The sequence below is a fragment of the Heptranchias perlo genome, chromosome 18, assembly GCF_035084215.1.
Source record: "Heptranchias perlo isolate sHepPer1 chromosome 18, sHepPer1.hap1, whole genome shotgun sequence".
Classification (NCBI taxonomy): domain Eukaryota; kingdom Metazoa; phylum Chordata; class Chondrichthyes; order Hexanchiformes; family Hexanchidae; genus Heptranchias; species Heptranchias perlo.
Genome location: NC_090342.1, coordinates 7,985,655 through 8,057,743, shown reverse-complemented (window position 1 = coordinate 8,057,743; position 72,089 = coordinate 7,985,655). Strand labels below are relative to the sequence as shown.

The 72,089-nt window shown below is 44.3% G+C and overlaps 1 protein-coding gene across 1 annotated transcript; it reads right to left on the bottom strand.

The window, feature by feature from the left end:
- Positions 1 to 17,821: 17,821 nt before the first annotated feature.
- Positions 17,822 to 61,011, bottom strand: dcn (decorin). Its single transcript, XM_067999318.1, has 8 exons — positions 60,691 to 61,011; positions 50,294 to 50,506; positions 36,742 to 36,854; positions 29,477 to 29,690; positions 26,905 to 27,018; positions 23,368 to 23,461; positions 20,365 to 20,503; positions 17,822 to 19,324 (listed from the first exon to the last, which is right to left on the bottom strand). Exons 2-8 carry the CDS (start codon positions 50,475 to 50,477, stop codon positions 19,130 to 19,132), a joined length of 1,053 nt encoding a protein of 350 aa, XP_067855419.1. The 5' UTR covers positions 50,478 to 50,506; positions 60,691 to 61,011; the 3' UTR covers positions 17,822 to 19,129.
- Positions 61,012 to 72,089: the final 11,078 nt, after the last annotated feature.

The following is a 72,089-nucleotide window of genomic DNA, read 5'->3' as shown; positions in this document are numbered from 1 at the left end:
AGATGCCTGAATATGTTACTGATTGTGGCTTATGACTGACTTCTTTTACATTCCACTACCTGGTTGTTTTTCCTTCTCCAGACAATCACATCTGGTCTGTAGTCACGGCACGGCAATCTCCAGCCGGAGATCTCTGACCTTATTTCCAGGTTCTGGCTGGTTCCACAGATTATGGTACATCTGTGAATAATAAACAACACATTCTTAACCACACTTCAATTCCAGCCATGCAAATGTCTGAATTCTAGCTTGTTCTACATTCGTTAATACTTTCTTTTGGTTTCATATTCGTAGCAGGACAGGGTTTATATTGGAAATGTAATTTGCCTTGCTAGGTGTTTGATGGAAATGATAAACCTTTGCACAGCTTATGCAACATGTTGTAAGCAAAGCTGTTGCTGTAGCTTGTGTACTGCAGATTAGATACTGATGTTAAAGATTATGCTTCATAGTTAACATATCGTCAAGCCTTGTGTTGACTGTTATGGATTAAGAATTATATAGGTGGCACATTGTCTCATACTCTTCTACAGTCTATTCATTGTCAATAGTTTGCCCTGCACTGAAATTTAAACTTATTGCAATGCAAGAAAAGGCAACTCCGTTTGTGGTTGTCAAAGCTCAATTCTAACTGAAAACGTTTGCTTCACAGATGCTTTTCCTCTTTATTATCCAGACTAATTGCCTCGAGCAGTCTGCAAGCTTTTATCGAGCATAAATTCAAAGCAAACAGAACGAAAAGGGAGGGCCGCTCAGAACTAGAAACAACTGCTGAAGAAGAGCTTATGATTATGAGGCAGTGCTGCTAGAAGCTCAAAGGAGACAAAGGACACTGAGGTGGAGATATACTTTGTGTGTATTTAAGGCTCTATGGGAGGCAACATTTCACATGTCAGAAATCTTGGTCCTCCAATGGACCTATTTGTTCTCAAGGAGCGAAATACTGCAGATGCTGGAAATCTGAAATAAAATCAGAAAAATGCCGGAAACACCCAGCAGGTCAGGCAGCATCCGTGGAGAGAGAAAGGTAGGGTTAATGTTTCAGGTCAATGAACCCTGATGAAAGGTCATCGACCTGAAACGTTAACCCTATCTTACTCTCCACAGATGCTATTTGCTCTCAATTCTTCTTCAAAATGTGAAGATTTTACTAACAGGTGTGAACAAGTTTTCTTTCAGCAACTCTATGCCACCCATTACTAGTTAGTTATAGTGAAACCAATCAGAGTAGAACATGGATTATCATGGTTTAGCATCTTAACAAGCAGGAAATTAACCTCCTGATCCTTGTAAGAAACAATCTTTTCACCAATAACAATGTGCTGGAGATCACGGAAAGATTATAGGGCTTCAAGAAGAAAACCAAGCAAAAACCTAATAGAGGTCTTTAAAATTGCAATTTTGATAGGGTCGACGTCGAGAAGATGTATCACTTGTGGGGAGACCAAAATGAGGTCATAAATATAAGATAGTCACTAATAAATCCAATAGGGAATTCAGGAGAAACTTCTTTACCCAGAGAGTGGTGAGAATGTGGAGGCTAATAGTATAGATGCATTTAAGGGGAAGCTAGACAAACACATGAGGGAGAAAGGAATAGAAGGTTTCGCTGGTGGGGTGAGATGAAGAGGGGTGGGAGGAAGCTCGTGTGGAGCATAAACACCAGCTTAGGCCCATTAGACCAGTTGGGCCGAATGGCCTGTTTTTGTGCTGTACATTCTATGTAATTCAAGTGATGGGCATGGCGTGTCACAGGAGATTACCTGTAGAAGTTGCTATGGAAGTCTGCGACATTGAACGTCTGGAGGGAGTGATGGAAGAGAAAGAGATGTATTTGCCAGTGATTTCAGCAAGTGTATTTCTTATCTTGTATCTTTCTATGCAGATTAGATAGGGATGGCAGGGCAGGTGGTGTGTCGTAACTGCAGCATGTGGGAGTCGGTGGAGATCAGCGAGATCCCGAGTAACCACATCTGCATTAAGCTCGAGGAACTTTGGCTCAGAGTTGTTGAGCTTGAGTCTGAGCTGCAGACATTGCGATGCATCAGGAAGGGGAAGAGTTATCTGGACACTTTGATCCAGGGGGCAGTCACACCCCTTAGGTTAGGTAGTAGTTTAGAGTTGGTCAGTGGCCAGGGACAGGAGGATGTGACTCCAAGTCAGGCAGGTATGGGGACCCAGGATGCAGTGATGGAGGAGCCTCAGCCTTTGACCTTGTCCAAATGGTACAAGGTACTTGCTACCTGTATGGATGAGAACGAAGACTGCAGGGATGATGGGCAAACTGATCATGGCACCATGTTTCAGCAGTGGGGGGAGTAAAAAGAAATGTGGTAGTGGTAGGGGATAGTATAGTCACGGGGATAAACACTGTTCTCTGCAGCCGCCACCAGGAGTCCCGAAGGCAGTGTTGCCTGCCCGGTGCCAGGGTTAAGGATATCTCCTCACGACTGGAAAAGAACTTGGAGCATGAGGGGGAGGATCCAGTTGTCATGGTCCATGTGGAACCAACGACATAGGTAGAATTAAGAATGAGGTTCTGCTGAGACAGTTTGAGGAGCTAGGGTCTAAATTAATAAGCAGAACCTCAAAGGTAATAATCTCTGGATTATAACCTGAGCCACGCGCAAAGTGACATAAGGTCAAACAGATCAGAAAATTAAATACGTGGTTCAAAGAGTGGTGTGAGGGACAGGAGTTTTGATACATGGGGTACTGGGGAAAGAGGGAGCTTTCCCGTTGGGACGGGCGCCACTTAAATCAGGCTGGGACCATTGGGACCTGGCGAATCGAATAGCTAGGGCTGTAGATAGGGCTTTGAACTAAAAATGGGGGAAGGGGGGACGGGGGAGGGTTTGTTAAAACTGGATAGCCATGTGGTGAAGGACAGGATACTAGAGCCTGGTCTTTGGTTATATCCAAGCCTTTATACACAGAGATTCCCCTTACACACACACCCCACCCGATATAAGCTCTCCTATAAAACGATACAAGAGAGTCCCCAATTGATACCCACCACCTGAATACAATTAACACTAATTGATATAAATCATACAATTAAGAGATTCCCTTCTCTCTCTGTAAATAAAAAAAAATAAACTTTATACAATACCAACAAAAATGTCAAAAAATCAAATGTCAAAAAACTTCCATACTCTTTACAACTTCTACTATTCAAAGTATTACATTGTGAGGCGACCCTTCTCCAGGACCCCTAATAAATTCTTTGTACATGTATTTCTTTTAGTAAAACAATCCGTCAGTTGATGGCTTGAATCCGCCGATTTAATTTTAGAGATTTCCTTTCTCTCCAGCATTTGTTTCAAGCCAGCAAGGTCAATCCGTAATCTTTTCTCACTCACATTTTTGTACATTATCCCACAATGATCGCTTGTCTATGTAACACTCACTGGGTATACTATCTTCAGTACTCCCACTGTACCGGATGTCACTCAAAATATTTGCGAAATAGAATCCCATATCCTCTGCGTGACAAGAGCCAGTGTTTCAGCAGCCAGAGTACTTTTAACAACCCTTTATATTTTCTTAGCTTCCCAAGCTAAAGGACAACATTTCCCATTCTCATCCATAAGAAGCACTATGAAACCAGCTGCACTGGAATACCCATCAGGAAGATTAGCATGTGAAGCATCGCTGAAGATAACTAGCTTCTTTTTCTTTGGGTCACCTAAGGATGGCATTATGTACTATTTTATTTTGCCTCCTTCACTGTTTCCTGAATTCTTTGTGCTGCACATCTGCCCTGGCTTAGACATGCAAGCAGAGAAGTGGGAGTTGATGGAGGAGGGAAGAAATGGAATAAGCAAGAGGTTAGGCTCGAGTCAGAAAACAAGTCTGAAAGGAAGGAATCAAGTTCGAGGGAGAGAGAAAATGAGAAAGAGCATTCTGGTTGCGAGAGAGAAAAATAAGCAGGGGAGAATCTAAGAAAAGACAGGCACAGAACCTTTTTTAAAAAACGGTAATTAAAGTAAGAAATAACATTATACATTTATAGCCTGCGAAAATGATTTTGTGTAGTAAGAGTGGTATTTTTAAAAAATCTACTGAATAATCCAAGATACAAAATGGATTGCGAAATTTATAGATTTTACAACACCAAGTTATAGTCCAACAAATTTATTTTAAATTCCACAAGCTTTCGGAGGCAGGTGAATAGTGTGAAACACACTAGTGAATAGTGTGAAACACACTATTCACCTGAGGAAGGAGGAAGCCTCCGAAAGCTTGCGGAATTTAAAATAAATTTGTTGGACTATAACTTGGTGTTGTAAAATTGTTTACAATTGTCAACCCCAGTCCATCACCGGCATCTCCACATCATGAAATTTATAGAGGCAGAAGATAGTTGGAAACATGGCTGATTTTCAGTTATGAATAATCTGAGCTCCACTTGCACAGTCATGTTCTGCAATAATCTTGCATCTGACTATTTTGTTTAATCTATTAGTGGAACATTCCTAACACCTAATTACACTGAAGGCATAACATGTGATAACTTTAACAGACAGAGGCGTTTCTAATACCTTTGACATGCTTTACTATATTTATTATGTTATGCTGAATGACTGTGAAATTAGTGTGTATAAAAACAATGTAAGAAACATTATAAAGCATGGAACGAGGAGAATGCCATTCAACCCATATAATATGCTCCATACACAGATCATGTGCAATCAATCCTCCCAAGGAATCTTATCCACTTTTTAAAATCTCCTGTAGGAAGTTTCACACACATTCTCCCCGAAGTTAATCGAGTAATCTTTGGAATGTCATTATTCATGCCCAACTGGTTGTCTTTCAAATATGTCAACTCCTCTCTGACCTGATGCTAGCAGTAAAAGAACCGTGTCCCATGACAATCTCAGACTCTGCTTATCTTTATAATTTCCAAACCCATTTCCAGCTCTTTTTCTGAAGGAATTTTTCAACGGTCTATATCAACTGCTTTTGAAGGGATCCTATTGCACATTTTCACCACTTTTTTGCGGGGGAAATCCTCACATCTCTAGACTCGCTTGAGCCTTGTTAATTTTGTACTTGCATCCTTTATTCTGTGCTCATGGTTTAAGTCAGATAGCCTGATGAGATCTGTATTATCTGCACCTCTCAGCAAAGACCAAGATCATGTTTCCAATCAATTTTCTTTTCTCCAACAAAAATTGAAGGCTTTTGACTCCAGAGAACTGTGAGGTAGGGGGAGGGCAAACAAGGCAAGGGAGTACACAATAAATGGGAGGATACTGAAAGGTGTAGAGGAACAAAGGGACCTTGGAGTGCATGTCCACAGATCCCTGAAGGTAGCAGGACAGGTAGATAAGGTGGTTAAAAAGACTTACGGGATACTTTCCTTTATTAGCCAAGGCTTAGAATATAAGAGCAGGGAGGTTATGCTAGAACTGTATAAAACATTGGTTAGGTCACAGCTTGAGTACTGCGTACAGTTCTGGTCACATTACAGGAAAGATGTGATTGCGCTAGAGAGGGTACAGAGGAGATGTAGAAGGATGTGGCCAGGGCTGGAGAATTTTAGCTATGAGCAAAGATTGGATTGGCTGGGGTTGTTTTCTTTGGAACAAAAGAGGCTGAGGGGAGATTTAATTGAGGTATATAAAATTATGAGGGCCTAGATAGAGTGGATAGGGAAGACCTATTTCCCTTAGCAGAGGGGTCAGTGACCAGGGGGCATAGATTTAAAGTAATTGGTAGAAGGATTAGAGGGGAGCTGAGGAGAATTTTTTTCACCCAGAGGGTGGTGGGGGTCTGGAACTCACTGCCTGAAAGAATGGTAGAGGCAGAAACCCTCAACTCATTTAAAAAGTACTTGGATGAGCACTTGAAGTGCCGTAACCTACAGGGCTACGGACCAAGTGCTGGAAAGTGGGATTAAGTTGGATAGCTCTTTTTCGGCCGGCATGGACATGATAGGCTGAATGGCCTCCTTCTGTGCCGTAACTTTCTATGATTCTATGATGGGAACTTAAGTACACATTTATCTATATTTAATTTTTGTAATATTTTATTTGCCCTCAAACCATTCTCTGCTACCATGTTACAATTGGATAGCCATGTGGTGAAGGATAGATTACTAGAGCCTGATCTTTAGTCGTTTCCAACCCTTTATTCACAGAGATTCCCCTTACACACACACCACACCCGATATAAGCTCTCCTATAAAAAGGATACGAGAGTCCCCAATTGATAACCACCACCTGAATAAAATTAACACTCATTGATATAAATTATACAATGAACAGGGTTCCGTTGAGGGGATGTTCAGAGCAGTGTAGCGATTTGGGTAAAGATAAGCAGTGTGTCAGGAAGGGACAGAGTGTTTAACGATAATAGTGCATCAGCAAATAAGGTCAATTCAGAGAAAAATGGGAAAAAGTTAAAATTAAAGGCGCTTTATCTGAATACGTGAAGCATTCATAACAAGATAGACGAATTAATGGCACAAATAGAGATAAATGGGTTTGATCTAGTAGCCATTACTGAGACATGGTTGCAAGGTGACCAAAGTTGGGGACTAAATATTTCAGGGTACTTGACTTTTCGAAAAGACAGACAAAATGGAAAAGGAGGGGGGTAGCCCTGATAATAAAGGATGACATAAGGACAGTAGTGAGGAAGGATCTTGGCTCGGAAGATCGGGAAGTAGATTCAGTATGGGTGGAGATAAGAAATAACAAGAGGCAGAAAACACTGGTGGGAGTAGTCAATAGGCCCCCTAACAGTAGTTATACTGTTGGACAGAGTATAAATCAAGAAATAATAGCAGCTTGTAACAAAATGAGTACTTTGCATCTGTCTTTACCAAGGAATAAGATGCTGCCAGAGTCTCAGTAAAGGAAGATATAGTTGAGATACTGGATGGGCTAAAAATTGATAAAGAAGAGGTACTTGAAAGGCTAGCTGTACTTAAAGTAGATAAGTCACCCGGTCTGGATGGGATGCATCCTAAGTTGCTGAGGGAAGTATGGGTGAAAATTGCAGACGTACTGGCCATAATTTTCCAATTATCTGTAGATACGGGGGTGATGCCAGAGGACTGGAGAACTGCAAATGTTACACCCTTGTTCAAAAAAGGGTATAAGGATAAACCCAGCAACTATAGACCAGTCAATTTAACCTCAGTGATGGGGAAACTTTTAGAAATGATAGTCTGGGACAGAATTAGCAGTCACTTGGACAAGTGTGGATTGATTAGGGAAAGCCAACATGGATTTGTTAAAGGCAAATTGTGTTTAACTAACCTGATAGAGATTTTTGATGAGGTAACAGAGAGGGTAGATGAGGGCAATGCAGTTGATGTGGTGTATATGGACTTTCAAAAGGCATTTGATAAAGTGCTGCGTGGGAGGCTTATCATCAAGATTGCAGCCCATGGAATAAAGGGGGCAGTAGCAACATGGATACAGAATTGGCTAAGTGACAGGAAACAGAGAGTAGTGGTGAACGGTTGTTTTTCGGACTGGAGGGAGGTGTACAGTGGTGTTCCCCAGGGGTCGGTGCTGGGACCACATTGATATATATTAATGACATGGTCTTTGGTGTACAGGGCACAATTTCAAAATTTGCAGATGACTCAAAACCTGGAAGGGTAGTAAACAGTGAGGAGGATAGTGATAGACTTCAGAAGGATATAGACAGGCTGGTGGCATGGGCGGACACGTGGCAGATGAAATTTAACGCAGAAAAATGCGAAGTGATACATTTCGGTAGGAAGAACGAGGAGAGGCAATATAAACTAGAGGGCACAATTCTAAAATGGGTACAGGAACAGAGAGATCTGGGTGTATATGTGCACAAATCATTGAAGGTGGCAGGGCAGGTTGAGAAAGCGGTTAAAAAAGCATACAGGATCCTGGGTTTTATAAATAGAGGCATTGAGTACAAAAGTATGGAAGTCATGATGAACCTTTATAAAACACTGGTTCAGCCACAACTGGAGTATTGTATCCAGTTCTGGGCACTGCACTTTAGGAAAAATAAGCAATTGCAAACATTTAAAGAAATATTTCATAATTCTCAACGAACATACATTCCATTCAGAAATAAAAACACCAGGGGAAAAATGATCCATCCATGGCTTACTAAAGAAATTAAGGATAGTATTAAATTAAAAGAAGAGGCTCAAAATGTTGCCAAGAGATTAGCAAGCCTAAGGATTGGGAGAGTTTTAGAAACTAGCAAAGGATGACCAAAAATTTGATAAGGAGGGAGAAAATAGAATATGAGAGTAAACTAGCAATAAATTTAAAAACAGGTATGTATCTACTTCTACAAGTTTGTAAAAAGGAAGAGAGTAGCAAAAGTAAACGTGGGTCCCTTAGAGGCTGAGACAGGAGAAATTATAATGGGGAATAAGGAAATGGCAGAGATGTTAAACAAGTATTTTGTGTCTGTCTTCATAGTAGAAGACACAAAAAGCATACCAGAAATAGCAGGGAACCAAGGGTCTAAAGACAGAGGAATTTAAAGTAATTAATATTAGTAAAAAGAAAGTATTGGAGAAATTCAGGGGACTAAAACCTGACAAATCCCCTGGACCTGATGGGCTACATCCTAGGGTTCTAAAAGAGGTGGCTGCAGAGATAGTGGATGCATTGGTTATGATCTTCCAAAATTCCCTCGATTCTAGAACGATCCCAGTGGATTGGAAGTTAGCAAATGTAATCCCGCTATTCAATAAAGAAGGGAGAGAGAAAACAGGGAACTACAAGCTAGTTATCCTGACATCAGTCATCAGGAAAATGCTGGAATCCATTATTAAGGAAGTTGTAACAGGGAACTTAGGAAATCATAATATTATTAGGCAGAGTCAACATGGTTTTATGAAAGGGAAATCGTGTTTGACAAATCTATTAGAGTTTTTTGAGGATGTAACTAGCAGGGTAGATAAAGGGGAACCAGTGGATGTAGTATATTTGGATTTTCAAAAGGCATTCGATAAGGTGCCACACAAGAGGTTGTTACACAAGATAAGGGCTCATGGGATTGGGGGTAATATATTAGCATGGATTGAGGATTGGTTATCGGACAGAAAACAGAGAGTAGGAATAAATGGGTCATTCTCAGGCTGGCAGATTATAACTAGTGGAGTGCCGCAAGGATCAGTGCTTGGGCCTCAGCTATTTACAATCTATATTAATGACTTAGATGAAGGGACTGAGTGTAATGTATCCAGGTTTGCTGACGATACAAAGCTTTGTGGTAAAGTAAGCTGTGAGGAGGGCACAAAGAGGCTGCAAAGGGATATAGACAGGTTAAGTGAGTGGGCAAGAAGGTGGCAGATGGAGTATAATGTGGGGAAATGTGAGGTCATTCGCTTTGGTAGGAAGAATAGAAAAACAGAATATTTTTTAAATGGTGAAAAACTATCAAATGTTGGTGTTCAGAGGGATTTGGGTGCCCTTGTCCATGAAACACAGAAAGTTAACATGCAGGTACAGCAAGCAATTAGGAAGGAAGATGGTATGTTGGCCTTTATTGCAAGGGGGCTGGAGTACAAGAGTAAGGAAGTCTTGCTACAATTGTACAGGGCTCTGGTGAGATCACACCTGGAGTACTGTGTACAGTTTTGGTCTCCTTGTCTCAGGAAGGATATACTTGCCTCAGAGGGAGTGCAACAAAGGTTTACTAGATTGATTCCTGGGATGAGAGGGTTGTCCTATGAGGAGAGATTGAGAAGAATGGGCCTATACTCTCTGGAGTTTAGAGGAATGAGAGGTGATTTCATTGAAAAGTATAACATTCTTGGAGAGCTTGACAGGGTAGATGCTAAGAGGCTGTTTCCCCTGGCTGGAGAGTCTAGAACTAGGGGACATGGTCTCTAAGGGACTCAAGGCATATGGGAATCGGGCGGAAAAGTGGAGTTGAGGTTGAAGATCAGTTGTGATCTTATTGAATGGCTGAGTAGGCTCGAGGGGCCATATGGCCAACTCCTGCTCCTATTTCTTGTGTTAGAAGTGTAGTTTCCAATAAGATTTGGCCTTCTTAATGCCAAACCACATCAATGTAGCACTAAGTACATTTCAGTAATACTTGACACTCACAGACTTTGGAGTAACAAGCCTGTAATCAATGGGTAGAAAACCGGGGCGGGGTGGGAGGGGGGCAATGCGTTAGCTGCATGTGAGGCTGTGTCATCAGTGCAAGGTCTCATACTGTCTTGGACTCTTGATAGCAGGAGAGCTTCCATTTTAACTCTCGCTATTTTAAAACCTGTGTGGAACGAAGATGGAAACTTCCCTATGTGTTACAAAGAGAAGACCCCAAAATGGAACACAGCAGCCACATGTTCCACTCATGCAAAGGATGCAGTACATTTCTTTAAATCAGTATCTTGCTTGTGACTCTACCATTACATGCAACACTGATCGGGCACAAAAAAAGAAAGACTTGCATTTATATAGCACCTTTCACAACCTCAAGACATCCCAAAGCATTTTACAAAGGGGAGAACTCCCCTGCTCTTCTTCGAAATAGTGCCGTGGGATATTTTACATCCACTTGAGAGGGCAGATGGGACCTCGGTTTAATGTCTCATCTGAAAGATGGCACCTCCGACAGGGCAGCACTCCCTCAGTGCTGAACTGGAAGTGTCAGCCTAGATTTTTGTGCTCAAGTCTCAGCCTTGGCTCCCTACTGTCTTGGGTGCCAGTGCTGAGTCTCTGCATGCCTGCAAAAGAGAGCAGGACCTGTTCCTGGCTGGGGCGAGATCACATCTTACAAAAGCTGAACTAGAGTTTAAGCCTACATTTTTGTGCTTAAGTCTCTGGTGTGGGACTGTGAACCTGCAATCTCCTGACTCAGAGGCAAGAGTGCTACCAACTGAGCCAAAGTAAGGGGACAAGAGAAAGTGTTGGAACAATTAAATAGGATAAATATAGATAAGGAAGTCATACTGAAAAGAATCAGTCAAACTCAAAGTGTAAAAGGCATCCATCCTAGAGTGCTGAAGGAAGTCAGAGATAAAATAGCAGAGGCTCTGACCACAATCTTTCAAAACTCCTTGTATATGGAAGATGTGCCAGAGAACTGGAGGATTACCAATGTAATACATCTGTTCAAAAAGGGAGAAAGAGATAAACCAGGTAATTATGGCCCAATATCTGTAATAGTTAAGCTTCTAGAGCCCATAATACAGCATAAGATTAATATTTACCTCGAAAGACATGGGTTAACTAAGGGCAGCCAGCATGGATTTGTAGAGGGCAAGTCATATCTGACAAATTTAGTAGAGTTCTTTGAGGAAACAATGGAATGTATTGATAAAGGAGAGGCAGTGAACGTTGTGCAAATGGATTTTCAAAAGACGTTTGATAAAGTGCTGCGTAGGAGGCCTGTTGATAAAATTAAGGCACACGGTATTAAAGGAAGTGTGACAGCATGCTTAGGAATCTGGTTAGACAACAAAAAATGAAGCATTAGTGACTGATGGACGTTTTTCAGAGTGGAGGAATGTCCCCAGGGGTCAGCGTTGGGATGATTGCTCTCCTCAATATATATAAGTGACCTGGACTTGGGTATGGAAAGCCTGCAGAAATTCAGGGCCATCGTGTCCGGTTTTGGGCAGATTTCCCTCCTTTGTGGTTGGGTGTCAAGTAATTGACTAGGTGCAGCACATGGAGGAAAATCAGGCAGTGAGGATCACTTGCCCATAAAAAAAGCCTGATCAATACAGAGTCTGAAGAGTAACGGCTCACACTGGCACGCAGGGCTGCAGAAGGTCGCACGGGTAGGAGGGAGCAAGAGTGTGGAAGATTCAAATTTTGAACTTGATGCTGTGGGGGACAGGAAGCTACTTGAGGTTTGCAAGATCGGGGGGAGGGGGTTAGGGCAATGGGAAGGCACAATGAATGCAGATCCCAGATCTAATTAACGGGGGTAATTTCCCCTGTGTGCGGCAAAATCGCGGACCTTTTCTTTCCAAACAGGCTTCTGATTTCGTTACACACAATGCACAAAGAGAATCTACCCCCAATGTGTTAACAATTGAACTCTCTGCAATGGTGTATCTTGAGATGTCTGCACTTATAATCCATCATCGAATCAGACCCAAAGTATTATACTGTACAGAGTTTAAAAGTGGTACACAAGAAGAAAAGGCAAAATGTTGCTTCAAACATTAATTTCATGTCCAATTCTTTTCAGTAGTTGGCATTGCATTTTAATTATGTTAACTATGTAAACTGCTGTGCCTGCTACAAGTAAGTAGTGCTCTCTGCTGGCAGTTTTAGGACAATATGCATAGCCACAGAGGAGGTTTTGATAACAGAAATGCCCTCACTTAATGGACTACAAATACCCACTGAATTCCAATCTGATCGATGACTGTGTATCAGTGGCATAACCTTTCACCCCCGAGATAAGCCAATTATCCCTTGGTGGCACCCTGATTTTTCACAGTAAGGTTTGCAGTTGAAGTCGCCGTGTTTAGGAATTGTCTGAATGAGCGTTCCCTGCTTGTTATGGTATCGGGTAGGCTGGTGACCATACATCAGTCTCGGATATAATCTGACCTCCTGCATCAGTCCCACTTTTTTGCGTGTGCTTTTTGTTTTTCCTTTCTCTCCTTCCGCAACGTGTGATTTACGGGTGAGATTACGCTGGTTTTAAATCACAAAACTTGAATTTACGGCCAGCGTTTTCCAGCCTCTAACAACATGTACTCTACCAGAAATCTTCATCTTCCTGCTCTTACAGAACTACATTAAAAGTGCTGGTAAAAGGGGGAAAATAAAATCCAACTTGAGAGTGAATACTTTAGTAATTTAACCATTTGTTGAAGTTAATCCCATTAGATTGCTCTTCGGGGGGGGGAACATAAATTGAATCCACTCAATCTTATATTATGCAGTGTGTGTGCTGATGAAATGTAAGTCACTCTGCAGACATTATATTAATTTATATGTTACATGTGATGTATCCGCAACAGACTATAAATGTCATTTTTTTTACCACAAAACAAAATGTGTTTGAATCGAATTCTATTCGATCTAAATTACACCCTAAAACATCTAGGCATGACATGTCAAATGCAGTTAATTCCACATCCTGCGAAAGATCTCTGCCAGTAGTGGATTTATGTGTACAGAACATTATCAAGTCACACAGTTGCTCCTCATGCAGCTACTAATGGTGCAGCTATCCTCTGGTATGTAAACTGGATGTCACGAGCGTTAGCCGCACAGCTCTCCAATCTCTATCCCTGTTTAATTATAAACAGTATTCTTGATCTAAATCATTTCCAAGTTCCAAATTGTTCCTGAATTAGGCCTCTTTATGCTGAACTTATGCAGATCTGGAATTTAAAAAATTTTTTTTTTTGCAAATTGTGTTTTTTTTCTGCCCAAATGACATAAATGAGTATTTATGGATCTTGGATTTTATCTGGGATGTGTAACTCCAGCGCCAAGATCTCTCTAAGGATAGATAAGAGACTATCCTTTAGTCTGTAACCTCCTCCAGCCCTACAAACTTCTGAGATTGCTGCGCTCCTCCAATTCTGGCCTCTTGCGCATCCCCGATTTCCATCACTCCACCATCAGCTGCCTAGGCCCTAAGCTCTGGAATTCCCTCCCTAAACCTCTCCACGTCTCTAGCTCTCTCTCCTCCTTTAAGACGCTCCTTAAAACCTACCCTTTGACCAAGCTCTTGGTCACCTGTCCTAATATCTCCTTTTGTGGCTCAGTGTCAAACTTTGTCTGATAACGCTCCTGTGAAGTACCTTGGGATGTTTTACTACGTTAAAGGCACTATATAAATGCAAGTTGTTGTTGTTAATGAACCTAGCTCTCTTAAAAGAGATGTAGGGAAAATTTGTCTTCTGTTACCCATCCTCTTCAGTGTCTAGGTCAATGACGTATTAAATGACATCATAAGGGGCAGCCTTGGAGTGTCTAATCCAGGTATTTCTCAAAGTTTTGTGATGCTCCTTTTTTGCAGATGCTATTGTGTGAATGACAGAATCAACTGGGGATCTAATATGCTTTACTCAGCACTTTAAACAAAGGGTTAATCTGTGAGATATGGTGGTGGGTACACCACCAAAAGCAGTACTAGGACATTGCATGACTTAAAGGATTTCAGAAGTACTGACTGAATGATACAGGGAGCATCTGGCCCAGTTGTTAATTTATATTGGCACCTGGGGGTCCTGTCCTTGTTTTAATTCATTCTCAGGATGTAGGTGTCGCTGGCAAGGCAGGCATTTATTGCCCATCCCTAGTTGCCCTTTAAAAGTTGGTGGTAGGCCTTCTTCTTGAACCGCTGCAGTCTGTGTGGTGAAGGTGCTCCATAGTGCTGATAAGTAGGGAGTTCCAGGATTTTGAGCCAGCGACGATGAAGAAACGGCAATATATGTCCAAGTCGGGATGGTGTGTGACTTGGAGGGGAACTTGGAGGTGATGGTGTTCCCATGCACCTGCTGCCCTTGTCCTTCTAGGTGGTGGAGGGTTGATGACAACTTCAGCCCTGGACGTTAGGAGTTACCTAGAGGCCAGATATGTGAGCACATACATCCAGAGCTCTGGACCTACAATGATTGGCACACAGCTGCTACTTAAGCTCAGCACCTCCAACTAGTGAGACCACCATTTGATGGGATATGGTGTGTGCCCATGCCACGCACCATGGTGGCATTGCTGTAACACATTTTGTGGTGAGTTGTGCTTCTTACCATGTCTCTCTCTCTCTCGGAGCTGCTGGTACCTGCTGTTCACCTAGCGAGGGCTCAAACCGGTACTTGTTAATTGCCCAATGACCAACTAGCGACTGTCCTCCTTGGAGGTGAGATAATCAGTGTCTCTTTAAGTTAAAGGTGATTACAAATTAAGCACCTGGTGATAGAAGTTTGGAACTAAGTCAATCCGCAGCGGTAGACTCAGTAATCTGATACCTGAGCAAGCAGGCCGAGGGCAATGATTGGGTCAGTAATGGAAGTAGAAGGGTATATCTGTCACTGGGGGCTGGCATTCCCCTTACTTGCCTCCAGATAACCCTGCAAGCCACTGACCTAATGGCTAGTGGGAGGGTCCTGGCTAGATTAGCACCAAGAAGCTCATCATTGCTCTGCACTGGTAGAATATGCAATTTTAACTGGTTAAAGTCCAGCATTACTCTTGTGGTCACTTGGAGGATCCTAAGTCTTGGCTCTGGCAATCTGCACCTAAGCTCTCTGGACTTAGGTAAGTGAGGTGTGTCTCTGGAAACTCTACCAATGCGGCTTTCTCTGTAGCTTGGTTTGGAAACTCTTAAACATGATGTTGGGTTTCTTCACTCTTTGACCGAGCTTTTGGTCACCTGCCCTAATATCTGCTTATGTGGCTCGGTGTCAAATTTTGTTTGATTACGCCCCTGTGAAGCACCTTGGGACATTTTACTATGTTAAAGGTGCTATATAAATGCAAGTTGTTGTTGTTAATATTGATATTAGGTGGTTGTAATATAGAAAGTTCATAGATCTGGACTTGGGTTGGGTTGTTAGAAACAGGCAAAGAACACAACTAAGAACAACTAATTTTTTCATTAAAGACATTACTGTTTTGCGGCAGATGGGTTCAGTTCTGGTGAGGCCGAGCAAAGGTCCTTCTAGAATTTGACTTTTTTTTTTCAGATTTGCACTTAAAAGAGATGCAGAATTCAATTGGAAAAACCTCAGCCGAAAAATAGACTTTCAACTGTCTGGCCAAGAACAATTGACACATCCAGCACTTGCCAGAGGAAATGACTTAGGAAAAAAAAACTGCCTCAAGTGCTGATATTTCCCCTTTCCAAGCACATATGGGGGTCATTGTAAGAGAACATCAGAGAACGCAGAATGTGTGGTTTTGATAAAGGTTTATTTGTGATGGCTATATCCCAGGAACGAGTTCTCATTTCTTTAGACTGCGAGGCTATTGAATTGGAGTTCTCAGTCGATGAGAACAAAATGACTTGCGTCGTCAACCTTGACCCCTTGGCAGTGTTAATTGATGTACACTTGTCAAAATATTACTGTGAAGTAACAGCACAGTGAGGGGAAGCTAAAATGTGGTTGTAATGTTTCACCAGGTACAGGTACTTACAACAGGAGTTTAGGGGCTTACTGTTCCTTGACTAAAAAGAATACTTGCGTCAAGTTTGGTCAAAGGGAAGCAGATATAATTTCTGTCCATATTTATTTTCCGTTCCAAGGTTTTTGCAAATCTATTGCCTTTCCATTTATTTATAGAGCAGTGCCTCACACACTGATATTTCAAACTTTGCATGGGTTGAAATGACACTGAGCGATACTAGTAATGAATATGTTAACACGTTCGTGTCCAATTCCTTTCTCCACTACTTTAATGAAGGAGTCAACTTGATTTTGGGTAAAGAGCCTGTGTGAAAGTAGTGGATGGAAGAGTTTCCTAACTCATTAACACATTCATTACTAATGTCACAGAGCATCACATTGTCATAGTTTCACAGTACAACGCGGAGTGAGAAAAAGCCATTCAGCGATGAACTCTGCTCCATCCAGAGTTTATGTACGAATATTCAATCATGGATTTCCCTCGCACACTACCCGTCGAACCTTCAGGTGGTGCTGTTGATATCTCTCTAACCCTCAATTCCCCTTCACAACAGATAGGATCCATCACATTATTAAAGGTGGCAATTGACCCTAAATCTCTGGGAGTTTGTTCCACATTGTCCATTATCCTGTGGGGAACAATTATGAACCGTGCTCAATTTTTGTACTTGTGCCCTCGTTATCCAGCTTAGATATGCAGATGGGGTTAGGTGAATTAGGGCGGGAGGAAGCTCATATAGAGCATAAGCACTGGCATAGACCAGTTGGGCCGAATGGCCTGTTTCTGTGCTGTAAATTCTGTGTAATTCTATGTAAATAGCTTGCTTACTTCAACATCATTTGTACCTTTCGTGATTGTAAAGATCTGTATGAAGTTTCCTCTCAACCTTCTCCAGTGAAAATAAGCATAATTTCTTCAGCCTTTCTTCACAACTTAGAGCTGGTTTTTCCTCAGCCTCAAATTGAGCGGCTTAGTGGTGGAAAATGAAGGAAAGTTGGGTGGGGAGGCCTACCGCCACAACCTTGCCCCAAGCAGCGTGGTAGTAAATTTTTCCTCCCTCCCCTGCTGCAGGGATCTTGGCCTACTGACTTTTGCCTGTCCCATTGCATTTAAATAGTGGAGGAGTGTAGGGGTAGTGCCTGAAAATCTGGCCAATTGCCCCGTCTCCCCCTTCTGTTGCCCCTTGACCCCAGGAACCAACGGAAGAGAGGTGGCAGTAGGGCCTGGGGCATTGGCGGGAAAAGCCAGCCGAAGGTCCTTTTTGGAGGCGGCCTAGTATTGGGCACCTCTCCCTGTCTTCTGTCCCCCCAGTCACTTACCATGTATAGGCTCCGGCTCAATCTTGTTAAATTTGAGTTAAGATCTTTAGGGTGCTTCTGCCCCCTTTACATCAGTTCCCCTGTCTCTAGTGGTGCAACACATTGGACTTGATTTAAAGGTTGCAGAATTTAGTTGGGGATGAGTGTGAGCTAACTAAATCAAAAATAAATTTTTTAATTCTCTTCTCCGGTTTGTCAGTTTGGCCAACCCAACCTCTTCCAGTGTGATCCAGTGCAAATCGAATGACCTGAACCCTGGCCATTTATAAACTGGAACTCCGTACAGTTATCAGGTGGGATCCCAGAGACTGATGTCTTGAAGAGCAAGGTTCCAGTGTTTCCAAACATGTCCGCGTGATGGAGATATTGTTCTAAGTCTAAACAGCAGTTGTGATATACAGCGTATATTGCAAACTTGCCTAATTTTTGATATGTTTATTTCTACTATTCATCCAAAGCACTTTGAACTTTTAAACCCCCCGCAGTAACAAAATGCCTGGTAAGTTACATTTCAGAGGTTTGCTATTGCATTTTTGGCTATGCATCTACATTCCTACAGATCTACAAGTCAAGAATCAATTGACAAACAGTTAAAACGAGTACAGGTTCCGCACTGTCAGGATAATGGGGCGCGTCTACCTGTCCAGAAGATGCTGTATGTAAAAAACTGTTTAAGAATCCTAGAAAATCCCTCACTAGAAGGCTGAGGGGTGACCTAATGAAGGGGTTCAATAAGGTAGGCCTGGAAAAGATGTTTCCACTTGTGGGGGAGACCAAAACTAGGGGCCATAAATATAAGATAGTCACTAATAAATCCAATAGGGAATTCAGGAGAAACTTCTTTACCCAGGTGAGAATGTGGAACTCGCTACCACAAGGAGTGGTTGAGATGAATAGTATAGATGCATTTAAGGGGAAGCTAGATAAACACATGAGGGAGAAAAGAACAGAAGGTTATGCTGATAGGGTTAGATGTATAGGGGTGGGAGGAAGCTCTTGTGGAGCATAAACGCAGACATGGACCAGTTGGACTATTTCTGTGCCGTATATTCTATGTAATTCTACGTAACCCATGTTCAAAAAAAAAATGAAACAAAGGAAAACAGGCCTAGGGCATACAATATATATTTGTATAGGTATCACTTTAGTCATGTGAGCACCAACATGCTGCTTATGATACATACAGTTTACAAAGAATGGGAGAACCGCGCACTTCAATCAATCAAACCCCCCCCTCCCCAGCCCCCCAGAAAGGTTTCCACCGTAAAACGGGAACAAAAGGGTCTCCGAGAAATTCGCTTTCGAATTAGGCCGAAATCGTTTTAGCATCCGTCGCCTTAAAAATGTGACAAATTTGAAGCAGTAAACGGGCGCCGACCCTTGGACGGTTGACAGGAATAATTGGGAATAGAGTGTGACCGACAGGTTGTCATAGCGATGGATAATAAATTACCGGCTGATGGGCTGTAGTTGGGCCATGTAATGGATGTGCACCTGCACGCCACAGAACCGTGGAACAGCCAGGAAATGAAGCTCGCCGTATAAGCTCGTTTCTGTTAGTTATTTCAGAGTAATGAAGGGTATTTTAGTAGCACCTTTTTGAAGTCAGCTATGGTTGGCTGTGGACTTACACCTACTAGCAGTTCTTGGGACTTTTTTTTTTACTGTACGAGAGATACTCAGCACTTTATGGGACATTTCCTTCTCGCAGATGGGGGGGGACGCTTTTTACTTGAAGTTGCCGAGCTGGATGGCTGCCCTGTTTGTGGCACAGCGGAAGCTTATCGGCTGAATCTCCCAGTACGGGACAGGGTTATTAAAGAGGCTTATCCCCGTGTACAGGTTCTTCTTTGCGTAATAATCTCGCCCGCAGAAGTCGTTAACGCCCACGGCTGTGATGAGGTTGTTATGGAGGTAAACCACCTGTGAGGGGGGCAAAGGAAAAAAAGAGTATCGGCAAGAACAACGGTAATCAGTGAAAAGAAAGAAAGGACTTAAGTTTATATAGCGCCTTTCACCAACTCAGAACATCCCAAAGCGCTTTAGAGCCAATGAAGTACTTTTGAAGTGTAATCACTGTTGTAATGTAGGAAACGCAGCAGCCAATTTGTGCACAGCAAGGTCCCACAAACAGCAATGAGATAATGACCAGATCATCTGTTTTAGTGATGTTGGTTGCGGGGTAAATGTTTGGCAGGACACTGGGGGAACTTCCCTGCTCTCCTTCGAATAGCTCCATGGGATCTTTTATGTCCACCCGAGAGGGCAGATGGGGTCTCGGTTTAAAGTCTCACCCGAAAGACGGCACCTCCGACAGTGCAACACTCCCTCGGTACTGCATTGGGTGTGTCAGCCTAGATTATGCACTCTAGTCCGTAGAGTGGGACTTGAATCCACAACCTCTGACTCAGAGGAGAGAGTGCTACCCTCTGAGCCCCGGCTAACATCTAGCGTGGCAAAATTATCTGGAATATCACAAGCGAAGATCTTTTGAGATCCCGTGTCAGTCATGGGGACCCGCCATGGCAGTTTGAGAATTTCAATTCAGTTTAAGAAATATGCAAATAAAAAAAGCCAGTATCAGTAAAAGTGACCGTGAAGCTGTCGGATTATCACAAAAGCCCAATTGGTTCACTAATGTCCTTTAAGGAAGGAAACCTGCCATCCTTACCCGGGCTGGCCTATATGTGGTTCCACACCAATGTGGTTGACTCTTAATTGCCCTTTGAAGTGGCCTAGTAAGCCACTCAGTTTTATCAAAGGGGCAACTAGAGATGGGCAATAAATGCCAGCCTTTGCCAGCGACACCCATATCCCGAGAATGAATTTTTAAAGAAAGGTCTTTTAATTTTCCTCATAAAAAGTCTGATCGGTGCATAAAGTAGCCAGTTAACATAAACATACTGAACACAGGATCATTGACATAAATATATCAAAGTTTGACATGTCTTCCGTCTACATACCTGAATGTATCTATGGTCAGCCAAGCCACCAGGCACTTTGATGAGTGCATTGTTGTCCAGGTGGAGTTCTCTCAGGTACGGTGCATTTTCCAATGTCCCATTGTCCACATTGATGATCTCATTGAAACTCAAGCCTAGCCTGCAATGGTGGGAGTGAATTAGAATAGTATTGAGCAGATGTAGAGAAAGCATTCAAGATGATAACCGATGGGCGATTTTCATAAATGGGTGAGCTCCTGGCAAGAACCTTGGTATCCATTGACAGCAGGGTGCCCGTCATTTCCTGGTGTTCATTCCCAGCAGGGAGGATGAGCGTGGAAAACAGGCCCTGTACACACATTATATACATGCCGCAGAGTTTCCCCATACAACTGTAAATTATCCCTCGCTAAACATTGTCACAAGTGTTAATCCCTCAGTGTCAACGTAATTACGCATCTACTACAGGCTGTGCACTGGCTGCCCATTGATATCAACGCACAGCTCAAGCTAAGTAATTGTACTTCATAAAATTAACAGCATGATAAAAATAAATTACATCTGCCACAGTTATTTCAAAGCGGTAAGCTAATCGGAGGGCAGGGACCGGAGAATCTGGAGTTTTCTCCACTAAATCGCCCCAAATGGTGGTGGAACCAATGGAGGGAATTCATTTCCTACATTACAACAGTGACTATACTTCAAAAATACTTCATTGGCTGTAACGCCCTTTGGGATGTCCTGAGGTCATGAAAAGCGCTATATAAATGCAAGTCTGTCTAAAGATCGGGCAGTGAGGCCCTACTGCTGCCACCCTGCCTCCCACCTGGACCTTAATTTCACCCCCCTCTTCGCCCTGCCCTGCTGGGACTGTCCCATTGGTTGCCCAATCCCCCCTGCCCGTTGCTGACGGGGAGGAAGGGCCCGGGGGCTCCCAGCTCACTTTCCTCCCACCCACCCACCCACCCCTCTCACCGCCCCCTCCCCGGACCACCAGGATAATCCCGCCCAATTTTCCATCCACTTAAGTTAGTTGATGGGAACTCAATTGGGCAGCTCGATGATCCCCTGCGCAATATTCCGAGGTGCACCCCCAGCCAGGAGCGCAAAGTGGAGAATCTCATCTACACTCTCGCCCTGTGATGCACAACACTGATAGTCCCAGAAATTTAACACCACGCAGTCAGTCACACATTAAAAGGCAGAAATTTTACAGTCAGGTGTCATTAAATTGATATTATATCAAATTCAAAGGCATAAGGTAGGATTTTGATAAAATATTGCACACAAGTGTAAGTTCTATTGTATATTTAAAACATATAAGGGGGATTATTGTATAAATTTGCACACCTAGTAGAAAATTGTGGGGGGGGGGGGGCGGGGGAAGACACATCGCCAAGTTCCTGATTTGCGCTCCCAGTGAGTAAGGCTTCACGTTGGGAGAGTAAAGTTTTAGCTGTTAATTGTATCCACATGATTTATAGCAATTAATGTTAATTGTATACAGGTGGTGCATATCAACTGGGGACTCTCTTGTATCCATTAATCTGAAAGCTGATCTCGGGTGTGGAGTGACTGATGTTGGTCTCTGTGAATAAAGGCTTTGAAGCAACTGAAGACCAGGCTCTCGTATTCTATCCTTCACCACCGGGCGATCCAATTTATTACATTAAAATTACCTCTATGAAGTCTTTGCTCTTTTAAAGTAGAAATTTTACAACTGGGCTAACATCACAATTGTTTTTGCACCAACTATTGTTCTGGAGCACTCCTTACGTAAAGGAAACATCTCCCTGGACTTAATGAGGTGGGAAAAAGGATGGACACCAAGCAGGAGAAAGGGAGAAAAAGAAGAATTTTGGGGAGGATGAGGTGGTGGGGGGGGGTGGGGGGAGTCACAGGCCAAGAAGGGAAATTTTAGGTGGTGTTTGAAGACAGAGAAGGAAGTTGCAAGGCGATGAGATTTTGGAGGAGAATCTTAGAGAATGGGGGCGTAGGGGCTGAGGGAACAGGGAACGACATATAGTCCGATAGGCACAGAAGCCCAGCGTTCTCCTAGCAACCAGCCATACAGCAACATCCCAAGAACTGGCCACCAGACTGCCCAGTGGGTGGGGAACGATCAGGAAAAAACATACAAAACAGGGGAGGGGGAACAATGTATATATTTTTTAAATCAACCCCGTAAACACTGAATGAAAGTTGGAAAGAGGTCACTCAGTTAGAGTGGACTAAAGCTATGAAGGGATTATAAAAGAGAGGACAAGAATCTTCAAGTCAATTGGCTGGGGCACAGGAAGTGATGGGGCTGGACCAGGGCATGAGCAATGGGGGGAAGAGGATTTTTTTCTGGGAGTGAATGCCGGCCAAGGAGTACTGATTAAGTTGGGATTTATGGTGGATTGAGTCTCAAGGTGTAGAAATCACAAATTAGAGGAACTCTGCCAGGGGTCAGGGGGTCAGTGCTACCATGAGTGGGGCTTTGGCTGTTTGCGGCAACGCATCTGTTGTGAGTGAAGTGTTGGCAGGTGGAATCCCGCTGAATGTGTGGTGGGAGTTCACTGGACTGTCTGTGGGATTTCAGAGCCTGGCTTTTTAGGGCTCCGTGCTCACTGAAAACACCTTGCACCCACAAAGCATCAGTGAGATCTATTTGCGGAAAAGATACATTTAAAAAATGATCCTAAAGCACCACAGATTTTCACAAAATTGTATGCAAGAATCTCCTTCATTACTGAGGGGAGGGGGAGGAACTCAGAAGAACCACCAGTTTGGACAATGCTTCTTGCTTCGTCTAACAACTAATATCAACAAAAAGCTGCCCACCTGACTGCCTAGCCAGGCATGGAAGATATGCCAAAACTTAGAAAATGGAGGGGAAATAATATTTGTTCTAAAAATCAGCCACCTAAACAGTTAATGAAACATGGAAGGACACATCCCGTAGACTAGAATTCGATGTCCTTTTCAGTACTGTAGATGTTAGTACTCGCAGAGGGACAATGAGCTTCAGCTTCCATTTACCTGACCAGGTTGTGCAGACCCTTCAACGAATCAGCTTTCATGCGAGCGATTTTGTTGCCATCGAGATGAATTTCAGACAGAGAACTCGGGAGATCTAGTGGGGGGGAGGGGAAGAAAACCTTAGTCAAAATGAGTCAGGTGAGAGTTACCACAAACCCCTGGGTGGGGGGTTAAAGGGTCGTCCACAAACTTTTCCGTCATCTAGAATATTACAAGGGGTGATTCCACACCCCTTCGCTCCTGGCAAAGGAACAACACTTACCAATGGGAACACAGTTGGGGTAATCGTGGGAGTGCAACCTGTGGTTCCCCGGGATGTGTTCCCTCTCTTCCAGGAGTTGGCGGGATTGTCGAACCATCCCTCATACACTTAAGGAATGTCATTATAAGTCGGATCATTTGGAAGCTCCGTACCCTTCATTCCGTGCAAACAAATTTGTTCAGCAATCAACATACATCATCAGGTCAATCCGAAGAAAGAAAGAATTTGCATTTATACAGTGCCTTTCACAACCTCAGGACGTCCCAAAGCGCTTCATAGCCAATGAAGTGTAGTCACTGTTGTAATGTAGGAAAGACAGCAGCCAGTTGGCGCACAACAAGGTCCCACGAACAGCAATGTGATAATTACCAGATATTCTGTTTTAGTTATGTTAGTTGAGGGATAAATGTTGGCCAGGACAACGGGGAGAACTCCCCTGCTTTTATTTGAAATAGTGCCATGGGATCTTTTACACGGGACCTCGGTTTAACATCTTATCTGAAAGACGGCACCTCCAATAGTGTAGCACTCCCTCAGTACTGCACTGCAGTGCCAGCCTGGATTTTGTGCCTAAGTCTCTGGAGTGGGACTTGAACCCACAACTTTCTGAATCAGAGGCGCGAGTGCTACCCGCTGAGCCACAGCTGACGCTCGACACCATCCCGACTTGGAAATATATCGCCGTTCCTTCATCGTCGCTGGGTCAAAATCCTGGAACTCCCTTCCGAACAGCACTGTGGGAGAACCTTCACCACACGGACTGCAGCGGTTCAAGAAAGCGGCTCACCGCCACCTTCTCAAGGGCAATTAGGGATGGGCAATAAATGCTGGCCTCGCCAGGGACGCCCACATCCCATGAACGAATATAAAAAAAAATTGCACACTTCTGTTGTAACTTCTCCACGAGAGCTGAATGCCCAGCCTGCGGGACCGCCGCAGTCAAAAAGCTCCTCTGCACTCTTCCTCTTAGGGTTGCCAACCCTCCAGGATTGCCCTGGAGTCTCCAGGAATTGAAGATTAACCTCCAGGACACTCCTGCGAGCAAACACCCGGGAGAAAAATTATGGGGGGTATTAAATAAATTGTAGGTTTTTTTTTCCATTTTCTTTGAACACTTTTTGTTTTAAAAAAATTTCAGATGGGGGGGGAGGCTATTTGATTGACAGTCAAGAATCATCTAATCAGGTGACAAAGAGTCTGTTTGCTTTCCAATTAGCTGTGGGAAGGCGGGGCACCACGAGGATGGACGTGTCGGATGACCAATGGCGGAAGCCTGGGAGTGGGGCAGTTGGGGGCCATGTGATGGCTAGTCCAGGAATACGGCCGATCAGAGTTGCCAACCCTAGTTCCTCTGCACAAAGCCAGACGAAGAGAAAAAAAAGGTACGAAAGATTGCGAGGGCAGACCCGATGCACTTCACCATCATTCACAGAGCACGAGCATAAATGACACTGAGTATCTGTACAGTGAAGATGTTCAACATCTGGGCCCGGAGTTTCCTCCTGTGGCCTAACCCGAAATTAGGCCCATTTTGCTGACGTCAAGTTTCACCCAAGTACCCTCCCAATCTCACTAGACTACGGCTGAACTTAAACTGGGCGTAAATAGGTGTAAATCAGCGTGAATTGGAGTCCAAGGAAACGTCGAACCCACACCAGTATATTTCCTCTTTGGGTCTTAAAATTTAAGTTTCATCTCATTTCACCATCTTTGATGCACACCAGGCACAGCATATTTAAGTACCTGCAATCGGGGAAGCATTTCAATTTTTCATCTGACTTACGCATTAAAAATGCACTCAAAGGAACAGGAAATGCAGAGCAGATCTCAGGATAAAATTTTTTAAAAATGCTCAAAAAATTGCAATTAAAAGTCCAGGAAAATGACTTTGTTTCCTGCTGTGTCTTAAAATCTGGTTTCGATGTTGAGAGACCTCCCCCCAGGCCAAGCACAATTGGAGGATCGTCACGTTTGATAGTCGGGGTGGGCGTGGCCAGTTTTGTGGATGGAGTTTTGTTTGGGCGGAAGGTTTGATGGACGGACGTGAAAGATCGAGGAGGCTTGGGGCGTACGGCACTTCATTTACGCCAGAATTCCGCGATCTTTTCAGCCGCGTAATCCGTTTGCGCCCTGATTATATGGGCGTATCTGGGCGCAAATGCAGAGGAAACTCCAAGCCCTGAAACAGATTATCTACAAACTTAAAGTAATATCTACACAGCAAATCAGTTCAAAACTTAAGGGATAGTTTGCCGACTTTGCGCTGTTGCCAGGCCACCTTCGCTCACTGGAAACGCCCATTGGAAACTCAGATTCGCGCAGCGGTGCAACTTACAACCATCAATTTAAATGGCGAGAAAAACGTGCGCAGTCCGATCCCGCATTTCTCAATACGCGCGTCCCGATGCGCCGTTTCCCATCGGCAGCGCAAAATCAGAAAATCCCGCCTTTAATTCTGAACGACACCTGAATCTGAGGGGCACAAGGCTAGAAATGACTGTTGTCAAAGTTAGCAGGTGGCCACTTAACACGTTCGAGGCCCATTACTCTCGCTGCCATTTCTGCAGAGATGTTAACTGTTTAAAATAAACGCCCACTTTAAAATAGCAGATTGAGGAATGGATAAGAATGTGTGTTAGTTATCCATCCACTGATATATCACCAAAAGTAATCTCATTTTCTATTTGTTACCTTCATTAAGCAGCAAAATCTTGTAAATTAAATCATGGAACCAGCCCATCGCCTGTGCCCACTCTTTGAAAGAGCTATCCAATTATTCCCACTCCTGTGCCCTTGCAATTTTTTTTCCTCTTCAAGTCTAGATCCAGTTTCCTTTTGAATCTATTACCACCAACCTTTCTGGCAGCACATCCCAGATCATAGTCCGCTGCGTAAAAAAAAAATTCTCCTCACCTCCCCCTCTGGTTCGTTTGCCAATTAACCTAAATCTGTGTCCTCTGGTTACCGACACTTCTGCCAGTGGAAACAGTTTCTCCCTATTTACTTGATCAAAACCCCTCATAATTTTGAACACCTCCATTAAATCTCCCCTTAACCTTCTCTACTCTAAGGAGAACAATCCCAGATTCTCCAGTGGTCACGACTTAATAAAAATGTTGGCGTAACAATAAGAAACTAATTAATAGATAAAAGACACATTTACAGAGTACTTCACCGCAAGCAACAGCTCCGCGCTGTTCTGGCGAGACGTGCAGGTCCCGTTGTGGGTTAGTTTGCCACCCTGAGTGGCTCCAATTGCTCCTTTCGGTCATTACCTTTAGGAACAGCTGTGAGTGCTGCATCTGAAAGTCGAATGAACGAAAGCTTTTTCAGTCCGTGAAAAGCACCGCCATCGATACCCGAATTTTTCAGGGGGTTGCTGCCCATTTCTGTGGGGGGGGAAAGAAATTGAAAAGAAAAGTTAGAATCATAGAATCTTACAGCGCAGAAGGAGGCCATTCGGTCCATCGTGTCTGTGCCGGCTCTTTGAAAGAGCTATCCCAATTAGTCCCACTCCCCTCCCGTTCTTTCCCCATAGCCCTGCAAATTTTTCCTTTTTAAGTATTTATCCAATTCCCTTTATGAAAGTCACTATTGAATCTGCTTCCACCAGCCTTTCAGGTAGTGCGTTCTAGTTATATAAATTGTTTGAAACATAGAAACATAGAAAATAGGAGCAAGAGTAGGCCATTCGGCCCTTCAGGCCTGCTCCGCCATTCAAAATGATCATGGCTGATTGTCTAACTCAGTACCCTTTTCCTGCTTTTTCCCCATATCCCTTGATCCCTTTAGATTAAGAAATATATCCATCTCCTTCTTGAATACATCTAATGACCTGGCCTCCACTGCCTTCTGTGGTAGAGAATTCCACAGGTTCACCACCTTCTGAGTGAAGAAATTTCTCCTCATCTCGCTTCTAAATGGCATACCCCGTATCCTGAGACTGTGACCCCTGGTTTTGGACTCCCCAGTCATCGGGAACATTCTCCCTGCATCTAGTCTGTCTAGTCCTATTGGAATTTTATATGTTTCGATGAGATCACCTCTCATTCTTCTAAACTCTAGTGAATATAGGCCTAGTCGACCCAATCTCTCCTCATACGTCAGTCCTGCAAGGTCAGAAAGTACAATATTTATTGTAGGGAACTATAACCGAATTTTTTTTTGTCTTTGTGAAGATAAACCAACATCATAGAATCATAGAGAGCTTAATTCACCGTTGCAGGAAAATATGAACAGGAGTAGGCCATTCAGCCCCTCAAGCCTATTCCGCCATTCAATTAGATCATGGCTGAACTGTATTTTATCTCCATCTACCTTCCTTGCTTCAGTATCCCTTAATACCCTCACCTAACAAAAATCTGTCCATCTCAGTTTTGAAACTTTCAATTGACCCCTCGCCTCGACAGCTTTTTGGGGGAGAGAGTTCCAGATTTCCACTCCCCTTTGTGAGAAGAAGTGCTTCCTGACATCACTCCTGAACGGCCTAGCTCTAATTTTAAGGTTATGCCCCCTTGTTCTGGACTCACCCACCAGTGGGTCCCGATGACTGCAGCCTCCTGGCGCCGGATCCTCGTTCCTGCCCGATGGCCAGGCAGTGGATCTGGCTGGGCTCAGGCAGGACTCCAGGAAAATCTACGATAATGAGTCTCGGCCTCTAAGATCGGCTGAGGCTGTGCATCCCCGGGTTCGCCTCCCACTTTGGGGCTTGCGTTCACCATACGCGTTCCTCCCCACCATTTAAAATCGGGGCCGGCATATCAGGATTGTGCATCCGTTAGATTTACCTTTAGACAGTGGCGATGGGAGAGACCTGGAATATTACATGGCACGGGGAGAGAGAGAATGAAACTGTAAAAATACCCCTAACCATTTTCTTTTTTTAAAAAAAGACTAGCATTATAAACCTGAAAACAACAACTGCAAAAATCCTTAGTACAAAACCCAGTGTCTGCTGCAGTACAAACTTTAGTTGCACTGAACTCAGTTTTTGGAACAGATTGTCCCTTCAGCATATTGTAGATGGATTCACATACACTGGAATTGGAGAGCAATTGACTTCGTGAATTCATCAATGTCTGTGCTTCCAAACTACAAAAACCAAGACTCCAATGGGATCATTTCATCAATTTGCACTCCCAGTGCGGAGCCTCACCCGTCGGGGAGCATCTATCGGGAACTCGGATGCGTGTTCTCCCGTGATTTTCGGTCTGCAGATGTAAAAAAAATAAAAACAGGAAGCTTTTGCCAGAATTCCTGATTTGCAATCTTAGGTTGGGTGAGAATTCACGGCGGGAGCGCTAAATTAGCAAACGTTCTCTCGGAACGGTTAAAGGGTGATCAGATTGAGGTTTTTAGGATTTTGAAATTAATTGATAGGGTAGCTAGAGGGGAACTTATACCGCTGATGGGGGAGTCTCGAACAAGGGGACATAACCTTAAAATCAGATCCGGGCCATTCAGGGGAGAAGTTAGGAAACACTTCTTCACACAAAGGGTGGTAGAAGTGTGGAACTCTCTCCCACAAAAGCAGTAGATGCTGGCTCAATTAATCATTTTAAATCTGAAATTGATAAATTTTTGTTAGCCAAGGGTATTAAGGGATATGGAGCCAAGGCAGATGGATGGAGTTAGGATACAGATCAGCCATAATCTAATTGAATGGCGGAACAGGCTCGAGGGGCTGAATGGACTTCTCCTGTTCCTATGTTTCTATGAACCGTCAACTGAACAGAAATAAAATTAGTGCCAAGAATCAAAGAGGAAGAAAGCGCGCAAGAATTTGCGCGGCATCGCAACCCATCTTAGTAACCGTGGAAGCAGGTAACCAGGCGCGGTGAGTTATACCTAAGGCGTACACCTGTGACAGGTTGTCAAAAGCATTCTTCTTCACTTTGGCGATTTCATTCTCATGGATGCGTAGCTCGTGGAGTGACGAAGGCATGTTTGCTGGGATTTCTTTCAGTAAGTTCTTCGACAGGTAAAGTCTTTGCAACTTCACCAGAGGTGCGAAGGCTTTGGGGTGAACTGTGCCAATTTTGTTGTTAACCAGGATCAAGGCCTGGAAAAGAAGAAAAGCCACTAAAATCAACCCGGGTGTACAAACATATCACTTCATATGGCTTACATACAACTAATTCTATGAAAATAGTAGTACCACCTTAAATATCAAGGCTTGCGTGCCCAGGAAATTATAACCATACCTCGACATTCATTTTATTTTTTTATATTGGGTGCTTCATGTCTCAAACTTATCTGTGACCAGAGAGAGGTACATCAATTTATAAACTTGTACAGAACCTTGGTTAGACCACACTTGGAGTACTGTGCACAGTTCTGGTCTCCATGTTATGGAAAGGATATCGAGGCACTGCAGAAGATGCAAAAAAGATTTACAAGGATGATACCAGAACTGAGAGGTTATACCTATCAGGGAAGACTGAACAGGCTGGACCTCTTTTCTCCAGAAAAGGGAAGGCAGAGGGGTGACCTGATAGAGGTCTTTAAGATTACGAAGGAGTTTGACAGGGTAGACGTAGAGAAAATGTCTCCACTGGTGAAGGAGCCCAAAATGCGGGGTCATAAATATAAAATAAAAACAGAAGATGCTGGAGAAGCTCAGCAAGTCAGGCAGCATCTGTGCAGAAAGAAACAGAGTTAACGTTTCAGGTCGAAGACCTTTCGTCAGGGTTAGGGTTTGACAAAAGGTCTTCGACCTAAAACATTAACTGTTTCTTTCTCCACAGATGCTGCCTCACTTGCTGAGCTTCTCCAGCATCTTCTGTTTTTATTTCAGATTTCCAGCATCCGCAGTATTTTGCTTTTGGCTATAAATATAAAATAGTCACCAGTAAATCCAATAGGGAATTCAGGAGAAACTTCTTTACCCAAAGAGTGGTGAGAATGTGGAACTCGCTACCACAAGGAGTAGTTGAGACGAATGGCAAAGATCCATTTAAGGGAAAGCACGATAAATACATGAGGGAGAAAGGTTATGCTGATAGGGTTAGATGAAGAGGGGTGAGAGGAGGCTCGTGTGGAGCATGGACCAGTTGGGCCGAATGGCCTATTTCTGTGCTGTAAATTCTATGTAATTCCAATAAAAACTTGTTCCCTGCTTCTTAGCTTCCTGTAATTGCCTGATCAGGATACTGCACAAGGAAAACAAGCTGCCTCTCCGTTTTCACAAGACCCATCCTCTGAGATGTGTCTTGCCTCTGATTAGCAGTCAGCTGCTCTTCAGCCACCTCCACCTAAGGCCAATATTTATCCATGAAGTGGGGAATTTCTGTTTGGGCCTGGGATCCTACTAATCCTAGAGGCCATTTTCCATCGTCGAACAGTAACAACAGCAGAAACAGACGTTGAAATTTTGAGAAAACTAAGAGAATAAACAAAAATGACATTTTCTACCCCCCCCCCCCCCCCCATTTTCTGTCCTCCGTGATTTCCATCCAAAAAAGGGTATTTACGTTGAATTTCTTTTGAAAACAGTGGCAGTGCTTGTTAAGTATCTGGAGGAAATCTTCACCCCCATAATTCTTTATAGTTGCCCACATGGTGAGTTCCTTATCTCTGCCAGCTCATGCGGGGACATGTTAAACAGAAGTGAGGTGCGTCCCCACAGAAAGAGGGAGGCAGGGAGGGCGGAAGTAAAGGGAGAGTCAAAGGACCAGTTAACCCCTATCGCCTTATAGCTCGCTCAATAAACGGGATTGGTAAAGGCTCGGTGGTAGCACTCTTGCCTCTAAGCCAGAAGGTTGTGGGTTAGGACTTGAGCACATAATCTAGGCTAAAACATCAGCTGGGTATTGAGGGAGTGCTGTCTGACAGGTGAGACGTTAAACGGAGGCCCTATCTGCTCTCTTAGGTGGATGTAAACGATCCTATGGTACTATTCAAAGAAGAGCAGGGGAGTTCTCCTGGGGTTCTGGCCAATATTTGTCCCTCAAGCATTCATCTAGAAACATAGAAAATAGGAGCAAGAGTAGGCCATTCGGCCCTTCGAGCCTGCTCCGCCATTCAAAATGATAATGGCTGATCGTCTGACTCAGTACCTCGATCTGCTGGTATTAGCAGCAATTTCTAGGCTAATTATTGTGCATGATTTTAAGTAACGATCACTCACCTTGTTTAGACTTTATCTTTCATCCTCCTTAAGTATCCCGAGCACTATTCCTGACAGAAGACGAACAAGCAATCTGTTCCCAGGCCTTTACCAATCCTGTTTATTGAGCGAGCTACAAGGCGATAGGGGTTAACTGGTCCTTTGACTCTCCCTTTACTTCCTCCCTCCCTGCCTCCCTCTTTCTGTGAGGACGCACCTCACTTCTGTTCAACGTGTCCCCGCACGAGCTGGCTGAGATAAGGAACTCGCCACGTGAATTATAGGGGTGATGATTTCCTCCGTTGGCTGTTTGTACTGAAATCATTGGTGCAAGCATTCACAACTCACTGTGAAATCTGCCTCTAACACTCCAAATTTGTGTGTTTTTTTTAAACAGTCTTTAAATATAACGTTGGCATAAAGGAGTACTGCCTCTTTCATTCCCTGGTTTCATGTATTCTTTCTTCTTAATGTGAGCTAACCTCTAATTCAAACAAAATTTGTACAATAGAGCAGATTACAGACTAGAGACTTTCTACCCGATTCCTATAAACAGTTTTTTGAACTTTGCACACAAGTTGCCGGGACAATCTTTACGAACCCGCAGAGGAAACCAGTTAGTGTAGCCTCATCTGAATTTTATTAGCGGCACCTTGGTGCTGGGAGTAAATTAGAAAAGTGAAAGAGGTGAAGTTGTTGCTTTCTGACTGCGTCCCGGCAGCAGGTTAAGATCATTCGCGTTCAATAGTCTCCACGCTTCTTATTCTGTTAGAACTCATTAAACTTGAACCTTGTCGTGGTGCGCATTTTGTTTTAAATTGAAGTAATATGGAAATACAAGGCCATGGTATACATATATCTCAAAGGTTCCCTTTGTTTTGGCCTGGTCATCTCATTGCAAAAAACGATTTTTTTTTGAGGAAACTTGAATGAATTCTTCTGAGGAACTGCTAACGGAGTCTTTACAAATAGGTCCTGTGGACATAACTTTCTGAAGAATCTTTAAATGTCCTCACCTCTGGTCTTCATTGAACAGGAAAAGCTGGAAATACCAAGCAGCCTTTGAAATATTGAAGATGTGGAACTGCTGATAGATGGCTTGTGTTGTCAAAAGAAGTACTTACATTTAATATATAACGTCTGGCTTGAGCCAAAGGGTTGCCAACCCTCCAGGATTGCCATGGAGTCTCCAGGAATTTAAGATTAATCTCCTGGACATTGCTGCGAGCAACACCCAGGAGTGAAATCATTGGGGCATTAAAAATAAGTGTGCTTTTTTCCCATTTTGGAGATGGGGGAGAAAAAATCTGTTTTGACCGGGCAGGGTGGCTGGAGGTCAGAGGTTATGTGATGAATAGGTCCAGGAATATGTCCAATCAGAGTTGGTAACCCGATGGAATTCTGCACTTAGAGACAGATGCATAAACACTGACGAATCCAATTACTTCACTACCTCACTCATGCTTCTGGAACGTAGACACATTCATCTCCAGGCGAAAGAAAGGAGACAGATGTCTCCTTTTGCAAATCATGTGTCTTTTGGCTTAATTCATTTTTAACTAGAGGACAGATAATTAAGAGACAAGCTGGAGCCGTTTGGTTCTACCTCTGGATTGCTTTGCTGATTTAAATTGCAGATGGCTGCATTGTATGTAAGCAGCCGAGGTTTCCAGACTAGGTTGTAGCTGTTTGACTCTATGGTCACACCTAAGGGGTCTGGTCCTGCCTAATTCTGCAGACCATTTGCAATAATAACTGCAAGCAGTGGGTTGAGGTGGGGGGGGGGGGTGGGGGGGGGTGGGGTGATGTAAGCAAAGATTTAACAGGAAATGACCACTTAAAGGTAAGTGGCTACACATGGGGACAAAAATTTGGAAAAGAAGCCAAATTCAACAGAAAAGCAAAATAAATATGGGGCTGGAAAATCGAGTCCATGGGTAAAGGAGGCATTGGTGCTGTACCTGTTTGATGGCTGGTGAACTAGAAGTGGTGCTGTACAAGGCGAATGATAGAAGAGATGCCCTGGTTGGCACTTCATGGCGCTAAGCCAGAATCAGCACCGTGTCTAGTATTTGCACGACCTGGGAACAGATGCAGATGTCGGGTTGCCAACTCTGGTTGGACGTATTCCTGGAGGTTTCATCACATGACCTCCCGCCTCGAACCGCCCCCCCCCCCCCCACACTCCTGCCATTGATCCATCCTCCAGGTGCCCCGCCTTCCCACGGCCAATTGGAAAGGAAACAGATATTTTTGTTCCCCAATTGGATTAATCTTGACTGTTAGTGAAACGGCCTTTTTTTCCCCCATCTCCAATATTTTTATAATAAATGAAAGTGTTCAACGAAATTGGGAAAAAAAAACACAATTTTTTTAATGCCCCTGTGATTTTTCTCACAGCAGTAGTGTCCTGGAAATTGATCTTCAATTCCTGGAGACTCCAAGGCAATCCTGATGGGTTGGCGACCCTCTGCAGAAGATGGCATACTCTAAGGAAGCTGCTCCAGTAACAGTAGCCTATAGCACCAGGTAGAAAGCCCAGGTTTCGCTGGTCAAGCCAGTTTACAGTTATTGCTCTTTCGTTGCTCACCATACATCTCAATATCCAACATAACACGCAGTCAAGCTGCCGCTTACAATCAAATCTTCAAAGAGCGTTCATCAAATAATTTTAACGCAATGTCACTGCATGATGCATGATGACTTACTGCCACATAGGATAGGCTAAAGGTTAGTCACATGTCTAGCACTACGTATGTGCTCCTGCAACTTACACCATCTGAAAACGACATCATAGAACCTTATCGCACAGAAGGGGGCCATTCGGCCCATCTGTGCCGGCTCTTTGAGAAAGCTATCCAATTAGTCCCACTTCTCTGTTTGCATGAGACGGTGACACACAACACAAGGGAACGGACCTGAACTAGAGGACAGCTCAGAAATTACATTACGTTGCCTCGGAGGAGGGCACCCAGGACATCCTTGCATACGAGAGAATGGAGGGAGTAGGGAAAGGTAAAGTCCCACAGTTAGTATCTTGCAATGTGAGCTCTGTTTGTAGGTGTCTTGTGTCTGCAGTTCTAACATTGTTCTTTTTCCTTCAATCTAGGCCTAGAAGAGCAGTGTCAGGGGCTGCTAGCGGCCATAGAATAAGGTAACACCTCAAAACACCCTGCATCCCTCTCACTAACACTTGCAATGAACTAGTTAGTGAGTTTGAGGAGAATATCTCTGGGCGGAACTTTCCACTTCAGCAGGGGGTATAAAACGTGTGGTAGCGAATCAGCCCTCCGTTATACACCCCACCAGGGTGGAAAGGAAAATGGGGGAGAGGGGTGGTGGGGGCGGGTAGGGGGGGTGTATAACAGGCGGCAGATCCGCTATCACCCGTTTTAAACCCATTTACACATTGAAAGCTCCACCCTATGTGTTAGGATATTTCATCCCTCCAACTGGGGAGAGGAGAAAGTTAGTCTTGAAACATGCACGATTCTGAGGGGACTCGATAGGGTAGATGCTGAGAGGATGTTACCCCTCATGGGGGAATCTAAAACTAGGGGGCATAGTCTCAGAATAAGGGGTCGCCCGTTTAAGACGGAAATGAGGAGGAATTTCTTCTCCCAGAGGGGCGTGAATCTTTGGAATTCTTTACCCCAAAAAGCTGGGGAGGCTGAGTCATTGAATACATTCAAGGCTGAGTTAGCTAAATTTTTGATCAGCAAGGGAGTCAAAGGATATGGGGAAAGGGCGGGAAAGTGGAGTTGAGATAAAAATCAGATCAGCCATGATCTCATTAAATGGCGGAGCAGGCTCGAGGGGCCGAATGGCCTACTCCTGCTCCTAACTCTTATGGTCTTATTAGATCCACACAAGGGTGACAGGCCTAGGATTAATTTTAAACCGCTCATTGCTGTCTTGCGCAGTTAAGGAAATTTGACAGTTGTGTAGAATTTTATGAATCCAGTGTGCTTAACACACGCAGAATTCAACAATTTTATTTCAAAGGTAACTACTGAAGTAATAGATGTTAAATTCCTAATAAAAGATTAACTGCAATGAAGAGTGATGTTAAAGGGCACAATTGAGTTGAATTCTATTTTCAATCTAATCTATGATGGATGTAAAATACCCCAGGATTATCACCCATCGAGCACTCTCAGTCCTTGGCATATGGAGAATGGCAAGTCCTGTGAGATTTTTTAAATTCATTCCTCAGGCTGGCATTTACTCCCCATCCCGAGTTTCCCTGAGAAGGTGGTGATACAACTGAGTGACTTACTAGTCCAATCCAGAGGACACTGTGGGACTGGAGTCACATATAGGCCAGACGCATATGGCGAACACCATCACCTCCACGTTCCCCTCCAAGTCACACACTTTCCCGACTTGGACAGATATCAGCCGTTCCTTCATTGTCGTTGGGTCAAATTGCTGGAACTCCCTACCCAACAGCACTGTGGGAGTACCTTCATCACACAGACTGCAGCGGTTCAAGAATATGGTTCACCACCACCTTCTCAAAGGGGCAACTAGGAATGGGCGATAAATGCCGGCCTTGCCAGCGACGCCCACATCCCGAGAATGAATTCAAAAAAGACCGGGTAAGGACGGCAGGTTTCCTTCCCTGAAGGACATTAGTGAACCAGATTTTTTTTAATGACAAACCAACAGCTTGATGGCCACTTTTTACTGATTCCAGCTTTTTATTTCCAGATTTTTAAAAACTGAATTCAAATTCTCAAACTGCCCATGGTGGGAACTCTGTAATTATTAGTCCGGGCCTCTGTATGACTCGCCCAGTAACATAACCACTACCCTACCGTACCCTGTGTAATGAAATGAATTCAATGAGGAGATTCCTTTTCCATGACAAGTTGAGGCCAGTTCAAGGTGAAGATTAAGCCCTCAACACTGCTCCTGATGGAGACCCGTCAGGAGACGATTCTGTGCACAGGCGACTGCCTCAAAAATAAAAGCTGCACGTCAATGTTAAAAAGTAGCTTACGTGGAGGTTCCTTAGGTTCTTGAAGTCGTTCTCTTTGATCTCTGTGATCTTGTTGTTCTGCAAGTCGAGCAGTGTGGTATCTTTGGGAATGTTCTCTGGCACTGTGGACAGACCTGTTTCAGAAGAAGGATTAACAGACGTCACTTTTAAGGGTTTACGCATCACTTTGTGGACTTGTGTAAGCTGTGTCTCAAGTGGTAACACTCTCGATTCCGAGACCGAAGGCTGTGGGTTCCAGCACATAATCTACGCTAACACTGAATGAGGTACGTTTAGAAGTGCAGTCACTGTTGTAATGTAGGAAACGCGGCAGCCAATTTGCGCACGACAAGCTCCCGCAAACAGAAATGTGATAATGACCAGATAATCTCTTTTTTTAGTGGTGTTGGTTGACGGATAAATCTTGGCCAGGACGCCAGGGAGAACTCTCCTGCTCTTCTTTGAAATAAAAATTAGAGTCAGGACTTTTAGGAGTGAAGTTAGGAAACACTTCTGCACACAAAGGGTGGTAGAAGTTTGGAACTCTCTCCTGCAAACGGCAGTTGATGCTAGCTCCATTATTAATTTTAAATCTGAGATTGATAGATTTTTGTTAACCAAAGGTATTAAGGGATTTGGAGTTAAGGCGGGTATATAGAGTTAGGTCACAGGTCAACCAAGATCTCATTGAATGGCGGAACAGGCTCGAGGGGCTAAATGGCCTACTCCTGTTCCTAAGTTCCTATTGGCCATGGGATCTTTTGCGTCCACCTAAGAGGGCAGACGGGACCTCGATTTAACGCCTCATCTGAAAGACGGCACCTCCGAGAGCACATTACTGGCGTAAATACAAAAAAGTCTTGTGAGCTGGGGGTTTTTTTTTGCATGGAGGCGGAGCTATGTAAATGAGCGGCAGAGGGTTTCAGCGGAATTACCTAGGAAGTGATGCAAACAACGGAGGAAATTAGCGCCCGCTGATGTTTCACTGTAAAACCGAAGTAAGTCAGTCATGCGCGAGTATCTCGGGGACGGGGTGGGGTGGGGGGGGGAACGCCACTCTTACACCTTAATTACGCCGAAAAGTTCCAGGAAATTCCGGGCCATATGTTGAAGGGAGGACACTGATATTTATCCAGCAATATGAAAGGCGAGACCAGGCAAAGGAACAAATTACAGCCTCTGGCAATCTAACTCTATAGCTTCAATTTTCTCCACATCAGACTTCAGGATACACGTCTACGGAATCATTTGATTTATTTTGGCTACAGACAAGCAGATGTTTTTAGTGCTGAATATTATCTCCCTTGTACTGTAATCTGCTGGTCTATAGAGTTGGGAATAAACATTACTTTGAGTGTGACCATGAGGTAGGGTGCGGCTTCTTTCACCGTGACACTTTCGCCTTGTACATATTAGTTAAAACACTTTTTAGTCGCAGAACAAAAATGCCCCCATTTTTTTTCTCTCGTGTACTCACGACAGGCAATGCAAGTGTCCCAGAGCAGAATGTTTTGTTTCTGATAACGTGTAATTCACTTAATGTTATACAGATGCCCTGACAACATAGCCCAAGGAATAAAAGTCAAGTAGATTAATGACATAACAAATTTAATTTAATTATTTGAAGACATAAACCATTGAGAAAAAAATATGCCTGGTGATTTACATAGAATTTTACAGCACAGAAACACACCATTCGGCCCAACTGGTCTATGACAGTGTTTATGCTCCACATGAGCCTCCTCCAACCTTACTTCATCTCACCCTATCAACATAACCTTCTATTCCTTTCTCCCTCATGTGTTTATCTGGCTTCCCCTTGAATGCCTCTATGCTATTCACCCCAACTACTCCTTGTAGTAACGAGTTCCACATTCTCACCACTCTCTGGGTAAAGAAGTTTCTCTTGAATTCCCCATTGGATTTATTAATGACTATCTTATATTTATGGGCCCTAGTTCTGGTCTCCCCCACAAGGGCAAACATCTTCTCTTCATCAACCCTATCGAACCCCTTCATAATTTTAAAAAAAACCTCTATCAAGTCATCTCTCAGTCTTCTCTTTTCTAGAAGAAAAGAGCCCCAGCCTATGCAGATTTAATGATCTCAAATTGTCTACAATTTGTGACAAACATAGGGTGGGTACTTGCTGACACATTTGCACAAAGTGATTGAGCGAAGCATTCGGTTCTAATATGAGGAGATTCCTAAATGTCCAGTTACTGGGAGATGGCAGACACTTTGGAATTAGTTTTACTTCCAATAAAGGGACAAAATAATTAACCTTTGCTTACTGTTTGCCAATAGGAACAGGCCAGTAATGCCAGGATTAGTTTTAGCATCTACAATTCCTTCATTGTAACTTTAACTCAGAGGGAGTGTGATGAGAAAAGTGAAAGGCTAACATTATTACAGGCAATTCTTAATTGACACAAAGTGAAGCAGCTTCATGATTCCCCATCAGTGTAGGGTCATATTCTGTACTGTGTCACTTTAAATTAAATCAAATGGAGGGTTTCGAATTTCTGAAAGTTTTTGAGAGAGTAAACGGTGAAAGATTATTTCCACTGTTTGGCGAATTGGTAACAAGGAGGTTAATGACTGAAGATTATCACTCCTCCAATTCTGGCCTCTTGCGCATCCCCGATTTTAATCGCTCCACCATTGGCGGCCGTGCCTTCAGCAGCCTAGGCCCTAAGCTCTGGAATTCCCTCCCTAAACCTCTCTGCCTCTCTCTCTCCTCCTTTAAGACGCTCTTTAAAACCTACCTCTTTGACCAAGCTTTTGATCACTTGTCCTAATATCTCCTTATGTGGCTCGGTGTCAAAACCTTGTTTGAAAATTGCTCCCGTGAAGCGCCTTGAGACGTTTTACTACTTTAAAGGCGCTATATGAATGCAAGTTGTTGTTGTTGTTGAAGGACGGAAAGAGGAAGCTGGAACTTTTTTTTCCACACAGAGGGTTATTAGAATAAGTTAATACCTTTAAAATGACACCCAAAGAGGAATCTTCGCAAAATTAAAGGAATAGATAAGGGAGGCCACCTGGCCCACCGAGCTCATCCTTCCAGAGAGGCCTTTGATTTCCCCACTCCCATCACAATGTCTAACTGCCCCTCAAGGGGTAGAACTTGGTCTAATCTCCTGATGTGACTTTGGCAGGGGATCGGCAGGGACCCTGGAGAAATGACGTAGGTGGCCATTTACGCTGAGGTTGAGGTTTGAGAAGTCCCACAGAAATTCTATCCAGGAGTGTTTTACCACAAGTGGATATTAAAGCAGAGTTAATGGCCCGGAATTTTCTCAGACCTGCTCCCACTCCACCAGAAGAAGAACTTGCATTTATATAGCACCTTTCACAACATCCCAAAGTTTTTCACAACCAGTGAAGTGCTTTTATTTTTTGAAGTGTAGTCACTGTTGTAATGTAGGAAACGCAGCAGCCAATTTGAGTACAGCAAGGTCCCACAAACAGCAATGTGATAATGACCAGATAATCTCTTTTTTCAGTGATGTTGGTTGAGGGATAAATATTGGCCAAGACACTGGGGAGAACTCCTCTGATCCTCTTCGAAATAGTGCCATGGGATCTTTTATGTCCACCTGAGAGGGCAAATGGGGCCTCAGTTTAACGCCTCACCTGAAAGGCGGCACCTCCGACAGTGCGGCAATTCCTCACTACTGGCACTGGGAGTGTCAGCCTGGATTATGTGCTCGAGGGGGACTTGAACCCACGACCTTCTGACTCAGAGGCAAGAGCGTTACCCACTGAGCCATGGTTGAGTGTGAGGGAAATCCCGTTTGTGCGGATATGAGACGGAGTGAGAGCAGCTCCACGGAAATTCCAGGCGCATGACATCGTTTAAAACGGAAATAGCTGTTTGAGAAAGGAGTTTATTGGGGAAGGGCAGAGCAATGGGATTAGATTAGATAGCTTCAGTTGAGGAGCTAGCTGAAGGTGGACAGATGGCGAATGTATATATTCATTAAGGGCATTGAGAGTACGACAAATCTCTATTAATTGTCAACTTTAATGATGGTGCTTAATCCTTTCATCAGCATTTACCCAGAAATAGGCTTCAATAAAATCTCTGCAGATTAGCATTGATCTGTTGAGTGAGATTCCCTTATATGGAGATAAGTCGGATCTGCTAAACTCCTACCTGTATCTGAATTTGCACATAGGCAGATGGGTCAAAGTGACTCAGTTTAAAGCCCGTCAGAAAAGGTAAAACATTTTTTTTTAACAAACCTAGAATTGTTAAATCAGATAACAATTTAACAATCACAAATGGCTTTTCTTTTACATCATGGCTTTAGGTTTATTGATGCAACGTTCAAAATCAGGCAAAGAATCTTATGGTTTGCTGCAGTAATATTTAAAGCTGTATTCTTGAATTGAATTTTACACCATTAGGCTTCTCTCTGTATCGAAAATACATGTTACCAGCTGATCACAGACTAAAGGACCTTTTCCTGCCTTATATCAGGAATTAGAATTGAGATATATACACAGACTTAAAATATAATTGAAACAAATGGGCTGGTGGGGGAGGCAGTGGAGGCGGGGGGGGGGGGGGGGGGAAGAGGGGAATGTAAAACTTGCATTTACCAGACCTAGCAAGAATCTGAATGGATCAGACTGCTCATTTAGACTGGAGCCTGGAGCCATAGTCTGGCCTCAGCAATTAAAACTCTCGGTTTCAGTGGAGTGAATCTGGCAGTTTAAAAGCTGCTGGGCAGCTCCACTGGGGGTGGGGGGAGATATCTGTGTGATGTGCAGGTGAGATATCTGACTAAATGTAGCCTTAGGGGCAAGGCCGGAGCCCACAGATGGAAGGGGGAATGCTGATTGAAGGTAGGGAATGGGAGTGGGGGCTTATATTGGAAAGCCTGGGCATGTCTCTAAATTAGATCTGAGGTGAGATGTCCCCTGAGGTTGATTTTGTTAAGCCAGTGTCAATTCTGAAGTAAACAGGCAACGCATTTGTAGTAGGAAAATAGGAGGCTCTCCTGGCCGGCCTCTCATCTTCCACCCTCCGTAAACTTGAGCTGATCCAAAACTCTGCTACCCGTATCCTAACTCGCACCAAGTCCTGTTCACCCGTCGCCCCCTGTGCTCGCTGACCTACATTGGCTCCCGGTCCAGCAACGCCTCGAATTTAAAATTCTCATCCTGGTGTTTAAATCCCTCCATGGCCTCGCCCCCTCCCTTTCACCGTAACTTCCTCCAGCCCTTCAACCATTGGCGGCCATACTTTCAGCTGCCTAGGCCCTCAGCTTTGGAATTCCCTCCCTAAACCTTTCCGCCTTGCCACTTCTCTCTCCTTCTTTCAGACCCTCCTTAAAACCTACCTCTTTGACCACCTGTCGTAATATCTCCTTATGTGGCTCGGTGTCAAATTTTGTCTGATTACAGTCCTGTGAGGTGTTTTGGGACATTTTACAACGTTAAAGGCGCTATATAAATGCAAGTTGTTGCTGTTATGCAGCAGGAGTCTGTGTCCATCTTGCAATCTGAACTCCTTCTCATTGTCTTGAGGAGCAAGACTGAGGCTGAATTTAGTAATGGCCTGGGCTGCTCATTCAGCTATAGTGGACCATCCTATCACAGAGGGCGCAAGCATCAGATGAGCACAGAGCCTACAAGTTGTAACCCAAGAAGATAGAGATAAACTTTGTCTTAAAAAGAAGCACCATTGTGTTCTTTCATCTGCGTTTAAAATGGAGCTAACAAATTCCGTCCATTCGGCTGCCAAAAAGACTTACTGTACATCCATGACTTGACGGTCCCGTCGTAACGCTCCAGATACGTATATCTTAGATTCCCCTCAGACCCACATTCCTGATTTAACTGCCAGCAGCACAGCCCAACACTGCCACGTACCATTCACTAACTTAATTTATGCACATTCATTTTATTTAAAATGTAGGCCACGTAACCCTGTGCAGTACAACAACAACACTGCAACCAACTTGACCTTATTACCCAATCCTGTGACTATCTCCAACCTTTCATTAAGGTTTGTGTTTTATTTTTGTCCATCTGGTTGAATATATATTGACAACTTGACAGCAGTTGAAGTATTTACTACTTCTTGGACACAACGACCAAGGTTTGTATTCTTAAAGTTTAAATAATGTAGTCTTGCTCTTGGTTATGCTCTTCCTTCACTCGCAAAGAAAATGTTCTGTGGACAAAAGGCACCAAATTGAGTCGTTCTCATTCATTCTTTAAGCTCTGACGCCATATTCCAACAACAACTTGAGATAAGTCCCAAGGTCGTTTCACAGAGGCATAAGGAAAAAAAGGACCCTGAGCCAACGAGGGAGATATTAGGAGGGGTGACCAAAACCTCGGACAAAGAGGTGGTTTTAAGCAGGGTCTTAAAGGAGGAGAAGGAGAAGGGTTAGAGAGAGAATTCCAGTGGGTGTCCAGGCAGCTGGAGGCACGGTCACGAAGAGAGGGGGCAATGCACAAGAGGCCAGAGACAGAGGAACCGAGAGTTCTGGAAGGAGGGGGCTGTAGCATTGGGGTGAGTAACAGAGACAGGGAAGAGAGAGGCCATGGAAGGATTTAAACACAATGAGAATTTTAAGTTTGAGGTGTTGAGGGACCAAGAGCCATTGTAGGTCAAGGAGGGCAGGAATGATGGGTAAGTGGGACTTGGTGCAGGAAAGGATAGAGTTTTGAATAAGCTGAAGTTTACAGAGGGTGGGGGATGGGAGGCCGGCCAGGGGAGCATTGAACTAATCGAGTCTATTGGTGACAAAGACTAAACAAATAATGTAACAACTAATATAATCCAATCATTGCACAGTACAATGCACTATGTCACTGGACCAATGTAAAGTACTCTTACAAATTATTTCTAAGTGATAACCTATAGTTTTACACCAAGGAATTACATTGGGTATATGGAGCTCCAGTTAGAGGGGTCCTGACGTGCATTAAATTACATGCAGATGTTCACACCCCTACACAGATGGCTTGTACTGCTAGTAAAATCACATCAAAGTTAACCACGGAAAGTGGGGTCTGGAGGTGATTTTTGCAGTAAGGTTCCTTTTTAAAAGGAGTATTGTGATCTTGCAAGAAAAACAATCAGTTTAAATAAGGCATTGACCACCACACATTTTGCAAAGACAATTGCAAATATTTGGTATAGTTTTAAAGGTTTCACCCAGACTACTTTCAAAACAACAACTTGCATTTATATAGCAGCTTTAACGTAGTAAAACATCCCAAGGCGCTTCACGGGAGCGATTATCAAACACAACCTAACACACCGAGCCACATAAGGAGATATTAGAACAGGTGACCAAAAGCTTGGTCAAAGAGGTAGATTTTAAGGAGCATCTTAAAGGAGGAGGGAGAGGTAGAGAGGCATTAGGGTTTAGGGAGGGAATTCCAGAGCTTAGGGCCTAGACAACTGAAGGCACAGTCACCAATGGTGGGGTGAAGGAAATCAGGGATGCACAAGAGACCAGAATTGGAAGGTCGTAGGGCTGGAGGAAATTACAGAGATTGCAAAACTCGTCAAAAAACTAATTATTGTGACCCATACAAAACAAAGACGTTTACAGTACAGAAGGAGGCCATTTGGACCATCGTGTCTGTGCCAGCTCTTTGCTAGAGCAATCCACAAACTAATCCCATTACCCTACTCTCTTTGCGTAGCCCTATATCTTCCTCTATTCAAATATTTATCCAAATTTTCCTTAAAAGATGCAATACTCAGTCTCAACCGCTCCCTGTGGCAAAGCATTCCGTAGCCCAACTACCCTCTGTGTAATGAAAATTCTCCTGACCTCTCTCCTCACTCCCATAGTGAAAGTTTTTTGAATTGATGACCAGTTGTCACTGACTCGCTAACCGGAGGATGCAGCGTTCCCCTTTGAACTCCATCAATTTACTCTAACTTTATTAAAACTCCTCTTAGCTTCCTCTGCTCCAGTGGAAATAGTCCCAGTATCTCAAATCTCTCCTCATGACCATAGTTTCACATCTCGGGCTTCATCCTGGTGAATCTACCCTGTACGCTCTCTTTGGTTTTAATGTCCTTTCCATAATGGGGCACCTAAAAGTGCACACAATACTCTAACTGTGGCCGAACTAATGTTTTGTAAAAATTTACAGTTAACTCTATATTAATATTCTACACTGACTCCATTTTTGCATTATTATCCTGCAAGACACTTCATCCTCTTTAGAAACTGTAAAAGCAGATCCTCATGACGTAGTATTTATTCGGTGACATACACATTAATACCTAGCGATAGTCCCAATGGACAGCCTGTCCCTTTAAGAAAAATTGCCTGCGTTATAGGAGGTAATTTCAACCCAACTCACCGGGCAGGAATCCCATGGGATCGGGTGGAACGCTGGATTTACACCCCGCCAAATATTGCTCTCCGTTGACGTCATTGGAGCATAAAATCGGGTGGGGTGTAAAACCAGCGTTGCACCCAATCCCGTCAGTTTTCTGATGGGCAGGTTAGGATGAAATTGTCCCCATATTGTTTGTGTGGAAGGGTAATGCCACTATATCCTGTTCTGCCCATGTGCAAGACCATTTATGCAGCCACTGTGTCTAAAGTCATGCCATAAGATACAGACTAGGCTCATAATTGAACAGTCTTGGTCGCCAACTTAATCACCGGGGTCGATTTTACCTGCTGCCGCTGGGCAGGACGATGGGCAGAAAGATGGGCAGAAAGATGGGCAGGACAATGGGCAGAAAGATGGGCCTCAGCGGGTTTGGCCGCCCGTTTTGCACCTCGCCTGATTTTCCAAAAAGGGCAGGGTGTAAAACGGTCAAGCAATCCGCTACTGCCTGTTTCCTGCCTAAGAGGGGGAGCAGTTAAAATGGACTCCGCTGTATCAACTTAGGATATGGTCAAAAAAATGAGATGAAAGCCTTCTCTGCGCTGGTGGTGAAAGGGCTTTGAACACTTTCAATCCAGTTCTTAGAGGATGTGAGGCCCGCAGCATAAAAACTGTTCCTAATTAGTTACCAGTTGACAACCTCACTCAGAAGGATGGCGGCTGTAGGAGATGGAAAAACTTACAGTGGTCTAGTAGGGAGTGGTCTTCTGAGGTTGTCTGAGGCACATTGTGTTTGGCAGAATAGAGAAAGCATTACTCTCTATTTGGCCGTACTGCTCTTAATGTGCTTGATGTTTTCACTAGGTAACTAAAATGAGGAAAAATTTTCCACTCACTCACATCCTTCACAGTGATGAGTGCAAGAAAATATCACATCACCATCTTGGAAAGAAATTACTTTGAAAATGGAAAGATCCAGGAACGAGTGCCTTGTCCAAGAGTTCTGGTGAATGCATTCTCGCTGAAAGTGATGTGCCAAGAGAACGTCAGAAAGCAATGAAATAAGAGCTCACAGAGAAACAATTTCCTGCACATCTGATATTTTAGCCTAAATGAAGTAATGGAACAAGAGCAGCAAGACTTTGCTCGAATTAATTCTTAAACTATTTGCGAGTTTGGTTGCTGCCATCATTTCCCACACTCTAGCATTTCAATGTTGATTTAGAACAAGAGACTAGTGATTTGTGATCGAAAACCGAACTGGTATTGACTTCTGCATTTGACGTAAATGTGCCTGGTTGGGTTATTCACCTGAATTTCTCCGATTGATATCTCTTGTTTGACTCTTGCACCTCTGTGTGTCTGGGTAGGTTGTATTTGGTATTGGGGACATCTGCTCCTGACATACGGGGGGGAAGATTTTAACAGGATCGTGAGTAGGGGGCCCGAAGTGGGCAGCGGACCCTGGATATTCAGGAGGAAGCGTGGCCCGGCCCATTCTAACGGCTGGGGCCTCATTTTAATAGTTAAAGACGGTCTCCCGCCTTGGGGGGGGAAGGGGGGTGAATGACCTCAAGGCCGGCGGGTGGGTGGGATCAAGATTTGGGGCGTTAGCAGGCCGTTGCGGGGGACCCAAGGAGATGGTCCCAGGAGTAAGGTAAATGCTTGGCGGGGGTGGGGGGGGTGGAATGGAGGGATGCCGGTGTAGGGAGTGTTGGGGTAGGGGAGGTCCAGGGATTCCTTCCAGGGCCCTCCTGGGCACCCCCCCCACCCCACCTCGAGTCATCAGTAAAATCACACTGTTGCGCCAATAATGTCATCGGGACGTGACTTTTATTAGGCCCCATCGCCTGACTGCAGCACAAGCCTCGGACAACTTCAAAGTCAGTGAAGATAAAATGCCACCGGGTGGGAACGGCAATGCCTCGGGCCAATGGTGCCCTCCCACGCACCATGCCCGCCTGCTGGGGGAAGGGGTTAAAATCGACCCCCATTAGGGCATGTCCATGGTACAGTGCGGTCTGGTAATCCCTGGCAGCTGATGGGCCGAATGGCCTCCTTCTGTGCTGTATGATTCCATAATCCTACATTACAACAGTGACTACACTTCAAAAGTACTTCATTGGCTGTATTGCACTTTGGGACGTCCTGAGGTGGCGAAAGGCACTGTAGAAATACAGGTTCTTTCTTTATGAGCTCTTTAACAAACGGCATCTTGCTTTAATTTACACAAGACACCTCTCCTTTTCAAAAGGCCTTGCAAGCCTGCATTTAAGCTGACTATCAAAACTGCTCAATAGTGGACTAATTTCATATTTTATTTCCTTGCCTGGTCGTAATCCACATTCCTGCTACGCACACTGCTGTTCAGGAAATGAAATAAAAACATGGATTGTAAGAACAGGGCCTCAAAATCCCTTACAACCCACATTGTTTAAAAAGAAAAAAGATATTCAGAGAGTGTTTTTTCTGTTATTGGGATGTGCGCGACAATGGCTACAAGGCTTAGAGGTACTAAGAAGGGCTTTGTTATATAGCAATTGTTTTTGCAACTGAATGGCTTGCTAGATCACTTTAGAGGCCATTAAGAGTCAACTATATATTACATGGAATTACATAGAATTTTCAGCACAGAAACAGGCCATTCAGCCCAACAGGTCTACTTTGTCTAACCTTATCTGCATATCCTTCTATTCCTTTCTCCCTCATGTACTTATCTAGCTTCCCCTTAAATGCGTCTATGTGAGTCGCCTCAACTACTCTTTGTGGTGGCATGTTCCACATTCTCACCACTCTCTGGGTAAAGAAGTTTCTCCTGAATTCTCTATTGGATTTATTAGTGACTATCTTATATTTATCCTAGTTTTGGACTCCCTCACAAGTGGAAACATCATATATATATATATACATCATATAGCAAGGGACTGCAGTCACACAAAGGTAAGACCAGGTATGGGTAGCTCATTCCCAATCCTGATGAAAGTTAGCGAACCTGCTGAGTCTTGACAACAATTTAGCAGCTTTTGTGGTCATTTGTCTACAATTTGCCAGATTGTCTGGACTTGATTAATCGATGTAGAAACATTCCCTACTATTAGAGAGGAAAGATATTGGTTGCTTCAGTGCATTCATGAAGTGAAAATGACATTACATAGAATTACATAGAATCTACAGAACAGAAACAGGCCATTCGGCCCAACTGGTGTATGCTGGTGTTTATACTCCACACAAACCTCCTCCCGCCCTATTTATTTCATCTAACCCTATCAGCATATCCTTCTATTCCTTTCTTCCTCATGTGTTTATTTAGCTTCCCCTTAAATGCATCTATGCTATTCGCCTCAACTACTCAATGTTTGCCATTCGATGCAATAAACAGCAAACTGATGGTGTTAACCAATGTGGTATAGAAGCATATAAAAAGCAGACATATTGAATATTGTATCAGTAAATTGAATGTGCAGGATTGAGAGAAATGGGGGTTGATTTTGAGTGGCGTTAATGGGATAGTAACAGCCTCAAAATGTCGGGAGTGACACTTATGGTCACAAAAAGTAAGATTGAAAATCCACCTTTAAAAATGGCACTGCATTTATTTTTAAGTGATATACATTTTAAAATCAGAATGATTGGGTGTTGCTCACCACAAATCATAGATCGGCAAAAGGTATATTTCTAACAGAGAGGGTCAGTGTTGCCAATTGTTCCTTCGCACACAGGAGATTTCATCTCAGTAAGGAAGAGTTAGTCCTGTTTGCTGTTCCTTCCTTGACAGATAGCACATCCTTCACATGTGGGATGTGCTGTTCAGCAGAGCACACACAAGACTCCAAAACTGCTTAAGTGAGAGCAGCAGAGTTTAAAAGATTATGAGGTTGGAATTCGAAACCAGGCCCACTTGAAAGGCTGCCAAGAATCTACAGATGGAACTATAAGGGCTGTCCAATTCTATGCAAGTTCCATAACACGCACCCGAAAGCAACTAGGTTTCCTCTGAAAGCTTTTCCATTGTAATTCTACCTAATGTTTCTGAATAGACAGCTTTCTTTGTCTCCTATAACAATATTTCCCATTCTTGAAGCATGTAGGATCCTTGTAGTTTTTTGGGTAGAGCAAGAACAACTTGCATTTCTATAGCACCTTCTCAGTAAAAAAAAAATCGCACAAGGCCGTGTCAGAGTGGTATATGGAGAAAGGAAACCAAACCAAGAAAGGAGAAATTGGGAACCACAATAGATTTCATGAAGCTATAAACCCCAGATTTACAATTCACTGTGAGATATAATAGGATTCTATTGGCATTTTCATAATTCCATCTTTATTGCTAAGGGATTTCATAGAATCTTACAATCATATTAGGGATGGGCAATAAATGCTGGCCTCGCCAGCGACGCCCACATCCCATGAACGAATAAAAAAAAATATACAGGACAGAAGGAGGCCATTCGCCCCATCGTGCCTGTGCTGGCTCTTTGAAAGAGCTATCCAATTAGTCCCATCCCCCTGCTCTTTCCCCATAGCCCTGCATTTTTCCTTTTCAACTATATATCCAATTCCCTGTTGAAAGTTACTGTTGTATCTGCTTCCATCACCCTTTCAGAGCGTGCTTTCCAGATCATAACAACTTGCTGTGTAAAAAAAATTCTCTTCATCTCGCCTCTGGTTCTTTTCCAATTATCTTAAATTTGTGTCCTCTGGTTACCTACCCTCCTGCTAGTGGAAACAGTTTCTCTTCATTTACTCCATCAAACTCTCTCATAAGTTTGAACAACAACTACAACTTGCATTTATATAGCGCCTTTAATGTAGTAAAACGTCCCAAGGCGCTTCACAGGAGCAATTTTCAAACAAAATTTGAAATTGAGCCATATATGGAGGTATTAGGACAAGTGACCAAAAGTTTGGTCAAAGAGGTAGGTTTTAAGCAGCGCCTTAAGGAGGAGAAAGAGTTAGAGGGGTTTAGGGAGGGAATTCCAGAGCTTAGGACTTAGGCAGCTGAACGCAAGGCCGACAATCTTGGAGAAATGAAAATCGAGGATGCGCAAGAGGCCAGAATTGGAGGGGTGCAGAGATCTCGGAGGGCTGTAGGACTGGAGGAGGTTACGGAGATAGAGAGGGGCGAGGCCACGGAGGGATTTGAAAATAAGGACGAGAATTTTACATGATTTATTCAACGTGAAGACAAAACATTCAAATGGGAAAGAGCAATTCCACAACTGAAGCAGTTTCAGATGACGGAGCTTACCTAAATCAGAGCACTGAACCACTCGCAGGTGGCACTGGCAGCCAAATGGGCACATGGGCATATCGTCATCGGGGATGAAACCAGATCCTTCATCCTCCAGCATAAAGTCAAGGAACCCCACCTGATGAAAAGGCTTGGCCCAGCAGGCTGCCATGAGGAACGCCAGTGATACGATCACACGCATGGTTGGCGTAAGTAACACAGCGCCTTAACCTAGGAGAAAACATAAGAACACAGTGGGTATGAGACATAGAATTACATTGAGTGTACAGCACCAAAACAGGCCATTCGGCCCAACAGGTCTATGTCGTTGTTTATGCTCAACACAAGCCTCCTCCCGTCCTACTCCAACTAGCCCTATCAACATATCCTTCTTTTCCTTTCTCCCTCATATGTTTATCTAGCTTCCCCTCAAATGCAGCAATGCTATGTGGAATCATAGAATCATAGAAATGTTACAGCATGGAAGGAGGCTATTCGGCCCATCGAGTCTGTGCCAGCTCTAAGCAAGAGCAATCCAGCTAGTCCCACTACCCCACCCTATCCCCGTAGCCCTCCAAATTTTTTCCTTTCAAGTACTTATCCAGTTCCCTTTTGAAAGGGCATGATTGAATCTGCCTCCACCACCCCCTCGGGCAGTCCATTCCATGTATATGCACATCATGTATGCTGTCACTCAAGGTCGGGACAGCATAACACAGCGTGGCAAAACTTGCTTCGGGGGAATCGGCAAAACATTTGAGATTAGTCGCTGGAGAAATTTTCCTCCCCAGTCCCAGTCGGTTCTTCCCTCAGCAGCTCGTTGAGTTTGATCCATCGTGGGTTTCAAATGACGGGGCTCTGCTTCTGTCAGCTTGGCCGTGTGTTGAGTCTCTAAGACCAGCTGCTTACTCTAACTCTTGGCTTTGCTTTCAGCATGCACTCTGACCCATTCCACTCACTGGCACATTTGTTCAAACTTTCATCCGTTGCTGGTGAGCAGAGCTCAGTGAAAGAAAGACTTGCATTTACATAGTGTCTTTCACGACCTCAGGACATCCCAAAGTGCTTTACAGCCAGTGAAGTACCGTTGAAGTGTAGTCACTGTTGTAATGTAGGTAAAAGCAGCAGCCAAGTTGCGCACAGCAAGGTCCCACAAACAGCAATGAGATAAATGACCAGATAATCTGTTTTTTCAGTGATGTTGGTTGAGGCATAAATATTGGCCCCAGGACACTGGGGAGGACTCCCCTGCTCTTCTTCGAAATAGTGGACGTGGAATCTTTTACGTCCAACTGAGAGGGCAGACGGGACCTCGGTTTGATGACTCATCTGAAAGACGGCACCTCCGACAGTGCAGCACTCCCTCACTACTGCGCTGGAGTGTTAGCCTAGATTTTGTGCTCAAGTCTGTGGGGAGTTGGACATGAACCTTCTGACTCATTTTTGTTGACTGTAAGACCAACTGGTACACCAACCAGCCACGTTAAAGGCGCTATATAAATGCAATTTGTTGTTGCTGTTGTTGTTATCAACCTCGCTCCATCCAGAGTCCATTGCCGGCCATTTCCTTGGAGCTGCTCCCACTCTGCCACCATTACTCTGCCAGAAGTGAACATAGGAACATACCTACGAACAATGACAGACAGGAAAAGACCCTCTGGTCCATCCATTGTGGTACCTTGTATATCACAATATATACACTCCCCACCCCACATCATGTGATCCCCTGGGAGAGGCGAAAAACCAGATTAAAAACCCAGGCCAATTTGGGGAAAAAAATCTGGGACACTCCTCTCCGACCCACCCCCCCGCCCCTGCCACAACCCACATTTAGGAGATTGAAACCAGTCCAGGAGATCACTCTGGCCCTGGTAATTCTATGCATTACATTACCCACCTTTTGTAAGAGGTGATTTCCGCCCCAACCAGAAATAGGTCCAGCTCTCACTTGAAGGAATTTACCAAATCGGCGTCCACCAGTGCTTGAAAACCGGGTTTACACACTTAAGCGGGCCTCCTGACACACTTCCGGCGAAGTTATGGTGGCGGAGTGGGAGCAGACCCTTGGAAATACCCAGCCCATGTGATATTTGAGATATGGGAAATGCAGGTGATATTTATTGCCCCATCGCTAATTGGTCGGAGGGCATTAAGAATCAACCACATACTATGGGACTGGAGTCACGTGTAGGCCAGACCAGGTTCCCTTCCTTAAAAGGTGTTTGTTCACAAGTTGGGTTTTCACAAGGATCCGGCAACTTTCATTTTCTAATGCTAGGCAAGTTCAATTTTAGAAGCTGCCATGGTGGGATTTTCAGTTTATGACTTTTGGGTTGCTAGTCCAGCACTGTAACCACTAGGCTACCATACGCTTATTCACAGGAATACCTTACAGTGGACTTCTCTCTCACAGTGCTCATTGATTCCTTACTTTAGGGACAATAATTTCTTTCCTGACCTTCCTGACAAATAAATCAAGCATTGTTGTTAATATTGCAATAACCCTCAATCCCCCTTCTCAACAGATATCGATCAGTTCCTTTCAAAGGCGTCAATTGATACCAAATTAACTACTTTCTCTGGAAGTGTATCCCACATGTCCACTAGCCTGTGGGGATGGGGAAAAGGTGCTTATCTCGAACCTTGTTTGAGGCTTATGTTCACTAGTCCTATCACAAAGAAGGCTCCTTAGTTCAGGGTACTTTGGATAGCTGTTGGATTATTGAAGATTGATTGGCCTAAATCAATGTTTACTATTAACCTGTTCTGTGCCAAATAAGATGCTGAGAGGATGTTACCCCTCATGGGGGAATCTAAAACTAGGGGGCATAGTCTCAGAATAAGGGGTTGCCTGTTTAAGACGGAAATGAGGAGGAATTTTTTCTCCCAGAGGGTCGTGAATCTTTGGAATTCTTTCCCCAAAAAGCTGTGGAGGCTGAGTCATTGAATACATTCAAGGCTGAGTTAGACAAATTTTTGATCAGCAAGGGAGTCAAAGGATATGGGGAAAAGACGGGAAAGTGGAGTTGAGGTAAAAATCAGATCAGCCATGATCTCATTAAATGGCGGAGCAGGCTCGAGGGGCCGAATGGCCTACTCCTGCTCCTATCTCTTATGGTCTTATTGCGAACACCAAAATTGTTGCTGAGTTTTTGCTGGGTGTTTTGGGATGTGGCAGCGAGTGAAAGTGTTTAAGAGTTCTGAGTGACTGAGGCGGATAACATCCTTAAGAGCTTTTAAATAGCTAGTCTTTTTGCGCTGCCCTCTGAATAAGGCCGTGACAGCGAGTTAATTATATAAGATGAATGTTCTAGCAGCCAATAGTAAAAGCTCTTATTTTTATATCTAAATAATTAGACAAGTCACTTAAGATAAAAATGTAGGTACAGAATAAATACATCCTCATGTACAGGAGTTTCACTATAGAATGAAAGAACTTGCATTTATATTGCGCCTTTCATGACCTTAGGACGTCCCAAAGTGCTTCACAGCCAATTAACTATTTTTGAAGTGTAGCCACTCTTGCAATGTAGGAAACGCAGCAGCCAATTTGCGCACAGCAAGATCCCACAAACAGCAATTTGGCAATGACCAGATAATCTGTCTTTAGGTGTTGGTTGAAGGATAAATATTGTTTGACGGGTGCCAGGGGATCTTTTACAGAGGCCAGATGGGGCCTCGGTGTAACACTCCGAGAGTGCAGTGCTCCCTCAGTACTGCACTGAAGTGTCAGCCTGGATTTTTGTGCTCAAGTCTCTGGGGTGGGACTTGAACCTATAACCTTTTTGACTCAGAGGCCAGAGTACTACCCACTGAGCCACAACCAGACTCTGCTGACTAAATATTTTAAGTAGAAATGTTAGCAAAATATCTGCAATAATGTATATAAAGAAAATTGCAGCCTTACGAAACGGATTGCCCACATCCCATGAACGAATAAAAAACTCTTACCATTCAAAACCCCCACTGGTGGCGGAGGTATGGCAGCAGCAGATAGTAATATGAGGGGAAGGGGAAAGAGGAGAAAGGAGAAATAAACAAATGGCATTGGGTAATGAAGCTCAAATTATAAACACTATTAAATTTAAGAGCTCCAAATCTGTTAAGGGTCTCGCTGAGAACTAACATGAACATGGTTAGATGGCAGTCAAAAAAAATCCATAATTCATCCCTATAACTTTATTGTTATTCTGTGCTCTGTTCTTCTGCTTAATTCTTAGATATAATAAATTGCAAATCAGATCCAAGAAAATCCTACATACCAAGTTTGCAACTGAAGTCCAACTCATCCTTCCTTTACTAATGTTCCACTAGGCTCTCTGGCAGATATTTCCAGTGTTCCCTTGGCTAAAAACATCTGTTTAAAATCCAGCTGTTCTTGCCCCACCCCCACAGGGTACATTGAGGGCGAACACAGCTTACACAGTATAGAATAAAATGCAGCTATCTGCTGAGGCAGCAAGAAAATTGGTTTTAATTTTGTTTTAAATTTACAGGAAATGTTTCTGGATGTGTTAAATATTGTGTATAAAATGCCATCTTTTCGAATGAGAGCTGTTATTTCACAGTGTTATACGAGCTGCTCTTTGTATAATTCCGTAATAGACTTGGGCCCTGAAATTCAGTGGGGGTTCTGCCAGTATCCCTCACCCTAACTGTGGAGTCAGATCAGCAGGGAAACAATGCAAAACGGCCAGTAATGACGGGGCACCATCTGAACCCCTGTGGAATCTCAGGCCCTAGAAATTTATGTCCATGTTTGAAGCTAAAAGTGTCTTATGTGGAAGTTTTATCCTACATGGATAATCAGATAACCAACACATGTGATCTCCTGGACTGCTTTCGAACACCTGAGAGGGTCTGAGATGAATGTTCCAGTTTTTTTTCCCTTATTGGCCTTGAGTTTTTCTCTGGTTCTCTCTTTTTTTGCCTCTCCCAGGAGATGACATGTCTACGGGGGGGGGGGGGTTTGAAATGGGGTAGGAGGGAGGGTGGAGCTGGGGGGAGGGGAGGGAGGGAGGGAGGAATTATTTGGTTATGATGCTCCTGCCATCATGAGTGTGGGACAGGTTTGATGGACCAGCTGGTCCTTTCCTGCTCGTCATTTTCATATGTTTCACATGTATTTTGGGTCGCTATCCCGGAAAAGTGAATTGATCAAAGATGGTGGACCCACCAGTAACCAGTCCCATCAGTTCTTGTCGTCAGCTGCAAACTCCCACTCGACTCCTGCACCCACAGTAAAAAGTCCTTGAGGGTCAGCATTGTTGAATGAACGGAATAACAGTGGACAGGAATGACAGGTTGTAACGAGGGCACTCGTTGACATGAAGGTGAGAATTTCAGTGGATGGCAACCGTACAATGTTGACCCTCATTTTATGCAAGATTCATGGACTTTTTGGGTTGAGTTTGGTGGTTTCCTTATATCCGAGTATATAGTGTAATTGCCTGAGGACATGTGGTGAATTAATCACATCAGATCATTGTTATTAACCCGTCACAAGAGAAGAATTCTCACATGATAAACATGGACACATTGGAAACTGGGTGATTACTTTCTGTCTCCACAGATTCCGCCTTCCAAAAAAAAGTGGACCAAGTCTGGAAAATACCAAAGTGGTAAAGGATATCCTTCAAATATATTTAAATACACAGTACAGAGTTAAAAAGGCATGATCCTGAAATGAGTAACAAATGTTTTGACGACTTGTTTTTAGCCTGTGTTTTCTGATTCATTGTTTCATCTGAAGTAGTCTGTCAATCAGAGTTAAATATCCAAAGTTGAGATGTGCTGGTCGATAGTTGATTCATATGCAAATTTTACTTCATATAAAAAGTAAACTGTTCATTTGTTTCTGAATGGACGAGAAATAAAATGCAATTTAACAGTAAGGAACTTGCATTGGATCAGAGAGTCATAGAATCATAGAATGATACAGTACAGAAGGAGGCCATTCGGCCCATCGTGCCTGTGCCAGCCTGTGTCATCAACATTAAATGGCTCCTGCACTTCTAGTAAACGTTGGCTCAGCAACCTCATTATTTATTTTCCATTTATTGCCAGTTGGAAATCACTGTGTCCTCACAATTGGCTCCTGATAATGTTAAAGATTGGAATTGTTGCATCACAGTTATCATCGCTCACTTGTTAGGTAGGTAAGATTTCACTCCAGGCGCCAAATTTTACTAATTTATTAGATTTGAGTCAAATACTTGTTTCCAATGGTTTCTTGATATCCCCCCACTGCCCCCCCACCCCTCCCAAATCAGGGTGATCTAATTCAAGATGATTAAAGGATTTGATAGAGTAGATAGAGATAAATTATTTCCTCTGATGGGAGAGTCCAGAACAAGGGGTCTTAAAACCTTAAAATTAGAGCTAGGCAGTTCAGGGGTGATTTCAGGAAGCATTTCTTCACATAAAGGGTAGTGGAAATCTGGAACTCTCTCCCCCAAAAGGCTGTTGAGGCTGGGGGTCAATCGAAAATTTTAAAACTGAGATTGATAGATTTTTGTTAAGCAAACGGAATTAAGGGATATGGAACCAAGGTAGGTAGATGGAGTTAAGATACAGATCAGCCATGATCTAATTGAATGGCGGAACAGGCTCGAGGGGCTGAATGGCCTCCTCCTGTTCCTAAGTTCCTATGTTCCTAATTAGCTCATCCATTTAGCTGGACATAAGTCAACAGTGGAGCAGCTAGTCTCCTTGGCAAAGTGTCTGTTCAACATGGATTTTGCTGCAGTCGCTGTTGTATTAACTGGTTCAGTGTTAACTGTGGTAGGAGCAGGTTGCCAGTATGCACAGGTAGGGTTGCCAACCCTCCAGGATTTCAAACAAACCCAGGGAGAAAAATCATAGGGGCATTAAAAATATTGTGTTTTTAAAAAGTATTTCTTTGAGCACTTTTGTTCATTAGTTATAGAAATATTGGACATGGGAAAAAAAACGCTGTTTGACTGACAGTCAAGAATCATCCAATCGGTTAATGAAATAACTGTTCTTTTCCCAATTGGCCGCGGGAAGGCTGGCACGCCATGAGGATGGACATGTTGGGCGGTCAATGGCGGGAGTGTGGGGGGGGGCGGGGCTGTTGGAGGCAGGAGGTCATGTGATGACACCTCCAGGAATATGTCCAACTAGAGTTGGCAACCCTAAGCACAGGGTCCACTGGAGACTGAGCATCCACCCAACCAACCAACTACCATCAGGCTTCTAAACAGATAAATGCACTGCAGCCACCAGCACTTTAGCTGAGCAGCACTGAGCTCAGGGACAATCTAAACAGATGAGCAGCAAAAACAAGGAATTTTTCCCCAATGCATTGCTCAGCTGTACATTTCATTCCCTCACAGGAGAATTTGGATATTTAAAGAGGTTAGAACAAACTTAAAAAATTAATGCAATCAGAACTTTGCACAAGCAAGCAATTTTTAAAATTTGAAATTGTACTTTATTCTTTGTTTCTGATCTCAAAATTCGGAGGTTAATTATACTCATTTAAAAAAAACAAATACGTGAGTTCAAATGCCCATATATTTATAAACCAGTCTTTCAAAATTCAGTTATATGGAGAGATTGGAGAACCTGGGATTGTTCTCCTTTAGAACAGAGAAGGTTAAGGGGAAGTTTGATAGAGGTGTTCAAAATCATGAAGGGTTTTGATAAAGTAAATAAGGAGAAACTGTTTCCACTGGCAGAAGAGTCAGTAACCAGAGGACACAGATTTAAGGTAATCGGCAAAAGAGCCAGAGGCGACATGAGGAAACATTTTTTTACGCAGCGAGTTGTAATGATCTGGAATGCACTGCCTGAAAGGAAGCAGATTCAATAGTAATTTTCAAAAGGGAATTTGATAAATACTTGAAGGGAAGAAATGTAGAGGGCAATGGGGAAAGAGTAGGGGAATGGGATAGCTCTTTCAAAGAGCCGGCACAGGCACGATGGGCTGAATGGCCTCCTCCTGTGCTGTATCCACTATAATGCTATGATGACAGTGTCTATGAATTGGGATCTACAAATTGGTAGGTTTGCTTAATTTCCTATTGCTTCCCACTCTTTAAAGTTTGAATATCCTTGTCGATTACTTGACCAGTTAAGTGGAGGTTAAACCAATCAAGGAGCATGGAACGAGCATTATTGCAGGTGATTGCTGATTGGCCTTAATTGGTAGAAACCTGACCAGTGAAATCCCATAGGCCGAAGGCACCCGGAAGCAATTAGCATTTCTATACCCTCCTATTAATATAAACAAAAAATGATGGTGAGATTCATAGCTCAGTTTCTAAAAGCGGGATCAATCTTTTCTCCCTTAAGTGTTTGTAAATTCCCTGCCAAGCTGGTGAGGTAATATGAATAAACAATGGGCTGACTGTGAGTAGGGTAGAATTGAACACTACCACTGGCCATTTTGTTAGATAAAATGGAAAATGATACCTGGGAGGAATGGGAACATCCTGGTAAATTCATCTTCCTCCCGCTCATGGGAAACTTATTTTTTTTGGCCACCAATAATTGTCAACCATTCAAAATAAATGAAATACTTGCTGAACATTTCTTCAGACCGTCTGTACTTCAGGTGGAAAATGAACTTCACTACACAATGGCTAATTTTATCAACACAGTTCAGCATCAAATAGAATCAGGAAATAGTGGGTCAGGGTGCTACAGGTCATTGAGTGCCGATGCATATCATATGGAATGATAAAGGAAAGGAATTGCATTTATAAACCGCCTTCAGGACGTCCCAGAGCGCTTTACAGTCAATGAGTACTTTTTTGAACTGTAATCACTGTTGTAATGCAGGAGCCAATTTGCACACAGCAAGGTCCCACAAATGGCAATGAACAGAAAATCTATATTTCTTTTAGTGATTTTGATTGAGGGATAAATATTGGCCAGGACACCGGGCTCCTCTTCGAAATTGTGCTTATAGGATTTTTTACGTCGACCCTGAGAGGACAGACAGGGCCCCAGTTTAACACCTCATGCAAACGATGTCACCTCCAGCAGTGCAGCACTCCCTCAGTATTGCACTGGGAGTGTTAACTTGGATTGTGTGCTTACACCTCTGAAGTGGGACATGAACCCACAGCCTTCTGACTCACAGGCGAAAGTGCTACCCACTGAGCTACCTCTGACACATACTGCTAGATGGATTCATGCCCATGATCCCACACTAAGTGCCTAATCACAACCATGTTGCTGGCCTTGGGCCAAGGTGCCCACCTTCTCACTGTAGTTGATGAATTGCCCAACAGACCAGAGCAAAAAGGGAAAGGGAAATGAGTTTATAGAAGAATGAATTCACATATCTTACAAAATAAAATCACCTCGTCACAATCCCAATCAGCCACCCTTCTTTGGAGTCTAAGCACCTGTTTCCTAGCACAACTGAACAGAAAATTGAGGGCAAGGAAACGAAAATGGGTGTAACTATCTTCGTACTTGCTATAGGACCTCATTTTTCCCCCAGGTAAATAGTACTTACATCCAAAACAAAAGGGGACAGCTGGGCCCTATCTATGGGAATGTGACATCACCAGGGACACTCAAACTACAATTTGCTTCACCACATTATTGACTTTATGAATGGGTTTGGACACAGTGCCAACACACTTACATTTGAATTCCCCTACTGCTAGGGAGAGAGCAAGAGGATCCTTCCAAAAATACAGGTCAAAAAAACCTTGGTTAAAAAAAAAAATCACAACGATGGAACTGCTGAGAATTAGACATTACTGAACTCAAATACTTTTAGAATGATCTTTTGAAATGAGCACTTTGGTATCATGTGATTACTGCACCCTTCGGTATTCTATGAATAAGATTATACAGCAATGATCAAAAACAGTACAGCGAGTCAGTATTCCCCAGTCCTTGCACAGGCAGATCAACTTACTTTCACAATGTAATTTTACTTGACCCAGTCACACCCCAAGAGTACTGCTAGCAAACAGTTACAAGGTCAGCGTTGCTATATGCTCCCTTTATGTGTTCAAACGTGAAGAGACAGATCCGACAATGCATTCAGAATCAACTACCCTCACAAACATCAAAACCCAACAAGTGGATAAAACATTCCATCTCATCTGCATTATATCACTGCAGTTAAAAAGAAAAGTCTCGTCCTGCAGAATAAATGAATGTAATTTAAAAACAAACCATGCTGAAGGGGAAAAAAAAAATCAATTTTAGTTTTCAACTTATTTTTGCAGCAGAAACGCACCTTGGAAAAAAAAAACCTCGGATTTGACGCATGAAATCTGTTGAGTTAAAGATTGCAGACAAATCACTCAAATTCAGAAAGACTACCACTTGCAATTTTTTTTTGTTGCAGTAAAAGAAAATTCACAATCAAATGATCAATTTGCAGCAAAATTGAATTGATCAGCTCTGGACATGAGCCATACCTTTCAGTTGCTAAGATCCGTCACTGTATTTCTCTGAGATGTTCTGATAGTGAGTTTTCACAGCCTGGGGAAAGGGTCGCAGGTGTGCGAGGGGAGGGGAGCGTGCTCGTGTTCGCTGGAAGGGACAGCTGGTTAAAAAAAAATTCTCGTGCTCCTGTTCCTCAGCAAGACTCTAAGACCAGATCCCATTAACTGCAGAGAACTTTAACTGACACACACACACCGGCAACTCCTGATCATATGGTAATGATATATCCCTTGTATTGGAGCCAAGAACACTTTATCAGCCTTTGTTGGATGCCTCCCTCCGTTTGGCTCGTGAACCGATATACATTGCTTGCTCCTTACAACACACCCACTAAGTCTGAACCTGTAATTTATCAAACGTCATCAGTGGTGTTTGAGAAAATAAACTACATTAATAATTTTACCAGGTTTATGAAAACACTACAGCATGATTGTTTAAAATTACATATATATGCATCAATTAAAATGCATTTTATTTGGTGGATTACATCTTTGATGGTGAAGAATCATGTGTCAAACTTTGGAAGTGTAACCTGTTTGGTCTATAGAAGTGAAAGGTTCTCTCAGAATCTCTCACAGCACTCAGTAAAATGTAAGTATTTTTTTTAAAACATTTTTTGGGAAACCTGCCATTTAATTGACATAAGATGTCTGGCCATTTTTAGAATTATAATAAGCCTGCCATTCGTCTGGGCTTCAAAGCACTTGTTGCCCCAAAATACTGAAGTGAATGGACAGAACTTTCTATCCCTCACAAATTAAAATAAAATCACAAACTCTCAACAGATCATCGAGGCTTTACCATAACATTCACTACTACTAAAGAGTTATAATACGATTAATGTTTACTTTTGGCTAAAAAATTTATTATTGCTAGAATATTGTTGAAACATCGATGGCCCAGAAATTGCTGGAGCAGGGCGAATGTAGTGTCTCCAAATTTGATGATACAAAGCTAGGTGGGAAAGTAATCTGTGAGGAGGACACAAAGGGCTCGATATTAGGAGGGAGGCGGGTTGGCAGCAGGGGGTTGACTGGGTAACGCGCCCAGCGAATTTGGGGTGCTCCGCACGCGGTCGCAGCCTAATTGAAGGCGCTTACCATGGCTTCTGGGTTTCCCGTTCCAGACCTGTGCAGCGGGCTCCCTGCGCACCCGCATCACAGGCTGTCAGCAGGAGGAGCCCTATTTAGAGGGGCGGTCCTCCAATGCTCCTCCTGCAGCAAAGAACCAATTTTGGATCATGGACCAGGCCAGAGGCAAGACTGCTCCAAGGTTCTCTGACTCCTCACTCCAGGTGTTGCTCGATGGGGTGAGGAGGAGGAGGGAAATTTTTTTTCCATCGGATGGGAGGAGGTGTCCTCCCTCCGCCACCAAGAAGGCCTGGCTGGAGGTAGCCGAGGAGCTCACCAACAGTGGCAATGTGTCCAGAACCTGGGTCCAGTGCAGGATGAGATTTAATGACCTAACCAGGTCAGCCAAAGTGAGTATACTTACACATTCTCCCACACTCCGTCTTCCACATCACCTCCACCACCACACAACTCCTTCTGCACTGGCACCACAACGCTCTCGCATCACTCCTCACGTCCACTCAACCATCATCCTCACCTTGCCTGCACTTACTCACCGCCCCAGTTCCCATTCGAACACTACCACGCAACCCAATCCTCATACAATCTCATGGCTATGTCTCAAACGCACCCTCCCATGCATCTCCCTCACGCTCACCCCCACCCACACCAATGCATGCAATGGGTCACCATGCAACCATCACTCAATCACGCCTCTGTGTTTTGCCTTGATAGGAGAAGAGATGCCAGAATGACCGGAGGGGGCCCGCCACACCAGGTGGTCTTAACAGATGCGGAGAAGCAGGCAGTCGAAATAAGCCGGACGCTGGAGTGCCTGTCCGTGGTGGACGCCGAGACTGGGATTGCACAAGCGGCTGGTGACAGAAATCTAACACTCAGCACTCATGATAGCGAATGATCTTAGCATCACTTGGCATCTGCAGCACCTCAATATCTGTCCACATGCTTAATATTGCTTTCTGTTCTCTTGCAGGGCCGTCTGCGAGCGTCGTGACGGCGGAGGGCGATTCCTCAGAGGACCTGCCGGCCTCTGAGGGTGCATCGTCACATCTGAGCCAACGCAGATACACTTCAGTGGGTCCCCATCCTCACTTAGTTGGGCTTGCACATGGTGAGTCACCACGCACATGAGAGCACGAGCAGACCCTGGTGGCAGGGGCAGCCGTGGAGAGTCCGCGTCGGTGGGAGCACTCTTCTCCATGCTCTGCTCAGCTGGACCCAGATGCTGAACCCTGGGGGCCAGCCATGAAAAGGAGAGTCATCGAGGGACAGCAGCACATTGCCGAGGTACTGGAACAGTTGCCACGCGCACTCTCCACAATCGCGCAGAGGATGGAGGAGTCCAACTCCTGCATGAGTGGAATACTGTCACAGGGACATGAAGGCATCTCTGAGACAGTGTCATGGGTAGATGCGGGAATGTCTGCGATGGAGGAAAGGCTAGCCTCTATCAAGCTTCAAGCACAGCTCAACATTCAGGCCCTGACAATGGCTGTTCGGATTCAGGGTGAGCAACATTCTGCGGCCTTAAACAGGCTGGCAGATACCTTACAACTGGCCTTCCAAGGCTTCACACAAGTCCTCCAAACTGTCGTCCAGCAGGATGGAAGGAGTGATGTGGGCCTGGGCCAGGAGAGTGATGATGGTGAAAGGGGACATGGAAGTGGGGACGCCACTCAAAGCGCTCCCACGTCTCACCCGTTGCCCCCCTCTCAATCACTAGCTGCAATGCTGCCCCCTCTCCAGGTGGCCGAGTCTGCCCCTGCACAGGTGCAGGTGGAGCAGTCTTTGGAGGGGCCCTCACGGGCACCGAAACCCAGAGGGTGTTCGCGCAAAGCATCTCATCGGTCAGGGCATGGACAAGAGCAACCTGCCACTACCTCTGCTGAAGCCACAGGGGTAGCACCATGTCGGGGTTCCCGTAAACCTAAGGCGAAGGTTTTGTGAGCACACAGGGGATGCACAAGGGTGTAAGACAAAATGTCATGTTTTTAATTTACTTTTGTTTGTTTTGCCAAAAATCATAAAACATTGTTATCACCACTACTGCCACGTCTTTGCAAATCTTGTCTGGTTTATGCAATAATGCCCTTTCTTGAGGATCACCATGAAGACCCACAACTGGTGCCACCCATTGTGTCGCTGCAGAGTGGGTGTAGGTGTATTTGCAGGGCTCTTTTGTGCAGACGACTGAGAGACGTCGGTGATGTCCCCGGTGGCACCCTGGAAGGATGCGGAGGAGAAGTTGTTGAGGGCCGTGTTGACTTTGACAGTGACAGGTAAGAAGATGGTGCTCGGGGTCAGCCGGGAGCAGCTCGGCATGAAGGAGGCTGCAGATGTCCACGACTACATGTCGAGTGACTCTGAGCCTCCGTGTGCACTGCTGCTCAGAGAGGTCCAGGAAGCTGAGCCTCAGTCTGTAGACCCTGTGGCGAGGGTAGTGCCCTCTGCGACGCATCTCTCTCTGTGGTTGCTCTCCCTCCTGCTGTGCAGATGGATGTGTCACAGCACTGTGTTGTGGAGCTCCACGTGTCAGAGGTGGACGGTGTGGCCGGCGAGGCTGGTGATGCTGTTTGTCCTCCGAGGAGGTCATGACTGCAGCTACGGCGGGCCCCAACCGGAAGATGTACGTTTGAAGGGGTCCGTGAGGTAGGTAAATTTGTCTGCGCACCGGGGTAAGTGTGCAAGTTGGTGAATTTTAGGGTTAGGAGGAGGGTAGCACAGGCCAAACTTTGTCCAAAGTGACAGAGTGGCCTCCTGCAATGAGTGAGGGTCTCCCCCCCACCTGTCAAATGGACCTTTGCAGCTGCCACAGGCTGGTGGCTGCAACACATCCATTTCAACTAGGAATGTTTCCCCCAGTGCGGGAAACACTCCAGTTTAGATGAAAATCCCACCCCTCCTAAAATATCCTACAAATCAGGTCTGCTAACAACCTGAAGTATCAAAATAATTGCCTTAAGTGGGATCCCACCGGCTTTAATTACTGGCGGGAGTCCCGCATGCGGGGGCTGCGCGCGCATCTAAGCGCGTCATTGGGGAACCCGGAAGTGGGCGGGCTGGAGCCGGGCTCCGGACCCACCCCGGGAATCCCCGAATTTCGGAGCCCCCCCCGCCATGAACGCACCCACTCGGACATCCGAAAATCAAGCCCAAAGAGTCTGCAAAGGGATACAGACAGGTTAAGTGAGTGGGCAAGAAAGTGGCAGATGGAGTATAATGTGGGGAAATGGTAGAAAGAATAGAAAAACAGAATATTTTTTAAATGGTGAGAAACTATTGAATGTTGGTGTCCAGAGAGACTTGGGTGCTCTGGTACAAGAATCACAAAAAGTTAGCATGCAGGTACAGCAAGCAATTAGGAAAGCAAATGGTATGTTGGCCTTTATTGCAAGGGGGTTGGAGTACAAGAGTAAGGAAGTCTTACTACAATTGTACAGGGCTTTGGTGAGACCTCACCTGAAGTACTGCATACAGTTTTCATCTCCTTATCTAAGGAAGGATATACCTGTCTTAGAGGTGGTACAACGAAGGTACACTAGATTAATTCCTGGGATGAGAGGGTTGTCCTATGAGGAGAGATTGAGTAGAATGGGCCTGTACTCTCGGGAGTTTAGAAGAATGAGAGGTGATCTCATTGAAACATATCAAATTCTGGGGTGGGGGCTTGACGGGGTAGATGCTGAGAGGCTGCTTCCCCTGGCTGGAGAGTCTAGAACTAGGGAGCATAGTCTCAGGGTAAGGGGTCGGCCATTTAAGACTGAGATGAGGAAGCATTTCTTCACTGGGAGGGTTGTGAATCTTTGGAATTCTCTACCTCAGAGGGCAGTGGATGCTCAGTTGCTGAGATAGATGGATTTTTGGACTCTAAGGGAATCAAGGGGTATGGGGATCGGACAGGAAAGTGGAGTTAAGGTTGAGATCAGCCATGATCTTATTGAATGGCGGAGCAGGCTCAAGGGGCCGCATGGCCTACTCCTGCTCCTATTTCTTATGTTCTTATGAGGCGAGTTGGATTTTTTTTACCTCACCCATCCAGTTGTGTTATTTTTGCGCCCTGACTCGCTGGAAGTACGAGCTGATAATGATGTGGTGAGGGCAATGGGGTATCTGGGACCTGAGTGAACGTCGGGTCCAACGGTCCAGCTGCTTAACCAATTAAATTGAAGGATAGAGAAAGAAACAGCAAATGATGGAGAAGGAAATAAGGTGAATTAGAGTCAAATCAGGTACAGAAAGAGAAATAAAGAGAGGGAAAGAAGGATTGTTTTAAGAGAGAGAGGAGAAAAAGAGACAGAAAGGAAAGGTAAGAAAAACAATGTAAAATCTTCTAGGAACAATTTACTACCTGCGGGAGTGAGACTCCACAGTTTCAATTGCTCCCTTCCTGGGCCTCCAAGATTGAGTTTCATGTCAGGACCATAAGTCACGTCAATGACAGGATCCTTACGACGTGAATTACCAGCCCTAAATGGCTGTGACGAGATTCATTTATGGCAGAAATCCTGCAACTTCTTGATGCTCATGGGGAGGTTGAGGGTGAGCAGCCATCTTCCCGCGGCTAACGCGGAGCGACGTAAATCGTCCAGCAACTCGTGGCGATTCGCAACTCACCGCCCACAAGTTGCTGTTTTTTTTAACGCGCTAATAATGGCGTGCGTCGTGAACAGCAATTTCTGAGCCATTATTAAATGTGCGGTGAAGGTATTGATTACAGAATGAAGCGTAAATATACTAGTTTCTTTTTAACGCAGCACAGAAGCACAAACTGCCTTTAACTCCACAACGATTGTCACTCAGGCAGGCCTAAGGAGGACTGGCAGGTGGAATGGAAAACATGCCACGCTGGTGTAGTTTGTGGTGCTCTTCTGAGGTTGGCGTTGAGGATCAAAATGGAGGAAGCTTTGCACTGACTCTACTACAGCTGACCTGGGTCTGGGAGTAGGGTTACCAACCCTCCAGGATTGTCCTGGAGTCTCCAGGAATTAACGATTAAATCTCCAGGACATCGCTACACGAAACTGGGGGAGAAAGAAAATCATAGGGACATTTTAAAAAAATTGTGTGAGATATTTTTTCATTTTCTTTGAACGTTTATTAGTTATAAAAATATTGGAGACAGGATAGAAAGGCTGTTTGATTGACAGTCAAGCATCATCCAATCGAGTAAGTAAGAGCCTGTTTGCTTTCCAATTGGCTGTGGGAAGACGCGGGCTGCGAGGATGGATATATCGGATAACCAATGGTGGGAGTGTGGGGGCAGGGCGGCTGAAGGCAGGAGGATAGTGTGATGAAACCTCCAGGAATACGTCCAACCAGAGTTGGCAACCCTAGTCTGAGGGTACTTGATATTGACACTGAGTGCCTGAAATGAGAGTGTTCTATTCCCTGGCTTTCACATCACTTGCTTTGATGAGCACAAAATACTAAAACAGGAGGACAAATTAAAAGACACTTCAGGTTAATGAGATTTTTTTTTACCTTTTGACATCTTCTGTGTCTGCGTTATCCTTTCTTTCTGCATTATTGGAGATGGTGCCTTTTTGGATTAAGCTGAGGAACTATTCGAAGAAGAGTTGGAAGTTCTCCTGGTGTCCTACCTAACATTTCACCCAGAACAGATTACATGGTTATTCACCTCATTTCCTGCCTGTGAAAAGAAAGAACTTGCATTTATTCCATGACTTCAGAACATCCCAAAGTGCTTCACAGCCAATGAAATATAGTCACTGTTGTAATGTAGGCAAATGCAGCAGTCAATTTGTGCACAGCAAGATTCCACAAACAGCTATGAGATAAATGAGCAGATGATCTGTTTTTGGTGGTGTTGGTTGGGGGATAAATGTTGGCCCAGGACACTGGGAGAGCTCTCCCCTCTTCAGATAGTACCACTGGATTTCAATTCACCTGGGAGGGCACACAGGGCCTCATGCTAACTTCTCATCCAAAAGACGGCACCTCCGACAGTGCAGAACTCCTTCAGTACTGCACTGAAGTGTCAATCTAGACTTTATGCTTAAGTCTCTGGAGTGGGGCTTGAACCCACGACCTTTAGACCTCAGAGGCAGCAGTGCCACCACTGAGCCAAGGAGCTCATGGGAACTGCCTGTGTGCAAATTGGCTGCTGCATTTGCCTAGGTAACAGTGACTGCCCTTCAAGAGTAATCCATTGTTCGTAAGGCACTTTGGGACACCCTGAGGACATGATAGGGTACATTTCAATGCAAGTTACATCGAGTTACTAAGAAACTACAGCACAGAAACAGGCCATTCCGCCCAAATGCTCTATGCTGGCATTTATGCTCCACACGAGCCTCCTCCCTTCCTACTTCATCTAACCCCATCAGGATACCCATCTATTCCTTTCTCCCTCATGTGTTAATCCAGCTTCCCCTTAAATGCATCGATGCTATTTGCCTCATTTACTCCTTGCAGTAGCACGTTCCATATTCTAACCACTCTTTGGGTAAAGAAGTTTCTTCTGAATCCCCTCTTGGATTTATTAGCGACTATTTTATATTTATGACCTCTAGTTTTGGACTCCCCCCACAGGTGGAAACATTTTCTCTACGTCAACCCTATCAAACCCTTTCATTATCTCAAAGACCTCTATCAGGTCACCCCTCAGCCTTCTCTGTTCTAGAGAAAAGAGTCCTAGCCTGTTCAACTTTTCCTGATAAGTATATCCTCTCAGTTCTGCTCGCATCCTTGTGAATCTTCTTTGCACCCTCTCCAATGCTTCTTTATCCTTTTTATAATATGGAGACCAGAACTGTGCACAATTCTCCAAATGTGGCCTAACCAAGGTTCTATACAAGTTTAACATAACTTCTTTGCTTTTCAATTCTATCCCTCCAGAAATGAACCCTAGTTTGATTTGCCTTTTTTTATGGCCTTATTAACCTGCGTCACTACTTTTAGTGATTTGTGTATCTGTACCCTGAGATCCCTTTGCTCCTCTATCCCGTTTAGACTCTTGTTATCCAAGCAGTATGTGGCCTCCTTCAGCTGACTCGTATCCATTTCAGCCTTTTGTGAAACCTCTTGGGATCTTTCACAATGTTAAAAGTGTTTTATTTGGACAGATCTCAGTGTCTTAAAATAAATGGCAACATATGTTACTGGCAGAAGGGTCGGTAACCAGAGGACGCAGATTTAAGGTAATTGGCAAAAGAGCCAGAGGGGAGATGAGGAGAATTTTTTTACGCAACTATTATGATCTGGAATGCACTGCCTGAAAGGGCGGTGGAGGCAGACTCAATAGTAACTTTCAAAGGGGAATTGGATAAATACTTGAAGAGGACAAAATTGCAGGGCTATGGGGAAAAAGCAGGGGGGGAATGGGACTAATTGGATAGCTCTTTCAAAGAGCCAGCACAGGCACGATGGGCCGAATAGCCTCCTTCTGTGCTGTATAATTCTGATTCTATGATACTGAACGATGTTCTGAAGCAGCTCCTTGGTGAACAGAACAGAGAAGCAAAGCAATATGACTAAAAATGCGAAGCAGAATTCCGACCAGCCAAGTTCAGGTACGAACGCTTAATGCGCTCCTAATGCATTCCTCTGTGTGTCAGTGGCTTGTTTAATTGATTTTATTTAAAATGGGCTAATAATACCTGCCTAAAAAAACAGCGCGCGGAGGAATGAAGTACGAGCCCGCTAAGTATTTGTTCCAGAGCTTCACCGATTGGAAAACACATTCCAGTTTGTTCTTGGCAAACATTTTCTTTTGGAAAATCGAGACACTAAGCATACTTCAAAGGACCCTTCACCGTAGAGTAGCCGACATTTGCCTTTTAAGCAACATGTCTCCCCGCCCTGGTCAAAATTCCAGCAAAGACCTGTTTAAGCCAATTGTTCCTAAAGAACTAATATCAATTGGAATTTGAAGCAGGGATAAAAACCTAAATACCATCCCCTTTCCTAAGCTTATCATGACGATGGATGTCATTGTTGGACATTGTTCTACTTTGAAAGAAAGAAAGAAAGAAAGAACTTGCATTTTTATAGTGCCTCAGGATGTCCCAAATCGCTTCACAGCTAATGAAGTACTTTTCTGAAGTGTGGTCACTAACGTAATGTAGGAAACGCGGGGCACCAAACAGGCCCGATGCAGCTCGCCCGGATTGAGGCCTCGAGGACAGGCCGGGATGTCCGCCAGCAAGATAAGTTGTGGGGGAGGGGAGGCGAGGGGAGGGGCGATCGTGGAGGGTTGAGGGTCGCTGGTGCAGCAGGGGCCCACATAAGTAATTCGACACTTACCTTTGGCGGGGCTTTTCAGCTTTATCCAGCCGCAGGCTCACACCATTTCTGACCTAAAATTGACAGTCGGGGTCCTATTTACGTCATAGGACCCCTGAAACAGGCGGGCGCTCTAGACACCTGGAGTTAGGGCCCTTTCAAAATGGCGCTGGCCACATCGCAGGTAATGGGGCGATAAGACAACAGATGAAGGCAGCAAAACTCGACCTCCATTAGGTGCATCCCAAACCCTTTCTTTTCCTCTATTCATTTCTTACTCCTGAAAGTATGGAACGCAACTTTTGTGTCCACTCAGAAGCTGGACCCTGATTTGTGGTAATGTTATTGCAATCCACATACCTGTCCTATACGTAGCTTTTTGCGCACCAAGAGAGCCTGAAGCTAATTCAAGGAGAGACTGGAGAAGCTGGGATTTTTCTCCTTAGAGCGGAGAAGGTTAAGGGGAGATTTGATAGAGGTGTTCAAAATTGTGAGGGGGTTTTGATAGGTTAAATAAAGGAGAAACTGTTTCCACTGGCAGAAGGGTCGGTAACCAGAGGACTCAGATTTAAGGTAATTGGCAAAAGAACCAGAGGGGGAGATGAGGAGAATTTTTTTTACACAGCGAGTTGTGATGATCTGGAATGTGCTGCCTGAAAGGGCGGTGGAAGCAGATTCAATAGTAACTTAGAAAAGGGAATTGGAGGGGAGAAAATTGCAGGGCCACGGGGGAAGAGCAGGGGGGAGTGGAACTAATTGGATAGTTGTTTCAAGGAGCCAGCACAGGCATGATGGGCTGAATGGCCTCCTTCTGTGCTGTATGATTCTATGGGGGTCATATTGGATAACCCCCGAAAACGGGCGCTGGAATCGTAGTGCGCGATTGACCCGCACCCGGTTGGAGCGATGCAGGCAGCACATAACATTCGTGCTGCCTGATGATTTCAATGATTGCTGTGTGCGGCCAGCGCCACCTGCACCGTTTTATTGGCTGCACGCACCAGCAAGGGGGCCCCCGGTATTGGGAGTGGCTAGCACCGCTTAAAGGCAGCCCGCATCTCTTAAAGGGGAGGTGTACCGTGGCTGCAGGAAGTCCTTTGGGAAGCGCTGGAAGATAGTGAAGAATCACTCCACCAGTGCCCTTGCTGTTGCCTGCCAGCCAGCCAGGCCAGACTGCTGCAGCCCAGGCCGAGATGGTGCAGTCTGAAACTGAGCCCTCCCCGGCCCAGAGCTGCTCGAGGTCGTCCTCCATGGCCATCTGCACACTCCTCCATTGAAGGTCAGCAGCCTCCCACCACCCATGCTCCAGCCACTGGGGATGCACCTCGTAGGAGCACTAGGAAAGGTAAAGGCACACGAACAACAGGCAATAAGGGAGTGCATAAAGGTCAATAGTCTCAGTTTGTTTGAATCATTTCATGTATAAATCTATAAATGTGGTTTTGAATTTGTATTTGGTGTTGGTTTTCATTTCTTTGATGAGCTGAAGGAGAAAGCAATGTGTGGACGATTTGATGGTCATGCGGCAGAGGAAAGTTAAGGAGTGTGGGACTGTTGGTGAATGGGGAGGTGTCGTTGAGGTTACTGGTGTCGCTAATCAGCTGATCACACAGAGCTCTGTCTACCTTGTTGCCTCCCTGCCTCTTCCTCCACTTCCTCCTCCTCCTCCTCCCTCTTCCAGCAGCTTATCCTGCTCTGCGTGGACTCCCTGCATGCTCCCAGTCATGTTCAATTCCCAGAGGAAGCCCTAGCTGGCCACCCATGTCTGGAAGCAACGTTGTTCGGCACATTATTTAAAATGACACTAACTGCACTGCAAGACCAGCCAGACCACTCTCTATATAATATTGCAACTTTCGCCAAGTATAGGAAACTTCCACAAACATCTACAATTGCACCAGCAGCCAAAATAAATAATCCAGCAATTAACCTGTAACTCCTGAATGCTCCCTTTAAATAACACTGGTGGTTGGGGGTCCTTCATGCCCTTTAACTCCTATCCAGCTGTGCGAGGTTAGGACAGTGCGTTGGCTGGA

What these genes read in the sequence shown, in the direction of transcription:
- dcn (XM_067999318.1), bottom strand. Translation starts at nt 50,477, where the DNA reads ATGCGTGTGATCGTATCACTGGCGTTCCTCATGGCAGCCTGCTGGGCC. An exon ending in GTCACAGGTGTACGCCTTAG is followed by an intron (nt 27,019 to 29,476) that starts GTATAACTCACC and finishes CCCCCCCCACAG; the next exon opens with AAATGGGCAGCAACCCCCTG. An exon ending in CTGACCATAGATACATTCAG is followed by an intron (nt 19,325 to 20,364) that starts GTATGTAGACGG and finishes CCCCCCTCACAG; the next exon opens with GTGGTTTACCTCCATAACAA.